Source organism: Aegilops tauschii, chromosome 6, assembly GCF_002575655.3.
Source record: "Aegilops tauschii subsp. strangulata cultivar AL8/78 chromosome 6, Aet v6.0, whole genome shotgun sequence".
Lineage (NCBI taxonomy): Eukaryota > Viridiplantae > Streptophyta > Magnoliopsida > Poales > Poaceae > Aegilops > Aegilops tauschii.
The window spans coordinates 468079615-468151703 of record NC_053040.3 but is presented as its reverse complement, the minus strand read 5'-3'; the positions used below and the strand labels follow the sequence as shown (position 1 = coordinate 468151703).

General features: G+C 44.2%; 3 protein-coding genes across 4 annotated transcripts; 2 read left to right on the top strand and 1 right to left on the bottom strand.

Annotated features, from left to right (window-relative positions):
• The first annotated feature begins 31853 nt into the window (after positions 1-31853).
• LOC109779495 (uncharacterized) lies at positions 31854-38701 on the top strand. Of its 2 annotated transcripts, none has more exons than XM_020338119.4 (9): positions 31854-32082; positions 33530-33716; positions 33794-35418; positions 36106-36246; positions 36352-36411; positions 36736-36866; positions 37305-37438; positions 37574-37764; positions 38251-38701. In XM_020338119.4, the coding sequence occupies exons 3-9, from the start codon at positions 33985-33987 to the stop codon at positions 38317-38319; spliced, it is 2160 nt and encodes a 719-aa protein (XP_020193708.1). In that variant the 5' UTR covers positions 31854-32082; positions 33530-33716; positions 33794-33984; the 3' UTR covers positions 38320-38701. The 2 variants fall into 2 exon arrangements, with proteins under 2 accessions (XP_020193708.1, XP_020193709.1); XM_020338120.4 differs by having other exon boundaries at positions 33530-33725.
• Positions 38702-39535: 834 nt separating this feature from the next.
• On the bottom strand, positions 39536-44502 carry LOC109779498 (aspartate aminotransferase, chloroplastic). The gene is made up of 11 exons (XM_020338122.4): positions 44241-44502; positions 44090-44152; positions 42043-42237; positions 41930-41968; positions 41729-41818; positions 41500-41608; positions 41274-41383; positions 40752-40895; positions 40507-40673; positions 40068-40332; positions 39536-39950 (listed from the first exon to the last, which is right to left on the bottom strand). Exons 1-11 carry the CDS (start codon positions 44295-44297, stop codon positions 39819-39821), a joined length of 1371 nt encoding a protein of 456 aa, XP_020193711.1. The 5' UTR covers positions 44298-44502; the 3' UTR covers positions 39536-39818.
• A 1787-nt stretch (positions 44503-46289) lies between these two features.
• Positions 46290-51625, top strand: LOC109779496 (DNA replication licensing factor MCM5). The gene is made up of 19 exons (XM_020338121.4): positions 46290-46570; positions 46670-46784; positions 46909-47052; positions 47138-47317; positions 47419-47517; positions 47638-47771; positions 47848-47953; positions 48035-48169; positions 48271-48348; positions 48819-48923; positions 49008-49099; positions 49214-49346; positions 49454-49549; positions 49622-49719; positions 49796-49886; positions 50532-50641; positions 50853-50982; positions 51067-51168; positions 51281-51625. The coding sequence occupies exons 1-19, from the start codon at positions 46413-46415 to the stop codon at positions 51362-51364; spliced, it is 2190 nt and encodes a 729-aa protein (XP_020193710.1). The 5' UTR covers positions 46290-46412; the 3' UTR covers positions 51365-51625.
• The last annotated feature ends 20464 nt before the right edge of the window (positions 51626-72089 follow it).

Genomic DNA, 72089 nt, shown 5'->3' with positions numbered 1-72089 from the left:
ATCTGGATACCCATGTTGGCTCCCACATGTTCCACGATGATCTCATCGGATGAACCACGGTGTCGAGGATTCAATCAATCCCGTATGCAATTCCCTTTGTCAATCGATATGTTAATTGCCCGAGATTCGATCGTCGGTATCCCAATACCTTGTTCAATCTCGTTACCGGCAAGTCTCTTTACTCGTACCGCAATGCATGATCCCGTGACTAACGCCTTAGTCACATAGAGCTCATTATGATGATGCATTACCGAGTGGGCCCAGAGATACCTCTCCGTCACACGGAGTGACAAATCCCAGTTTCGATCCGCGCCAACCCAACAGACACTTTCGGAGATACCCGTAGTGCACCTTTATAGTCACCCAGTTATGTTGTGACGTTTGGCACACCCAAAGCACTCCTACGGTATCCGGGAGTTGCATGATCTCATGGTCTAAGGAAAAGATACTTGACATTGGAAAAGCTCTAGCAAACGAAACTACACGATCTTTTATGCTATGCTTAGGATTGGGTCTTGTCCATCACATCATTCTCCTAATGATGTGATCCCGTTATCAATGACATCCAATGTCCATAGTCAGGAAACCATGACTATCTATTGATCAACGAGCTAGTCAACTAGAGGCTTACTAGGGAAACGTTGTAGTCTATGTATTCACACATGTATTACGATTTCCGGACAATACAATTATAGCATGAACAATAGACAATTACCATGAACAAAGAAATATAATAATAACCATTTATTATTGCCTCTAGGGCATATTTCCAACAACACTCTCCCGGCTCGTTGCTATGCTTCTCCTAGATAGATCTTGCGTGATCGTAGGAATTGTTTTGAAATACTATGTTCCCCAACAGTGGCATCCGAGCCAGGTCTATGCGTAGATGTTATATGCACGAGTAGAACACAAAGAGTTGTGGGCGATAATAGTCATACTGCTTACCAGCATGTCATACTTTGATTCGGCGGTATTGTTGGATGAAGCGGCCCAGACCGACATTACACGACCGCGTTCATGAGACTGGTTCTACCGCCGTGCTTCGCACACAGGTGGCTAGTGGGTGTCTATTTCTCCAAATTTAGTTGAATCGAGTTTGACTACGCCTGGTCCTTGTTGAAGGTTAAAACAACACACTTGACAAAAATCATTGTGGTTTTGATGCGTAGGTAAGAACGGTTCTTGCTAGAAGCCCATAGCAGCCACGTAAAACTTGCAACAACAAAGTAGAGGACGTTTAACTTGTTTTTGCAGGGCTTGCTGTGATGTGATATGGTCAAGACGTGATTATATATAATTTGTTGTATGAGATGATCATGTTTTGTAACAGTTATCGGCAACTGGCAGGAGCCATATGGTTGTCGCTGTATTGTATGAAATGCAATCGCCATGTAATTGCTTTACTTTATCACTAAGCGGTAGCGATAGTCGTAGAAGCAATAGTTGGCGAGACGACAACGATGCTTCGATGGAGATCAAGGTGTCAAGCCGGTGACGATGGTGATCATGACGGTGCTTTGGAGATGGAGATCAAAGGCACAAGATGATGATGGCCATATCATATCACTTATTTTGATTGCATGTGATGTTTATCTTTTATGCATCTTATTTTGCTTAGTACGGCGGTAGCATTATAAGATGATCTCTCACTAAATTTCAAGGTATAAGTGTTCTCCCTGAGTATGCACCGTTGCAACAGTTCTTCGTGCTGAGACACCACATGATGATCGGGTGTGATAAGCTCTACGTTCACATACAATAGGTGCAAGCCAGTTTTGCACACGCAGAATACTCGGGTTAAACTTGACGAGCCTAGCATATGCAGATATGGCCTCGAAACACTGAGACCGAAAGGTCGAGCGTGAATCATATAGTAGATATGATCAACATAGTGATGTTCACCATTGAAAACTACTCCATCTCACGTGATGATCGGACATGGTTTAGTTGATATGGATCACGTGATCATATAGATGACTCGAGGGATGTCTATCTAAGTGGGAGTTCTTAAGTAATATGACTAATTGAACTTAAATTTATCATGAACTTAGTCCTGATAGTATTTGCAAATTATGTTGTAGATCAATAGCTTGCGATGTAGTTCCCCATTTATTTTTGATATGTTCCTAGAGAAAAATAAGTTGAAAGATGATAGTAGGAATGATGCAGACTTGGTCCGTGATCTTAGAATTATCCTCATTGCTGCACAGAAGAATTATGTCCTTGATGCACCGCTAGGTGACAGACCTATTGCAGGAGCAGATGCAGACATTATGAACGTTGACAAGCTCGGTATGATGACTACTTGATAGTTTAGTGCACCATACTTTACGGCTTAGAACCGGGACTTCAAAAACATTTTGAATGCCACGGAGCATATAAGATGTTCCAAGAGTTGAAATTGGTATTTCAGACTCATGCCCGAGTCGAGAGGTATGAGACCTCTGACAAGTACTTTGCCTACAAAATGGAGGAGAATAGCTCAACAAGTGAGCATGTGCTCAGAATGTCTGAGTACTACAATCGCTTGAATCAAGTGGGAGTTAATCTTCCACATAAGATAGTGATTGATAAAATTCTCTAGTCACTATCACCAAGTTACTAGAACTTCGTGATGAACTATAATATGCAAGGGATGATGAAAACGGTTCCCGAGCTCTTCGCGATGCTGAAATCAGCGAAGGTAGAAATCAAGAAAAGCATCAAGTGTTGATGGTTGACAAGACCACTAGTTTCAAGTAAAAGGGCAAGGGAAAGAAAGGGAACTTCAAGAAGAATGGCAAGCAAGTTGTCACTCTCATGAAGAAGCCCAAAGATAGACCCAAGCCTAAAACTAAGTGCTTCTACTGCAAAGGAAATGGTCACTGGAAGTGGAACTGCCCTAGATACTTGGCGGATAAGAAGGATGGCAAAGTGAACAAAGGTATATTTGATATACATGTTATTGATGTGTACTTTACTAGTGTTTATAGCAACCCCTCAGTATTTGATACTGGTTCAGTTGCTAAGAGTAGTAACTCAAAACAGGAGTTGCAAATTAAACAGAGAATAGTTAAGGGCGAGGTGATGATGTGAGTTGGAAGTGATTCCAAGGTTGATAAGATCACCATCGCACACTCCCTTTAACTTCGGGATTAGTGTTGAACCTAAAATAAATGTTATTTGGTGTTTGCGTTGAGCATGAATATGATTGGATCATGTTTATTGCAATACGTTTATTCATTTAAGTCAAAGAATAATTGTTGTTCTATTTACATGAATAAAACCTTCTATGGTCATACACTCAATATAAATGGTTTATTGAATCTCGATCGTAGTGATACACATATTCATAATATTGAAGCCAAAAGATGCAAAGTTAATAATGATAGTGCAACTTATATGTGGCACTACCGTTTAGGTCATATTGGTGTAAAGCGCATGAAGAAACTCCATGCTGGTGGGCTTTTGGAATCACTTGATTATGAATCACTTGATGCTTGCGAACCATGCCTCATGGGCAAGATGACTAAGACTCCGTTCTCCGGAACAATGGAACGAGCCACTGACTTATTGGAAATAATACATACCGATGTATGCGGTCCGATGAGTTTTGAGGCTCGTGGCGGGTATCGTTATTTTCTGACCTTCACAGATGATTTGAGCAGATATGGGTATATCTACTTAATGAAACACAAGTCTGAAGCATTTGAAAAGTTCAAAGAATTTCAGAGTTAAGTTGAGAATCATCGTAACAAGAAAATAAAGTTTCTACGATCTGATCGCGGAGGCGGATATTTGAGTTACGAGTTTGGCCTTCAATTGAAACAATGTGGAATAGTTTCGCAACTCACGCCACCTGGAACACCACAGCGTAATGGTGTGTCCGAACGTCGTAACCGTACTTTATTAGATTTGGTGCGATCTATGATGTCTCTTACCGATTTACCACTATCGTTTTGGGGTTATGCATTAAAGACAGTTGCATTCACGTTAAATAGGGCACCGTCTAAAATCCGTTGAGACTACACAGTATAAACTGTAGTTTAGCAAGAAACCTAAGTTGTCGTTTCTTAAAGTTTGGGGTTGCGATGTTTATGTGGAAAAGTTTCAGCCTGATAAGCTCAAACCCAAATCGGAGAAGTGCGTCTTCATAGGATACCCAAAAGAAACTGTTGGGTACACCTTCTATCACAGATCCGAAGGCAATATTTTTGTTGCTAAGAGTGGATCCTTTCTAGAGAAGGAGTTTCCCTCGAAAGAACTGAGTGGGAGGAAAGTATAACTTGATGAGGTAATTGTACCTGCTCCCTTATTGGAAAGTAGTTCATCACAGAAATCAGTTCCAGTGATTCCTACACCAATTAGTGAGGAAGCTAATGATGATGATCATGAAACTTCAGATCAAGTTACTACCGAACCTCGTAGGTCAACCAGAGTAAGATCCGCACCAGAGTGGTACAGTAATCCTATTCTGGACGTCATGTTACTTGACCATGACGAACCTACGAACTATGAGGAAGCGATGATGAGCCCAGATTCCGCGAAATGGCTTGAGGCCATGAAATCTGAGATGGGATCCATGTATGAGAACAAAGTGTGGACTTTGTTTGACTTACCCGATGATAGGCAAGCCATAGAGAATAAATGGATCTTCAAAAAGAAGACTGACACTGACGGTAATGTTACTATCTACAAAGCTCGACTTGTTGCGAAAGGTTTTTGACAAGTTCAAGGAGTTGACTACGATGAGACCTTCTCACCCGTAGCGATGCTTAAGTCTATCTGAATCATGTTAGCAATTGTCCCATTTTATGATTATGAAATTTGGCAAATGGATGTCAAAACTGCATTCCTTAATGGATTTCTTAAAGAAGGGTTGTATATGATGCAACCAGAAGGTTTTCTCAATCCTAAAGGTGCTAACAAAATGTGCAAGCTCCAGCGATCCATCTATGGACTGGTGCAAGAATCTTGGAGTTGGAATATATGCTTTGATAAGTTGATCAAAGCATATAGTTTTATACCGACTTGCGGTGAAGCCTGTATTTACAAGAAAGTGAGTGGGAACACTACAGTCTTTCTGATAAGTATATGTGAATGACATATTGTTGATCAGAAATGATGTAGATGTTGGGGAACGTAGTAATTTCAAAAAAATTCTACGCACACGCAAGATCATGGTGATGCATAGCAACGAGAGGGGAGAGTGTTGTCCATGTACCCTCGTAGACCGAAAGCGGAAGCATTAGCACAACGCGGTTGATGTAGTCGTACGTCTTCACGATCCGACTGATCCAAGTACCGAACTTACGACACCTCCGAGTTCAGCACACGTTCAGCTCGATGACGTCCCTCGAACTCCGATCCAGCCGAGATTTGAGGGAGAGTTCCGTCAGCACGACACATGGTGACGATGATGATGTTCTACCGACGCAGGGCTTCGCCTAAGCACCGCTACGATATTATCAAGGTGGATTATGGTGGAGGGGGGCACCGCACACGGCTAAGAGATCAATAGATCAACTGTTGTGTCTTTGGGGTGCCCCCCTGCCCCCGTATATAAAGAAGCAAGGGGGGAGGCGGCCGGCCTAGGAGGAGGGCGCGCCAAGGGGGGAGTCCTACTCCCACCGAGAGTAGGACTCCTCCTTTCCTTGTTAGAGTATGAGAAGGGAAGGGAGAAGGAGAAGGAAGGAAGGGGCGCCCCCCCTCCCTAGTCCAATTCGGACTAGTCCATGGGGAGGGGTGTGGCCACCCTTTGGGGCCTTTCTCTCCTTCCCCGTATGGCCCATTAAGGCCCAATACGAATTCCCGTAACTCTCCGGTACTCCGAAAAATACCTGAATCACTCGGAACCTTTCCGATGTCCGAATATAGTCGTCCAATATATCGATCTTTACGTCTCGACCACTTTGAGACTCCTCGTCATGTCACTGATCTCATCCGGGACTCCGAACTCCGTCGGTACATCAAAACACATAAACTCATAATATAACCATCATCTAACTTTAAGCGTGCGGACCCTACTGGTTCGAGAACTATGTAGACATGACCGAGACACGTCTCCAGTCAATAACCAATAGCGGAACCTGGATGCTCATATTGGCTCCCACATATTCTACGAAGATCTTTATCGGTCAAACCGCATAACAACATATGTTGTTCCCTTTGTCATCGGTATGTTACTTGCCCGAGATTCGATCGTCGATATCTCAATACCTAGTTCAATCTCGTTACCGGCAAGTCTCTTTACTCGTTCCATAATACATCATCCCGCAACTAACTCATTAGTTACAATGCTTGCAAGGCTTATAGTGATGTGCATTACTGAGTGGGCCCAGAGATACCTCTCCGACAATCGGAGTGACAAATCCTAATCTCGAAATACACCAACCCAACAAGTACCTTCAAAGACACCTGTAGAGCATACCTTTATAATCACCCAGTTACGTTGTGACGTTTGGTAGCACACAAAGTGTTCCTCCGGTAAACGGGAGTTGCATAATCTCATAGTCATAGGAACATGTATAAGTCAGGAAGAAAGCAATAGCAGAATACTAAACGATCAAGTGCTAAGCTAACGGAATGGGTCAAGTCAATCACATCATTCTCCTAATGATGTGATCCCATTAATCAAATGACAACTCATGTCTATGGCTAGGAAACATAACCATCTTTGATCAACGAGCTAGTCAAGTAGAGGCATACTAGTGACACTCTGTTTGTCTATGTATTCACACAAGTATTATGTTTCCGGTTAATACAATTCTAGCATGAATAATAAACATTTATCATAAAATAAGGAAATAAGTAATAACTTTATTATTGCCTCTAGGGCATATTTCCTTCAGTCTCTCACTTGCACTAGAGTCAATAATCTAGATCACATCGCCATGTGATTTAACATCAATAGTTCACATCACCATGTGATTAACACCCATAGTTCACATCGTCATGTGACCAACACCCAAAGGGTTTACTAGAGTCAATAATCTAGTTCACATCGCTATGTGATTAACACCCAAAGAGTACTAATGTGTGATCCTATTTTGCTTGTGAGAGAAGTTTAGTCAACGGGTCTGCCATATTCAGATCCGTATGTATTTTGCAAATTTCTATGTCTACAATGCTATGTATGGAGCTAATTTAGCTAATTGCTCCCACTTTCAATATGTATCCAGATGAAGACTTAGTGTCATCTGGATCTGTGCAAAAACTTGTATCGACGTAACCCTTTTACGACAAACCTTTTGTCACCTCCATAATCGAGAAACATATCCTTATTCCACTAAGGATAATTTTGACCGCTGTCTAGTGATCTACTCCTAGATCACTATTGTACTCCCTTGCCAAAATCAGTGCAGGGTATACAATAGATCTGGTACATAGCATGGCATACTTTATAGAACCTATGGCTGAGGCATAGGGAATGACTTTCATTCTCTTTATATCTTCTGCCGTGGTCGGGCTTTGAGTCTTACTCAATTTCACACATTGTAACACAGGCAAGAACTCTTTCTCCGACTGTTCCATTTTGAACTATTTCAAAATCTTGTCAAGGTATGTACTCATTGAAAAAAAACTTATCAAGTGTCTTGATCTATCTCTATAGATCTTGATGCTCAATATGTAAGCAGCTTCACCGAGGACTTTCTTTGAAAAACTCCTTTCAAACATTCCTTTATGCTTTGCAGAATAATTCTACATTATTTCTGATCAACAATATGTCATTCACATATACTTATCAGAAATGCTGTAGTGCTCCCACTCACTTTCTTGTAAATACAGGCTTCACCGCAAGTCTGTATAAAACTATATGCTTTGATCAACTCATCAAAGTGTATATTCCAACTCCGAGATGTTTGCACCAGTCCATAGATGGATCGCTGGAGCTTGCACATTTTGTTAGCACCTTTAGGATCAACAAAACCTTCTGGTTGCATCATATACAACTCTTATTTTAGAAATCCATTAAGGAACGTAGTTTTGACATCCATTTGCCAGATTTCATAAAATTTGGCAATTTGCTAACATGATTCGGACAGACTCAAGCATTGCTACGACTGAGAAAATCTCATCGTAGTCAACACCTTGAACTTTGTCAAAAACCTTTTTTCGACAAGTCTAGCTTTGTAGATAGTAATACTACTATCAGCGTCCGTCTTGCTCTTGAAGATCCATTTATTTTCTATGGCTTGCCAATCATCGGGCAAGTCAACCAAAGTCCACACTTTGTTCTCATACATGGATCCCATCTCAGATTTCATGGCCTCAAGCCATTTTTGCGGAATCTGGGCTCATCATCGCTTCCTCATAGTTCGTAGGTTCGTCATGGTCAAGTAACATGACCTCCAGAACAGGATTACAGTACCACTCTGGTGCGGATCTCACTCTGGTTTACCTACGAGGTTCGGTAGTAACTTGATCTGAAGTTACATGATCATCATCATTAGCTTCCTCACTAGTTGGTGTAGTAGTCACAGGAACAGATTTCTGTGATGAACTATTTTCCAATAAGGGAGCAGGTACAGTTACCTCATCAAGTTCTACTTTCCTCCCACTCACTTCTTTCGAGAGAAACTCCTTCTCTAGAAAGGATCCATTCTTAGCAACGAATATCTTGCCTTCAGATCTGTGATAGAAGGTGTACCCAACTGTCTTCTTTGGGTATCCTATGAAGACACATTTCTCTGATTTGGGTTTTAGCTTATCAGGATGAAACTTTTTCTTATAAGCATCAAAACCCCAAACTTTAAGAAACGACAACTTTGGTTTCTAGCCAAACCACAGTTCATACGGTGTCATCTCAACGGATTTAGATGGTGCCCTTTTTAACGCGGATGCAGCTGTCTCTCATGCATAACCCCAAAACTATAGTGGTAAATCAGTAAGAAACATCATAGATTGCACTATATCCAATAAAGTACGGTTATGACGTTCGGACACACACCATTACGCTGTGGTGTTCCAGATGGCATGAGTTGCGAATCTATTCCGCATTGTTTCAAATGAAGACCAAACTCGTAACTCAAATATTCTCCTCCACGATCAGATCGTAGAAACTTTATTTTCTTGTTACGATGATTTTCCACTTCACTCTGAAATTATATGAACTTTTCAAATGTTTCAGACTTTATGTTTCATCAAGTAGATATACCCATATCTGCTCAAAACATCTGTGAAGGTCTGAAAAATAACGATACTTGCCGCGAGCCTCAATATTCATTGGACCACATACATCAGTATGTATGATTTCCAACAAATCTGTTGCTCGCTCCATTGTTCCGGAGAACGGAGTCTTAGTCATCTTGCCCATGAGGCATGGTTCGCAAGCATCAAGTGATTCATAATCAAGTGATTCCAAAAACCCATCAGCATGGAGTTTCTTTATGCGCTTTACACCAATATGGCCTAAACGGCAGTGCCATAAATAAATTGCACTATCATTATTAACTTTGCATCTTTTGGCTTCAATATTATGAATATGTGTATCACTACGATCGAGATCCAACAAACCATTTTCGTTGGTGTGTATGACCATAGAAGGTTTTATTCATGTAAACAGAACAACAATTGTTCTCTAACTTAAATGAATAATCGTATTGCAATAAACATGATCAAATCATATTCATGCTCAACGCAAACACCAAATAACACTTATTTAGGTTCAACACTAATCCCGAAAGTATAGGGAGTGTGCGATGATGATCATATCAATCTTGGAACCACTTCCAACACACATCGTCACTTCACCCTTAACTAGTCTCTGTTTATTCTGCAACTCCCGTTTCAAGTTACTAATCTTAGCAATTGAACTAGTATCAAATACTGAGGGGTTGCTATAAACACTAGTAAAGTACACATCAATAACATGTATATCAAATATACCTTTGTTCACTTTGCCATCCTTCTTATCCGCCAAATACTTGGGGCAGTTCCGCTTCCAGTGACCAGTCCCTTTGCAGTAGAAGCACTTAGTCTCAGGCTTAGTTCCAGACTTGGGTTTCTTCACTTGAGCAGCAACTTGCTTGCCGTTCTTCTTTGAAGTTCCCCTTCTTCCCTTTGCCCTTTTCTTGAAACTAGTGGTCTTGTCAACCATCAACACTTGATGCTTTTCTTGATTTCTACCTTTGTCGATTTCAGCATCACGAAGAGCTTGGGAATCGTTTCCGTTATCCCTTGCATATTATAGTTCATCACGAAGTTCTAGTAACTTGGTGATAGTGACTAGAGAACTCTGTCAATCACTATCTTATCTGGAAGATTAACTCCCACTTGATTCAAGTGATTGTAGTACTCAGACATTCTGAGCACATGCTCACTAGCTGAGCAATTCTCCTCCATCTTGTAGGCAAAGTACTGTCAGAAGTCAAATACCTCTCGACACGGGCATGAGTATGAAATACCAATTTCAACTCTTGGAACATCTTATATGCTCCGTGGCATTTCAAAACATTTTTGAAGTCCCGGTTCTAAGCCGTAGAGCATGGTGCACTAAACTATCAAGTAGTCATCATACCGAGCTTTTGTCAAACGTTCATAACGTCTGCATCTGCTCCTGCAATAGGTCTGTCACCTAGAGGTGCATCAAGGACATAATTCTTCTGTGCAGCAATGAGGATAATCCTCAGATCACGGACCAAGTCCGCATCATTGCTACTAACATTTTTCAACATAGTTTTCTCTAGGAACACATCAAAAAATAAAACAGGGGAGCTAAACGCGAGCTGTTGATCTACAACATAGATATGCTAATACTACCAGGACTAAGTTCATGATAAATTAAAGTTCAATTAATCATATTACTTAAGAACTCCCACTTAGATAGACATCCCTCTAATCCTCTAAGTGATCACGTGATCCATATCAACTAAACCATGTCCGATCATCACGTGAGATGGAGTAGTTTCAATGGTGAACATCACTATGTTGATCATATCTACTATATGATTCACGCTCAACCTTTCGGTCTCCGTGTTCCGAGGCCATATCTGTTATATGCTAGGCTCGTCAAGCTTAACCTGAGTATTCCGCACGTGCAACTGTTTTGCACCCGTTGTATTTGAACGTAGAGCCTATCACACCCGATCATCACGTGGTGTCTCAGCACGAAGAACTTTCGCAACGGTGCATACTCAGGGAGAACACTTATACTTTGATAATTTAGTGAGGGATCATCTTATAATGCTACCGCCAATCAAAGCAAGATAAGATGCATAAAAGATAAACATCGCATGCAATCAATATAAGTGATATGATATGGCCATCATCATCTTGTGCTTGTGATCTCCATCTCCGAAGCACCGTCATGATCACCATCGTCACCGGTGTGACACCTTGATCTCCATCGTAGCATCGTTGTCGTCTCGCCAATCTTATGCTTCTACGACTATCGCTACCGCTTAGTGATAGAGTAAAGCATTACAGGGCGATTGCATTGCATACAAGAAAGCGACAACCATATGGCTCCTGCCAGTTGCCGATAACTCGGTTACAAAACATGATCATCTCATACAATAAATTTAGCATCATGCTTTGACCATATCACATCACAACATGCCCTGCAAAAACAAGTTAGACGTCCTCTACTTTGTTGTTGCAAGTTTTACGTGGCTGCTACGGGCTTAGCAAGAACCGTTCTTACCTACGCATCAAAACCACAATGATAGTTTGTCAAGTTGGTGCTGTTTTAACCTTCGCAATGACCGGGCGTAGCCACACTCGGTTCAACTAAAGTTGGAGAAACTGACACCCGCCAGCCACCTATGTGCAAAGCACGTCGGTAGAACCAGTCTCGCGTAAGCGTACGCGTAATGTCGGTCCGGGCCGCTTCATCCAACAATACCGCCGAACCAAAGTATGACATGCTGGTAAGCAGTATGACTTATATCGCCCACAACTCACTTGTGTTCTACTCGTGCATATGACATCTACGCATAAAACCAGGCTCGGATGCCACTGTTGGGGAACGTAGTAATTTCAAAAAACTTCTACGCACACGCAAGATCATGGTGATGCATAGCAACGAGAGGGGAGAGTGTTGTCCATGTACCCTCGTAGACCGAAAGTGGAAGCGTTAGCACAACGCAGTTGATGTAGTCGTACGTCTTCACGATCCGACCGGTCCAAGTACCGAACGTACGGCACCTCCGAGTTCAGCACACGTTCAGCTCGATGACGTCCCTCGAACTCTGATCCAGTCGAGCTTTGAGGGAGAGTTCCGTCAGCACGACGGCATGGTGACGATGATGATGTTCTACCGACGCAGGGCTTCGCCTAAGCACCGTTACAATATTATCGAGGTGGATTATGGTGGAGGGGGGCACCGCACACGGCTAAGAGATCAATAAATCAATTGTTGTGTCTTTGGGGTGCCCCCTGCCCCCGTATATAAAGGAGCAAAGGGGGAGGCGGCCGGCCTATGAGGAGGGCGCGCCAAGGGGGGAGTCCTACTCCCACCGGGAGTAGGACTCCTCCTTTCCTTGTTGGAGTATGAGAAGGGGAGGGAGAAGGAGCAGGAAGGAAGGGGGCGCCCCCCTCTCTAGTCCAATTCGGACTAGACCATGGGGAGGGGTGCGGCCACCCTTTGGGGCCTTTCTCTCCTTTCCCGTATGGCCCATTAAGGCCCAATACGAATTCCCGTAACTCTCCGGTACTCCGAAAAATACCCGAATCACTCGGAACCTTTCCTATGTCCGAATATAGTCGTCCAATATATCGATCTTTACGTCTCGACCATTTCGAGACTCCTCGTCATGTCCCTGATCTCATCCGGGACTCCGAACTCCTTCGGTACATCAAAACACATAAACTCATAATATAACCGTCATCTAACTTTAAGCGTGCGGACCCTACGGGTTCGAGAACTATGTAGACATGACCGAGACACGTCTCCGGTCAATAACCAATAGCGGAACCTGGATGCTCATATTGGCTCCCACATATTCTACGAAGATCTTTATTGGTCAAACCGCATAACAACATACGTTGTTCCCTTTGTCATTGGTATGTTACTTGCCCGAGATTCGATCGTCGGTATCTCAATACCTAGTTCAATCTCGTTACCGGCAAGTCTATTTAGTTGTTCCATAATACATCATCCCACAAGTAACTCATTAGTTACAATGCTTGCAAGGCTTATAGTGATGTGCATTACTGAGTGGGCCCAGAGATACCTCTCCGACAATCGGAGTGACAAATCCTAATCTCGAAATACGCCAACCAAACAAGTACCTTCGGAGACACCTGTAGAGCATACCTTTATAATCACCCAGTTACGTTGTGACGTTTGGTAGCACACAAAGTGTTCCTCCGGTAAACGGGAGTTGCATAATCTCATAGTCATAGGAACATGTATAAGTCATGAAGAAAGCAATAGTAGAATATTAAACGATCAAGTGCTAAGCTAACGGAATGGGTCAAGTCAATCACATCATTCTCCTAATGATGTGATCCCGTTAATCAAATGACAACTCATGTCTATGGCTAGGAAACATAACCATCTTTGATCAACGAGCTAGTCAAGTAGAGGCATACTAGTGACACTCTGTTTGTCTATGTATTCACACAAGTATTATGTTTCCGGTTAATACAATTCTAGCATGAATAATAAATATTTATCATGAAATAAGGAAATAAATAATAACTTAATTTATGCCTCTAGGGCATATTTCCTTCAGTAGAATTCTCTGGAAAGCATAAAGGAGTGCTTGAAAGGAGTTTTTCAAAGAAAGACCTTGGTAAAGCAGCTTACATATTGGGCATCAAGATCTATAGAGATAGATCAAGACGCTTGATAAGATTTTTCAATGAGTACATACCTTGACAAGATTTTGAACTAGTTCAAAATGGAACAGTCAAAGAAGGAGTTCTTGCCTGTATTGCAAGGTGTAAAGTTGAGTAAGACTCAAAACACGACCACGGCAGAAAATAGAAAGAGAATGAAAGTCATTCCCTATGCCTCAGACATAGGTTCTATAAAGTATGCTATGGTTTGTACCAAACCTATTGTGTACCTTGCCATGAGTTTGGCAAAGGGGGTACGATATTGATCCAGGAGTGGATCACTTGACAGCGGTCAAAATTATCCTTAGAAGACTAAGGAGATATTTCTCGGTTATGGAGGTGATAAAGAGTTCGTCGTAAAGAGTTACGCCGATGCAAGCTTTTACACCGATCCAGATGACTCTGAGTCTCAATCTGGATACATATTGAAAGTGGGAGCAATTAGCTAGAGTAGCTCCGTGCAGAGCATTGTAGACATAGAAAATTTGCAAAATACATATGGCTCTGAATGTGACAGACCCATTGACTAAGCTTCTCTCACAAGCAAAACATGATCACACCTTAGTACTCTTTGGGTGTTAATTACATAGCAATGTGAACTAGATTATTGACTCTAGTAAAACCCTTTGGGTATTAGTCACATGGCGATGTGAACTAATCACATGGTGACGTGAACTATTGGTGTTAAAACACATGGCGATGTGAACTAGATTATTGACTCTAGTGCAAGTGGGAGACTAAAGGAAATATGCCCTAGAGGCAATAATAAAGTTGTTATTTATATTTCCTTATATCATGATAAATTTTTATTATTCATGCTAGAATTGTATTAACCGGAAACTTGATACATGTGTGAATACATAGACAAAACAAAGTGTCCCTAGTATGCCTCTACTAGACTAGCTCGTTAATCAAAGATGGTTAAGTTTCCTGACCATAGACATGTGTTGTCATTTGATGAACGGGATCACATCATTAGGAGAATGATGTGATGGACAAGACCCATCCGTTAGCTTAGCATAAATGAATGTTTAGTTTTATTGCTATTGCTTTCAACATGAATTATACATGTTCCTCTGACTATGAGATTATGCAACTCCCGAATACCGGAGGAACACCTTGTGTCCTATCAAACATCACAACGTAACTAGGTGATACAAAGCTGCTCTACAGGTGTCTCCAAAGGTGTTTGTTGGGTTGGCATAGATCGAGATTAGGATTTGTCACTCCGTGTATCGGAGAGGTATCTCTGGGCCCTCTCGGTAATGCTCATCACTATAAGCCTTGCAAGCAATGTGACTAATGAGTTAGTTGCGGGATGATGCATTACGGAACGAGTAAAGAGACTTGCCGGTAACGAGATTGAACTAGGTATTGAGATACCGACGATCGAATCTCGGGCAAGTAACATACCGATGACAAAGGGAACAACGTATGTTGTTATGCGGTTTGACCGATAAAGATCTTTGTAGAATATGTAGGAGCCAATATGAGCATCCAGGTTCCGCTATTGGTTATTGACCGGAGATGTGTCTCGGTCATGTCTACATAGTTCTCGAACCCGCAGGGTCCGCACGCTTAACGTTCGATGACGATTTGTATTGTGAGTTATGTGATTTGATGTACCTAAGGTTGTTCGGAGTCCCGGATGAGATCACGGACATGACGAGGAGTCTCAAAATGGTAGAGACATAAAGATTGATATATTGGACCATGTTATTCGGACACCGGAATTGTTCCGGATGGTTTCGGGTAAAACCGGAGTGCCGGAGGGGTTACCGGAACCCCGGGGGAACTAATGGGCCATCATGGGCCTTAGTGGAGAGAGAGGAGGGCAACCAGGACAGCCCCCCCTTGCAGTCTGAATTGGACAATGGAAGGGGGGCGGCGGCCCCCTTTCCTTCTCCCTCTCTCCCTCTCCTTCCTTCCCCCTCTCTCCCTCCCAAGTCCTAGTAGGACTCCCCTCCTTGGGCGCGCCCCCTAGGGCCGGCCGGCCTCCTCCCTCCCTCGTTTATATACGGGGGAGGGGGAACCCTATAGACACAAGTTGATCTTTTAGCCGTGTGCGGTGCCTCCCTCCACAGTTTCACACCTCGGTCATATCACCGTCACCACGCCGTCGTGCTGACGGAACTCTCCCTCGGCCTCAACTAGATCAAGAGTTCGAGGATGTCACCGAGATGAACGTGTGCAGATTGCGGAGGTGCCGTGCGTTCGGTACTTGATCGGTTGGATCGCGAAGACGTTCGACTACATCAACCGCGTTACTAAACGCTTCCGCTTTCGGTCTATGAGGGTACGTGGACACACTCTCCACGCTCGTTGTTATGCTTCTCCTAGATAGATCTTGTGTGATCGTAGGATTTTTTTGAAATACTACGTTCCCCAACAAGAAGTTCCGCCGCCGTAAGCCTGTGTACCCACAAAAACCAATCTAGACCCCGTTCCGGCATTCTGCCCGAGGGGAAATCATCACCGGTGGCCATATTCATCATCTCGGCGGCCACCATGATGAGGAGGGAGTAGTCCACCCTCGGGGCTGAGGGTTTGTACCAGTAGCTATGTGTTTAATCTCTCTCTCTCTCTCTCTCGTGTTCTTGAGATGTCACGATCTTGATGTATCGCAGGCTTTGTTAATATAGTCAGATCATATGGTGTTTTCCCCTCTCTATCTTGTTGTGAATCGAGTTTTCCCTTTGAGATTTCGTTTTATCGGATTGAATACTTTTATGGATTTGAGAGGACTTGATGTATGTCTTGCTATGAATACCCGTGGTGACAACGGGGTATCATATTGATTCACTTGATATGTTTTTTGGCACTCAACTCACGGATTCCCGAGGTGACATTAGGGTAATCTATGCATAGGGTTTGATGCACGTTCTCGTCTTTTGTTTCTCCGGTAGAAATCATGGGGCACTCTTTGAGGTTCTTTGTGTTGGATTGAGTATTATGAATCTGAATTTGCTTTGGTGTTATTTTAGTACGAACTCTTGATAGATCGATCGGAAAGAATAACTTAGTGTTATTTTAGTACGAACTCTTGATAGATCGATCGGAAAGAATAACCTGGTGTTATTTTAGTACGAACTCTTGGATAGATCGATCGGAAAGAATAGCTACAAAAAATTTCTTCTTATGTTCTCCGCTAGATAGGAACTTTGGAGTGATTCTTCATCGCACGTTGAGGGATGGTTATATGATCCAATTATATTAGCATTGTTGAGAGAATGCACTAGTGAAAGTACGGACCCTAGGCCTCATTTTCAAGCATTGCAATACCGTTTGTGCTCCGTTTTATCAATTGCTACCTTGCTGTTTTTATTGTTCCTATTACAAAAATCAATATCTACTATCATTACTACGCTTGTATCACCATCTCTTCACCAAACTAGTGCACCTATACAAATTTCCATTGTATTTGGTGTGTTGGGTACACAAGAGACTTTTTGTTATTTGGTTGCAGGGTTGTTTGAGAGAGACCATCTTCATCCTACGCCTCCCACGGATTGATAAACCTTAGGTCATCCACTTGAGGGAAAATTGCTACTGTCCTACAAAAATCTGCGCTTAGAGGCCCAACACGAGTCTACAAGAATAAAGTTGCGTAGTAGACATCAGACCCCATCTTGCTATCCTTAATAGCAACGATACATACATGTCATTTCCCCTTCTGTCACTTGGATTAAGCACCGTAAGATCGAACCCATCACAAAGCACCTCTTCCCATGGCAAGAAAAATCGATCTAATCGGCCTAACTAAACCAAAGATTCGAAGAAGAAATACGAGGCTATAAGTAATCATGCATATAAGAGATCAAAAGACTCAAATAACTTCCATGGATAAAAACATAGATCTGATCATAAACTCAAAGTTACATCAAATAGATCTCCAAGAGACCATTGTATTGAGAATCAAAAGAGAGAGAGAGATAGAGAGAGGAAGCCATCTAGCTACTAACTACGGACCCGTAGGTCTACAATGAACTACTCACACATCATCGGAGAGGCACCAATGAAGATGATGAACCCCTCCGTGATGGTGTCTAGACTGGATCTGTGGTTTCTGGAACTTGCGACGACTCAATTGTTTTTCATCAACTCCCCTAGGGTTTCTGGAATATTGGGGTATTTATAGAGCAAAGTGGCAGTGCGGGAGGCCACCGAGGTGGGCATAACCCACCAGGGCGTGTCTGGGCCTCCAGGTGGGTTGTGCCCCCCTTGGGGCACCCTTCTGGTACTTCTTTGGCCCATCCTGTGTCTTCTGGCCTAGAAAAATTCTCCACAAAGTTTCGCTGCGTTTGGACTCCGTTTGGTATTAATTTTCTGCGAAGTAAAAAACAAGCAAAAAAACAGCAACTGGCACTGGGCACTATGTCAATAGGTTAGTCCCAAAAAATGATATAAAGTTGCTATAAAATGATTGTAAAACATCCAAGAATGATAATATAACAACATGGAACAATCAAAATTATAGATACGTTAGAGACGTATCAGTTATTTGCCCAACTTAGTGGCAATACTTTTGCTACACCTTGCGTCAAGCAAATCATGCACAAGGAGATATCGTGTGTGGAGGGGTGATCACCATGTTGGCCAACTCCCTTGGTCTCAACTACAATCACCTTCGCCACATTGTCGGTAACAACATTGTTAATATTCATGTTCTTACTAGCACTGGAATGGTAGTAGTTAGCCGTGGTCATCATTGCATCAAAATTCCTAGAGTGGCGTACTTGTTGCCTACTCCTATGCCTAACCTTTTCTCTGTATAAGATGGACAATTGCATTATGTTCCACAGGAAGGAGATGCATCTTTTGACCAAGGAGGCCTGGAACCCGAACAAGTAGATGCAGAAGAACTCGTCACCGACGAAGAAGAGGAGCAGCCCCAAGAGTAGCTACCGCAAGAAGCCTACACCACCTACACGGACATCTACAGTCTCCAAGGCTCTATCAATGATATGAGAAACCTTGTCGAGTCCTTTCGAGACACGTCCGCCTACATGAGTTCAAGTTTCTCCAACTTGAGCCAAGGATGGGCTCCTGACAACCGCCACAATGATCTCGCCGGTTTGGGCTTGAAAAAGCTTTAGCTTGGGGGAGGCCATCACCACTTGCACATCAAGATGTGGCGGTATTATTTGAATAAAATGTAATGAGGTTGTACTTAAGCTCGTTGAGCTTTAAAACACTCGTGTTGGTCTGTTACAACACCCTCCTTTTTATTTGCTTTCGTTTTTCTTTTTGCCTTTGCGATTTTTCGTTTGCAAGTTAGTTTTCAAAAACCCAAAGGCCAAAACAATAGAATAAGCTTTGCTTTTTTCTTGTTCTTTTTACCCCTCGGAGTTCATTTGCATTTTTTCAGGGGAGATGATCTACGTGGGACAACAAGGAATGCAAGAATAAGGAAGAGAAATGTGAAAATTCACAACCGTGAAGGTATGTCCTACGACTCCCATCTTTTGCACTTGAAATACTTAGAGTATATGAATAGTAGTATGTGCGATGTGTGCAGGAGGGAGTGAGTCTTGATAATTAAGACAAAGGTTTTGTTCTAGTAGCTGAAATAATTTTGCAGCCTTTGTCTGTTTAGTCTAGATAACGAAGACTTGCCATGGGACTGTTTTTAAATGAAATGATCTTAACTAAGAATAACCATGCACAAGAGAAAGTCTTCAGACTTGGGTGTTGAGAAAAATTGTACAGAAGATGATGTTTGAAATGCTCAACCCCATGTTGTTAATTTTAATAGACTTGATATCACTAGTGAATTAAATTTTCTTAGGAACTAGTTGAAGGGTGAACGAGATTATGCCAAAAATCTGAAGGAAATATGCCCTAGAGGCAATAATAAAGTATTATATATTTCCTTATATCATGATAAATGTTTATTATTCATGCTAGAATTGTATTAACCGGAAACATAATACATGTGTGAATACATAGACAAACAGAGTGTCACTAGTATGCCTCTACTTGACTAGCTCGTTAATCAAATATGGTTATGTTTCCTAGCCATAGACATGAGTTGTCATTTGATTAACGAGATCACCTCATTAGGAGAATGACGTGATTGACTTGACCCATTCCGTTAGCTTAGCACTCGATCGTTTAGTATGTTGCTATTGCTTTCTTCATGACTTATACATGTTCCTATGACTATGAGATTATGCAACTCCCGTTTACCCGAGGAACACTTTGTGTGCTACCAAACGTCACAACGTAAATGGGTGATTATAAAGGTGCTCTACAGGTGTCTCCAAAGGTACTTGTTGGGTTGGCGTATTTCGAGATTAGGATTTGTCACTCCAATTGTCGGAGAGGTATCTCTGGGCCCACTCGGTAATCCACATCACTATAAGCCTTGCAAGCATTGTGACTAATGAGTTAGTTGCGGGATGATGTGTTATGGAACGAGTAAAGAGACTTGCCGGTAACGAGATTGAACTAGGTATCGAGATACCGACGATCAAATCTCGGGCAAGTAACATACCGGTGACAAAGGGAACAACGTATGTTGTTATGCGGTCTGACCGATAAAGATCTTCGTAGAATATGTGGGAGCCAATATGGGCATCCAGGTCCCGCTATTGGTTATTGACCGAAGACGTGTCTCGGTCATGTCTACATAGTTCTCGAACCCGTAGGGTCCGCACGCTTAACGTTACGATGACAGTTTTATTATGAGTTTATGTATGTTGATGTACCGAAGGAGTTCGGAGTCCCGGATGAGATCGGGGACATGACGAGGAGTCTCGAAATGGCCGAGACGTAAAGATCGATATATTGGACGACTATATTCGGACTTCGGAAAGGTTCCGAGTGATTCGGGTATTTTTCGGAGTACAGGAGAGTTACGGGAATACGTATTGGGCCTTATTGGGCCATACGGGAAAGAAGGAAAAGGGCCTCAAGGGTGGCCGCACCCCTCCCCTTGGTCTGGTCCGAATTGGACTAGGGAAGGGGGGCGCCCCCTTCCTTCCTTCTCTTTTTCCCTTCCTCTTTTCCTATTCCATATGGGAGGTGGAATCCTACTAGGACTAGGGAGTCCTAGTAGGACTCCACACTTGGTGCGCCCCCTCCTAGGGCCGGCCTCCTCCTCCCTTGCTCCTTTATATACGGGGGCAGGGGGCACCCCATGGACACAACAATTGATCATTGAGATCTCTTAGCCGTGTGCGGTGCCCCCCTCCACCATATTACACCTCGATAATACCGTTGCGGAGCTTAGGCGAAGCCCTGCGTCGGTGGAACATCATCATGTCACCACGCCGTCGTGCTGACGAAACTCTCCCTCAACACTCGGCTGGATCGGAGTTCGAGGGACGTCATCGAGCTGAACGTGTGTAGAACTCGGAGGTGCCGTGCGTTCGGTACTTGATCGGTCGGATCGTGAAGACGTACGACTACATCAACCGCGTTGTGATAACGCTTCCGCTATCGGTCTACGAGGGTACGTGGACAACACTCTCCCCTCTCGTTGCTATGCATCAGCATGATCTTGCGTGTGCGTAGGAATTTTTTGAAATTACTACGTTCCCCAACAGTGGCATCCGAGCCTGGTTTTATGCGTTGATGCTATGCACGAGTAGAGCACAAGTGAGTTGTGGGCGATATAAGTCATACTGCTTACCAACATGTCATACTTTGGTTCAGCGGTATTGTGAGATGAAGCGGCCCGGACCGACATTACGCGTACGCTTACGCGAGACTGGTTTCACCGTTCGGAGCACTCGTTGCTTAAAGGTGACTAGCGGGTGTCTGTCTCTCTCACTTTAGTTGAACCGAGTGTGGCTACGCCCGGTCCTTGCGAAGGTTAAAACAGCACCAACTTGACAAACTATCGTTGTGGTTTTGATGCGTAGGTAAGAACGGTTCTTGCTAAGCCCGTAGCAGCCACGTAAAATATGCAACAACAAAGTAGAGGACGTCTAACTTGTTTTTGCAGGGCATGTTGTGATGTGATATGCTCAAGACATGATGTGATATAATGTGTTGTATGAGATGATCATGTTTTTTAACCGAGTTATCGGCAACTGGCAGGAGCCATATGGTTGTCGCTTTATTGTATGAGATGCAATCGCCATGTAATAGTTTTACTTTATCACTAAGCGGTAGCGATAGTCGTAAAAGCAATAAGTTGGCGAGACGACAACGATGCTACGATGGAGATCAAGGTGTCGCGCCGGTGACGATGGTGATCATGACGGTGCTTCGGAGATGGAGATCACAAGCACGGTGCTTCGGAGATGGAGATCACAAGCACGGTGCTTCGGAGATGGAGATCACAAGCACAAGATGATGATGGCCATATCATATCACTTATATTGATTGCATGTGATGTTAATCCTTTATGCATCTTATCTTGCTTTGATTGACGGTAGCATTATAAGATGATCTCTCACTAAAATTTCAAGATAAAAGTGTTCTCCCTGAGTATGCACCGTTGCAAAAGTTCTTCGTGCTGAGACACCACGTGTTAATCGGGTGTGATAGGCTCTACGTTCAAATATAACGGGTGCAAAACAGTTGCACACGCGGAATACTTAGGTTAAACTTGACGAGCCTAGCATATACAGATATGGCCTCGGAACACAGAGACCGAAAGGTCGAGCGTGAATCATATAGTAGATATGATCAACATAGTGATGTTCACCATTGAAACTACTCCATCTCACGTGTTAATCGGGCATGGTTTAGTTGCTTTGGATCACGTAATCACTTAGATGATTAGAGGGATGTCTATCTAAGTGGGAGTTCTTAAGTAATATGATTAATTGAACTTAAATTTATCATGAACTTAGTCCTGATAGTATTTTGCAAATTATGTTGTAGATCAATAGCTCGCGTTGTTGCTTCCCTGTGTTTATTTTTGATATGTTCCTAGAGAAAAATTATGTTGAAAGATGTTAGTAGCAAAGATGCGGATTGGATCCGTGATCTGAGGATTATCCTCATTGCTGCACAGAAGAATTATGTCCTTGATGCACCGCTAGGTGACAGACCTATTGCAGGAGCAGATGCAGACGTTATGAACGTTTGGCTAGCTCAATATGATGACTACTTGATAGTTTAGTGCACCATGCTTAACGGCTTAGAATCGGGACTTCAAAGACGTTTTGAACGTCATGGACCATATAAGATGTTCCAGGAGTTGAAGTTAATATTTCAAGCAAATACCCGAGTTGAGAGATATGAAGTCTCCAACAAGTTCTATAGCTAAAAGATGGAGGAGAATCGCTCAACTAGTGAGCATGTGCTCAGATTGTCTGGGTACTACAATCGCTTGAATCAAGTGGGAGTTAATCTTCCAGATAAAATAGTGATTGAAGGAATTCTCTAGTCACCATCACCAAGTTAGTAGAACTTCGTGATGAACTATAGTATGCAAGGGATGACGAAAGTAATTCCCGAGCTCTTCGTGATGCTGAAATCGACGAAGGTAGAAATCAAGAAAAATATCAAGTGTTGATGGTTGACGAGACCACTTCAAGTGTTGATGGTTGACAAGACCACTAGTTTCAAGAAAAGGGCAAAGGGAAGAAGGGGAACTTCAAAAGAACGGCAAGCAAGTTGCTACTCAAGTGAAGAAGCCCAAGTCTGTACCTAAGCCTGAGACCAAGTGCTTCTACTGCAAAGGGACTGGTCACTGGAAGCGGAACTACCCCAAGTATTTGGTGGATAAGAAAGATGGCAAAGTGAACAAAGGTATATTGGATATACATGTTATTGATGTGTACTTACTAGTGTTTATAGCAACCCCTCAGTATTTGATACTGGTTCAGTTGCTAAAGAGTAGTAACTCGAAAACGGGAGTAGCAGAATAAACAGAGACTAGTAAAAGGCGAGGTGACGATGTGTGTTGGAAGTAGTTCCAAGATTGATATGATCATCATCGCACACTCCCTATACTTTCGGGATTAGTGTTGAAACTAAATAAGTGTTATTTGGTGTTTGCGTTGAGCATGAATATGATTTGATCATGTTTATTGCAATACGGTTATTCATTTAAGTTAGAGAACAATTGTTGTTCTGTTTACATGAATCAAAACCTTTTATGGTCACACACACCAACGAAAATGGTTTGTTGGATCTCGATCGTAGTGATACACATATTCATAATATTGAAGCCAAAAGATGCAAAGTTATTAATGATAGTGCAACTTATTTGTGGCACTGCCGTTTAGGTCATATTGGTGTAAAGCGCATGAAGAAACTCCATACTGATGGGATTTTGGAATCACTTGATTATGAATCACTTGATGCTTGCGAACCGTGCCTCATGGGCAAGATGACTAAAACGCCGTTCTCCGGTACTATGGAGAGAGCAACAAATTTGTTGGAAATCATACATACAGATGTATGTGGTCCGATGAATATTGAGGCTCGTAGCAGGTATCATTATTTTCTGACCTTCACAGATGATTTGAGCAGATATGGGTATATCTACTTGATGAAACACAAAGTCTGAAACATTTGAAAAGTTCAAAGAATTTCAGAGTGAAGTGGAGAATCATCGTAACAAGAAAATAAAAGTTTCTATGATATGATCGCAGAGGTAAAATATTTGAGTTACGAGTTTGGACTACATTTTAAACAATGCGGAATAGCTTCGCAACTCACGCCACCCGGAACACCACAGCATAATGGTGTGTCCGAACATCGTAACCGTACTTTATTAGATATGGTGCGATATATGATGTCTCTTACCAATTTACCACTATCGTTTTGGGGTTATGCATTAGAGACAGCTACATTCACGTTAAATAGGGCACCATCAAAATCCGTTGAGACGACGCCTTATGAACTGTGGTTTGGCAAGAAACCAAAGTTGTCGTTTCTTAAAGTTTGGGGTTGCGATGCTTATGTGAAAAGGTTTCATCCTGATAAGCTCAAACCCAAATCGGAGAAATGTGTCTTCATAGGATACCCAAAGGAGACCATTGGGTACACCTTCTATCACAGATCCGAAGGCAAGATATTTGTTGCTAGAAATGGATCCTTTCTAGAGAAGGAGTTTCTCTCGAAAGATGTGAGTGGGAGGAAAGTAGAACTTGATGAGGTAACCGTACCTGCTCCCTTATTGGAAAGTAGATCATCGCAGAGATCAGTTTCTGCGACACCTACACCAAGTAGTGAGGAAGTTAATGATAATGATCATGAAACTTCAGATCAAGTTATTACTGAACTTCGTAGGTCAACTAGATCAAGATCCGCACCAGAGTGGTACGGTAATCCTGTTCTGGAGGTCATGTTACTAGACCATGGCGAACCTACGAACTATGAAGAAGCGATGGTGAGCCCAGATTCCGCAAAATGGCTTGAAGCCATGAAATCCGAGATAGGGTCCATGTATGAGAACAAAGTATGGACTTTGGTTGACTTGCCCGATGGTCGGCAAGCCATTGAAAATAAATGGATCTTCAAGAAGAAGACTGACGCTGATGGTAATGTTACTATCTATAAAGCTCGACTTGTTGCGAAAGGTTTTCGACAAGTTCAAGGGATTGACTACGATGAGACCTTCTCACCCGTAGCGATGCTTAAGTCTGTCCGAATCATGTTAGCAATTGCCGCATTTTATGATTATGAAATTTGGCAAATGGATGTCAAAACTGCGTTCCTGAATGGATTTCTGGAAGAAGAGTTGTATATGATGCAACCGGAAGGTTTTGTCGATCCAAAGGGAGCTAACAAAGTGTGCAAGCTCCAGCGATCCATTTATGGACTGGTGCAAGCCTCTCGGAGTTGGAATAAACGCTTTGATAGTGTGATCAAAGCATTTGGTTTTATACAAACTTTTGGAGAAGCCTGTATTTACAAGAAAGTGAGTGGGAGCTCGATAGCATTTCTGATATTATATGTGGATGAAATATTACTGATTGGAAATGATATTGAATTTCTGGATAGCATAAAGGGATACTTGAATAAGAGTTTTTCAATGAAAGACCTCGGTGAAGCTGCATGGACTTTGATTGACTTGCCCAATGATCGGCGAGCCATTGAGATTAAATGGATCTTCAAGAGGAAGACGGACGCTGATAGTAGTGTCACTATCTACAAAGCTAGAATTGTCGCAAAAGGTTTTCGACAAGTTCAAGATGTTGACTACGATGAGAGTTTCTCACTCGTATCTATGCTTAAGTCTGTCCGAATCATGTTAGCAATTGCCGCATTTTATGAAATATGGCAAAGGGATAAACAAAACTGCATTCCTTAATGGATTTATTAAAGAAGAGTTGTATATGATGCAACCAGGAGGTTTTGTCAATCCTAAAGGTGCTAATAAAATATGCAAGCTCCAGCGATCCATCTATGGCTGGTGCAAGCATCTCGGAGTTGGAATATACACTTTGATAAGTTGATCAAAGGATATAGTGTTATACAGACTTGCAGTGAAGCCTGTATTTACAAGAAAGTGAGTGGGAGCACTACAGCATTTCTAATAAGTATATGTGAATGACATATTGTTGATCGGAAATAATGTAGAATTATTCTGCAAAGCATAAAGGAGTGTTTGAAAGGAGTTTTTCAAAAGAAAGACCTCGGTGAAGCTGCTTACATATTGAGCATCAAGATCTATAGAGATAGATCAAAACGCTTGATAAGTTTTTTCAATGAGTACATACCTTAACAAGATTTTGAAGTAGTTCAAAATAGAACAGTCAAAGAAAGAGTTCTTGCCTGTGTTACAAGGTATGAAATTGAGTAAGACTCAAAGCCAGACCACGGCAGAAGATAGAAAGAGAATGAAAGTCATTCCCTATGCCTTGGCCATAGGTTCTATAAAGTATGCCATGCTGTATACCAGATCTATTGTATACCCTACACTGATTTTGGCAAGGGAGTACAATAGTGATCTAGGAGTAGATCACTGGACAGCAGTCAAAATTATCCTTAGTGGAATAAGGAAATGTTTCTCGATTATGGAAGTGACAAAAGGTTCGTCGTAAAGGGTTACGTCGATGCAAGTTTTGACACTAAATCTAGATGACTCTAAGTCTCGGTCTAGATACATATTTAAAGTGGGAGCAATTAGCTAGAGTAGCTCCGTGCAGAGCATTGTAGACATAGGAATTTGCAAAATCCTTACGGATCTGAATGTGACAGACCCGTTGACTAAAATTATCTCACAATCAAAACATGATCACACCTTAGTACACTTTGGGTGTTAATCACATAGCGATGTGAACTAGATTATTGACTCTAGTAAACCCTTTGAGTGTTGGTCACATAGAGATGTGAACTATGGGTGTTAATCACATGGTGATGTGAATTATTGATGTTAAATCACATGGCGATGTGAACTAGATTATTGACTCTAGTGCAAGTGGGAGACTGAAGGAAATATGCCCTAGAGGCAATAATAAAGTATTATATATTTCCTTATATCATGATAAATGTTTATTATTCATGCTAGAATTGTATTAACCGGAAACATAATACATGTGTGAATACATAGACAAACAGAGTGTCACTAGTATGCCTCTACTTGACTAGCTCGTTAATCAAAGATGGTTATGTTTCCTAGCCATAGACATGAGTTGTCATTTGATTAACGAGATCACCTCATTAGGAGAATGACGTGATTGACTTGACCCATTCCGTTAGCTTAGCACTCGATCGTTTAGTATGTTGCTATTGCTTTCTTCATGACTTATACATGTTTCTATGACTATGAGATTATGCAACTCCCGTTTACCCAGGAACACTTTGTGTGCTACCAAACGTCACAACGTAAATGGGTGATTATAAAGGTGCTCTACAGGTGTCTCCAAAGGTACTTGTTGGGTTGGCGTATTTCGAGATTAGGATTTGTCACTCCAATTGTCGGAGAGGTATCTCTGGGCCCACTCGGTAATCCACATCACTATAAGCCTTGCAAGCATTGTGACTAATGAGTTAGTTGCGGGATGATGTGTTACGGAACGAGTAAAGAGACTTGCCGGTAACGAGATTGAACTAGGTATCGAGATACCGACGATCAAATCTCGGGCAAGTAACATACCGGTGACAAAGGGAACAACGTATGTTGTTATGCGGTCTGACCGATAAAGATCTTCGTAGAATATGTGGGAGCCAATATGGGCATCCAGGTCCCGCTATTGGTTATTGACCGGAGACGTGTCTCGGTCATGTCTACATAGTTCTCGAACCCGTAGGGTCCGCACGCTTAACGTTACGATGACAGTTTTATTATGAGTTTATGTATGTTGATGTACCGAAGGAGTTCTGAGTCCCGGATGAGATCGGGGACATGACGAGGAGTCTCGAAATGGCCGAGACGTAAAGATCGATATATTGGACGACTATATTCGGACTTCGGAAAGGTTCCGAGTGATTCGGGTATTTTTCGGAGTACCGGAGAGTTACGGGAATACGTATTGGGCCTTATTGGGCCATACGGGAAAGAAGGAAAAGGGCCTCAAGGGTGGCCGCACCCCTCCCCTTGGTCTGGTCCGAATTGGACTAGGGAAGGGGGGCGCCCCCTTCCTTCCTTCTCTTTTTCCCTTCCTCTTTTCCTATTCCATATGGGAGGTGGAATCCTACTAGGACTAGGGAGTCCTAGTAGGACTCCACACTTGGTGCGCCCCCTCCTAGGGCAGGCCTCCTCCTCCCTTGCTCCTTTATATACGGGGGCAGGGGGCACCCCATGGACACAACAATTGATCATTGAGATCTCTTAGCCGTGTGCGGTGCCCCCCTCCACCATATTACACCTCGATAATACCGTTGCGGAGCTTAGGCGAAGCCCTGCGTCGGTGGAACATCATCATCGTCACCACGCCGTCGTGCTGACGAAACTCTCCCTCAACACTCGGCTGGATCGGAGTTCGAGGGACGTCATCGAGCTGAACGTGTGTAGAACTCGGAGGTGCCGTGCGTTCGGTACTTGATCGGTCGGATCGTGAAGACGTACGACTACATCAACCGCGTTGTGATAACGCTTCCGCTATCGGTCTACGAGGGTACGTGGACAACACTCTCCCCTCTCGTTGCTATGCATCACCATGATCTTGCATGTGCGTAGGAATTTTTTTGAAATTACTACGTTCCCCAACAAAATCTGTGTTGTATCTCTTACATGGTGCTTCAGCTTCTCGCTGGTGCCATGGCCCTGCTACTATATGCATGTGTACGTGTGTAAATGTGGCTTCGTCACCTTTCTTGATGTTATGTTGGGGACTCCACTGACCAACGAACAATCCACCAGAGCTATGGCTCGGATTTCGGCTATGAGTTTGTTACCGTACGTGGTGGCAACACTATGAACGAATATTATTCGGCTTTCTCTTGAGTGGGTATGTACATGGTAAATAAAGGGGACTGGTCAAAAGAGCTCGAAAGAGACACATATCAAAGGTCCATAGTTCCCAAAAATTAAGCCACAACATAACTCTATGCATGATCACTTATTTGGCATAATACCTTGACGTGACAACCAAAGTTTCAGCAAACAATGATTGAAGTGAAGTTCTTGAGAGCCTTGAGGATGAGATAATTGTGGGCATGTTTATGAGCATACTAGCATCATGTTTTTTTACATGTCTTTCACTCCCTAACTTATGTTTTTATGGCTCCATCAAAGAATAACCATGCCACTGCTACAACTATACTAAGTTTTCAGGTCAAGAAGTGGAGGGCTATCTAGGCATACCGATCGTAAATGAACCAAAATCTTCTCATTATTTCGGTTTAAACAACTGAGTTCCTTGTGATTCAGATTTCTCTCTATGTTTCTCGAGGACGATCAAGTTTAAACTTGGGGGAGTTGATGAGTGATATTTTTACACTCAGTTGCCGTTTGTTTAAACTGAGATAATTCATTAAAACCGAGATATTCGCTCTGATATTGCTACTAATGACTAATGAATACAAATGATTCCACGAATCCTCTCTTTGATGTGTTTCCATATGAAATGGGCTAAAAAGGGAAGAAATCATGTGTGAACAGGGAAATGAGTAGAAGAGGAGATAGAGAAATCAGGAGGAAGCGCACCATAAGAAATAGAGCAAAAGACGACATTTCATACGACCGCGAGTGCCCGTATAAGCGGTCGTATGATGTGAATTCTGAGGCTCCTCGTCCACCCGAACAACTTTTATAAAGGGGACCATGTCGAGATGTCAACAGAATGTCCGCGAGCGAAGCCAGAATAGAGCCATCTTCATCCCCTTCATCAACCCTGGCTGCAGCCATTTTCCATCTCCACAGCCACCATCACCACCACAGTCCATCTCCCTCTAGTTCATACTTGTAATCATGCAGTGCACAACGCATCCATTATAAGACATATTATCAATTGATCGATCTTCAAGATGTGTTCTTTATGCGATCTTATCTCCATGTGTGAGTAGTTTGGTAAGGTATGGGTTGAGGCATACACCTTGCAACCCTCTGTATTTGTTGAGGGGATCAATGGAAGTGCTTTGAATTAACGTCCCGTATGTGTGAAATAAAATTGTTCCGTAGATGCCTCTTGTCTTGTCCACGATCTTCATCCTTGCAAGTACCCAGGATCATGGAGATCGAGCCACAGAGAGGCTAAGGGCAGGGAGAACATGAACTGTTATTCTGAACACAAGTGACAGAAGGGTTTAGTACTGTAACACGTATCCAATCCTTTGGGATTCATGAGGTGTAGTCATTAAACGTCCAAAGCTCTTGTCTGATTATTATAATCTTAATTATCAAGGCAAACCCGCACCACAGGTAGGGCCTTCGGTTGGACAACTGATTCTTGATGCATGACATGTGCCGATCAAGATGTAATTTGGACACATCCCCCACTTTGATTCATAACAAGCACATGTCGATGGGTGACTTCCAGCGCACAAATTAAGATCATATTTGGTCCCAACACGAATACATGGTTGTAAGCATTAAGACCTCATACTCGTACCTCTTTTTATTATAAGTGTTTTATCACAATTAGCTTTTGATTGATCCGGTCAAAAGCTGGAATTATTTCTTTGACATAAGTTTGCTAGAGACCATCCCTTCAAGGGAACCTTCCTCTTGCGGGTTCGATAACCCGAGGTCACCTCTTTGGGGAAATAGGCGTGGAGTACTTTTTGTACCTTTACCGTATCGCTAAAAAGGAAGTATCACGGTCATGACGACGCCTTTTGGCAGTTGTATTCCTCCCTGGAGGCATCGACGTGAAGCTCCAGTGCCTAGCCACCTTGTGCTCTCTGGGAAAGTGCCTAAGATCAAATCTCTAGATTGGACAACAGTGACGTCTGTGACGTCGTAACCTCCATGGAGGCATTGTCTTGGAGTCACTGATCCCTCGCTGGTTGTTTGAGGTCTCGGTGGTTGGCTGATATGAAGTCTGTGGCTGCGGGTGGTGGTGGTTGGTCCTTCTTCCTCTTGCTTCCGGTGTAGGTTCCTGAGGTGTGCTCGTTGGTCTCGGCATTCGTCCAATTCCATGGAACAACCGGATGCTCTCATCTGAAGCCGGTTTACCAAGTCTTCGATCCACCTCAAATCGCCTCGTTCCCTTTCAACACCCCTTCCCCTTTGAGGGGTATTGTCGGGTGGCAACCAGACAGCCAAGATTTTAGCGCTCTTTGCCTTGCTTGGTCATATGAAAATGATAGTTGAAGTCCTCCGTGTGAGTTGTAATATGGCCAGGTTTGTAGTTCTTATTATTGTTCAGTGTGTGTGTTCTTTCTCTTCCCAGTATCCCCTTGTAATTTCCCGACTCTGCTGGTTCCTCTCCTAATAAATGAAACATAGCATTTGGTACATTTCATCAAAAAGAAATACAATAGCGAGCGAAATCATCGGGAGCGAGCATGAAAACTGTGGGAGCAAAACAAATGAGGAGCGCACGCGATCACACGATCTAAAGATCGACGGCAACAAATGTGTTCGTGTCTAAAATGAAAACTTGTTCGTCCGACGTTTACATATTTCATATTGAAAATAACGTTATTGTAAAAGACATGATTGTTGGATCATATGATCTAAACGGTCTTATACAGTATTAGTTTACGGAGGGAGTACCGAGTAAAAGTCCCTTATAATCTCAAAAAAAGGTGACATCTTCCCTTAAAAGAAAAACTAATAGTGGCATCCCAAAGCCATAGACTCGCGGCCGAAGCAGGCGGCCGCGGCCGCGGCGGCTCGGCCGCTCGGGACAAGGCGAACAGGCGGGACTCAGAGCAAGCGACTTGCGCGCGCACGGGGGTGCCAAGAAGGACCTGGAGCTCGCGCCAACCTGGGTGGTATGCCGGCGTCGAGCTCCTCGTCGTCTCCTTGTCGGCAAGCTCTGGCCTGTGGGTGCGCTCCTCCTCCAGCCGAAGGTGCTCGGCTCGTACCATCCCGTGATTTTCTTACTCTTGTTTGCCCGAGCATCTCCCCTGCAAATAGAATCGAGCTTGCCCTCGTCGATTGCTCCGATCCCATTGTCAATTTCATTCCTGTTTGTCTCCCCGAGCCTCTCGTAACGTCAGCAGGCACCCCCCGCAAGCGCGGGCACGCCACGCGCTCGACAGAATCTCCCAGAGGGCAGAGGCGCATCCCTCGCGACAATGTCTAGGATCTGACCTTCCACTAGTCTGTACACACTGCCAGTGCTAGTACCACCACCACCACCAGCCTGCCCTGAGCCTGACCATGTAATTTAATCTTGTTTAATTAGCATGCTGTTGCTGGCTCGCTTTGGTAGTTCATAGTTGGTTCAGTTGCAATGCTGTAGTGAACTACTGAACAGAACTTGCTCACCTGGCCGGTTACTGTCTTGCTGACGGTTGGTGAATGCTGACTTTTGCTTCTTGTAGACTGTAGACTTGCAGTGTTGTCCGACGGCACTAATTGGTGAACTTAATTCGGTTAATTCGGCAGTGTTGTCGTTGCTAGTTGCTGTATCGCGATTCCTATAGGTTCTGTAAGCTAGAGTGGACAGTTGAGCTGGTGTGAATACACGCGATATATGACGTGCATTACAACTACTTAACTTGTTTGTGTAGAGTAAGAGTAACAAGAATAGAAGTTGCCATAAAATTTCGCAGGCCGGTCTCCTTAACTTTGCTGGATATGGTGTGTATTTACCTAGACCATAGAATAATTTGGACCTTACTACATTTCGAATAACGCATCATCTACATAACTACCGGTTTGACAGAATCTGCTAGGCATAGTTGCAGAGGATCGTCGCCTTGAGGCCATTGCTGGCCAGTGTACTTGGCACCTCTTGCTTGTCTGTTTTTATATTATACAACCATTGGTGAGTTTACCTTCGAGAAATTGGATCTTTTGCCCCACTTTACTTCTCCATTTGATCATTTGCCCCCCCCCCCCCCCGAGAGGCTACCGGGTGGGGCCCGGGGCCACTGTCATTGAGACAATCGAAGGGCAAATCATCCAATCCCCCGTTTACCTTCAGTTAGGGATCTCTAGGCTATAGCCACATCTACTCTCTTCTGATCCCACATTCCCAATTTGGGAGCTGGCTCTAGTCAGAGTTCATTTCAGTGAACGGCTTTGTGCTGACCTTGTGTCGGATGAAGAGTTGGCGGGAATATAGTCCAGCTATGAAATTACCCACTGTTCGGCTGTAGGGTTTATGTCGGCGGCACTGAAATCGGCAAGATCATCTTACCCGTGGGAGCACCCGGACAACATTAATTATCCAGCAGCTACAACTCATCCTTTTCCATGGAATTCGGGCCTTATGCCTTCTGTAATCAATATAATCGCCATGACTCTGTATTCTTCTTCTCAAAGTTCGGCTGCTCCTGGCAATTTCAGGGCGGAACATCGGCGAACTTTTCAACCAGAGCATGCATATGCCGTGGATATCTCCATCAGATAGGCGTATGACGGTCTCTGACGAGCTACACTTCCTACTTGGAAACCAGGCTTCAGAGTTCATACCGGCTGTCATCAAGGCGAATCAAGGCTTCTCGGCAAGCTGTTCGCAATCTCGTTCCAGAATGTATGCAAGGTCAGCCTTTTGTATTGCAATTTCATGCTTGGATATCCAACATACTAAGCAGGGTTTTAGGTACATAGTGGTACTTCAGAAGAAGAAGAAAAAAAAAAGACGCAGCCGCAAATCTTAACGGCTCGAGAAGCCCGAGTGCCCTCCGAGAGCGCTTCAAATAGCCCCTCCTACCGCTCATCCGCCACGGCTAATTTTCTGATCAGCCAATCTCAAGTCCGCTTCCACGCTTTCCCAAGAACCCGCCACCCAATCCAAGCAAATGGATCCTCGTCGGCGCTTAGGCCGGTCACCACCACGCAAGAGGGAACGCCAGGCATCGCCGGCGAACGACTACAGAAACCGCCATCTCTGGCGCTCACCCCCTCGGGACTTCGCGCCCTCCTGGACAGGCGCGCCTTCTCCTCCTGCGGCCTTCTTGGAGCGGCCGCCCTCGCCTCCCCTTCCTCTCTGGCGCTACATCGATTACAGCCGCGAGGAGCCCTACGGCCCTCGGCCAAGATTCGAGCCATGGCGCGTGTCCTCGCCTTCGGGACCCCAGAGGGAGGCTGACAGCTTCGGCAATGGATTCTTGGACCATGACTGGCCGGAGTACAGCCGCGAGAGCAACTACGGTACGCCTACGAGCACTAGATTCTTGGAGTTCGCTGATTCTTTCCCGGGGCAGAGTCGTTTCGAGCGCGGCCGTGGTGATGACTTCAGGCGACCGAACCGCTCCCTGCCGCGGTCGCCAATGGACTGGGATTTGCCTCGCGGGCATTCGCCTTTCTTTGCCGACGAGCACCAGTGCTCCAGTTCAAGACCAAGGGATTGGACACCAGCTTTGGATGATCGCAGGCGGCGGGGCTCGTCGCCGCCAGGGCGCCACGAGGGACGCGGTCACGTGCAGTCCCGCGATGAGACGTTCTATCGCTCCGGCCCCTTCCCGGTGGAGCGCGGCCGCGGCGACGGCTTCGAGGCGACACCACGTCCAAGATTCTCCCATGGAGCCATGTTCCCCGAGCGCTCCCCTGCCATAATCTTGGAGGGCGAGAGGCGATGGACACCGTCTCCTCAGGATCGCCGGCGGGGAGCTCTGTTCCCGGGGTCTGACGGCCATGACCGCTGGACGCAGCGCTCCATGGAGAGACTGGGGCAGCAGAGCTCGCCACGTGGAGACCGTGGGGGCTCGTTCCTGGAGACAGGAGACCGTGGGGAGCGCTACCCTTTGGGCCCGCCGCCTCCACACAATCTCGGGGGCGGCAGCGGCGGCGGGTTCCCACCACGGCGGTTCTTTCGCGGGAGGGGCGGGCTCCAGCAAACTGGGCCGCCAGGCGGCAGCGGACGCCAGCGATCGCCTCGCCAGAGCTCGGTACTCCCTGCGCTGCGCACCGAGCCTGAAGCGTCGGGCGGCAGCCGACGCAAGGGCAAGGCATTCCCCCGGAAGAGGTCGCCCCGCCCTGTGCGCGGAGTGCTGTCGGAGAAGCAAGTGGCAGGTGCTATCAAGTCGACAGGAGTCGAGGAGCCGCAGGGTCCTTCGGAATCTAAGCATGATGATTCAAATGGGGCGGTCAGACCAGAAGCTGCAGATAATGAAGGGGCGATCAAGCCAGAAGCTACGGTGGATGAAGGAGATGGGACTGGTCTGATTGTAGGGATGTGCACAGATGTACAGAAAGGCTACTTCCGTCTCACGGGGCCTCCAGATGCAACAAAGGTAAGACTTTCAGTGAACTGTAGTTGAATTGCTACTGGTTTGAGTGTTGTGAAAGAAGATGCCTTGAAATCATAGTTCCCAGATCACACTTGCCGTCCATCTTTTATCGGACCGTGTTATTGATCCCATGTTGTAGCTCAGCATCAGTCATTAGCCGTTTAATAGCTGCTTGCAGATTGCATTGTTAGTATATCTCCTGGATAGAAAACTTCTGCTACAGCCAAACTTGACTAATGTCTGTCTGCTATATTGGATGTAGGAAAGATTTTGTAGCTTCGATCATCTATGTATGACATCTGTTTTTTGACTGTATATGTATATGAAGTGTTCATTGACTGATTCTTGTGCAAATCTGGCTATGAGCCATTGATTTCTGCTGTAGTATGTCAAATACTGTAGTTATACAGTAACCACTACTCTGGATTTCCTATCTTATTTAGTACTCCCTCTGTAAACTAATATAAGAGCGTTTAGATTACTAAAGTAGTGATCTAAATGCTCTTATATTAGTTTACGGAGGGAGTACTATTATTTGTGAAGTTCAACTTTCTGAATGTCAGAGCCAAATACTGTAGTTATGCAGTAACCACTACTCGTGTTTCTCTGAATCCTTTTCTTCCTTTGATATACTTTTATTTTCCTTTTGCTACTTCTAAACAGCAATTGACCTCTTTTCCTGTCTTTCAGATAAGACCAAAGCCTGTACTTGTAGAAGCCCTGAAGTTTGTCCAGGTCTCAAGTAAAGACTATAATTTTAAAACAGATCAACTGAAATCAATTCGTCAAGATATGACTATCCAGAACATAGAGGATGAACTTTCTGTGCAGGTTATTCCCACAAATTCTATTTTCCCTATTTCACTTGTGGCACCTGACTACATTGTTGTTCTAACATATTCTTTTCTCTTCTACAACCATTTTCTACCTTTTCAGGTTTATGAGTATCATGCAAGACTTGCGTTGTGCAATCGAGATATGGCTGAACTTAACTTGGTTAGTACTCCTTGAGATACATTAAAGAATACTTGGTTTGAGATATATTAAAGAATACTTGGTTTGAGATATATGGCAAATCTGTTATGTTTGTCTTCTATGCATCATTAGCTATTTTTGGCTGTCCATGAGTTAGAATTGGTACCTTTTTTGCATATATAATCAGCAACTTCAAGCTTATCAGAATTAGAATTCGGGAAAACATGTTCTTTATGTGAAATTGTTCTCTAGCCCTGCTACAGCTCCACTTTTTTCGTACGTAATGTGATTATTTGCACACACTTATCTCATGGTATTGCTCTTGCGTGCTTCTTGGATTTTCAGTGCCTCACGAAGCTGCACTGCCTCTATGGGAATAAGCGGAATGGTGGCCATCATGGTGAATTTGCAGCTTATGTTATATTGTTATCTGCGATTCAAGACAAAAATACTGAACTGATGTCGAAACTTGGAAGGTATATATTTTTCCTTTTATTGTGACATAAAAAGCAAACAGAGTAGGGTTAGTACGGTTAAACTAAAATCATGGATAGGTTCACTGGCACAGTTAAATAGATATGTTGTATACCCTTGTTCTATTAGTGTCATAATTGAGTTTTCAAAACAGACACAACCTGCTCAAATAAATGCTGTTAACCGTGGCTGTGAACTGATCTTTTAACATTCATCAAAATCAGATAACATACTGGTGTATTATTGTCTAGAAATAAGACCGGCTCCTGTAACTCAACCAGACAGCCATTATATGTCACCTGCCACTGCACCTTATGGCAACTTAAATAATCTTTTGCACAAAAGCCCGCATGCATTATGCAAGTAAGGTATCGAATCTGAATAACTGCTCCAATGTTTTGCCACTAATTAAAGGCCACACTGTTCCTTTTGTTTCCTAGGCTGTCAAGCGACCTGAAACAGCAAGAAGCTGTGAAGCATGCGAAAGAAGTGGCTCACAGTATACAGACAGGAAACTATGCATCATTTTTCAAACTCTACAAGGTGGCTCCAAACCTCAATGGCTACCTGATGTGTAAGTTAAATCTTTCCTAGACTTTCTTATGCAAATGGTCATCAGATATGTGGTTATTAGACTATGTTGATAACAACCGTTGGTTACCATTTATGCTAATTGTAGTTAATGGTGAACATGCTTACGATTTTGTAGGTCTCTGCTTTGAGAAGATGAGATTTGAAGGTTTAAAATGTATGGCAAAGGCCTACGCAACCAAGATACCTGTTAAATACGTATCCAAAATCTTAGGTTTTGCTGCAGTAGACGGAAGTGTTGATTGGCTTAAAAGTCATGGTGCTGTTTTATCATCCTTCGAGAACGGGGAGATGGCTTTACTGCCAAAGGTACCTACCTCGCATTATACCTTTGTACATTTAGCCAATCGCCGCATTTACTCCAGCTACTAGCTTTTGGGATCCCCCAGGATTCATTTTTTGCTACCTATCTGACAGAAAATTATCTGTTCATTCTTTGTTTCTGACCTGAAGGCAATGTGGCTTGTAGCTTTGTTAAATGCTGAAATGACATGCTCTGAATTGTTCATCACTCAAACACATGATGCATATGTAATGGTAAATTGCGTGATGGGTCTGCACTTATGTGATCAACGGATAGTGCGCTCACAAAAGGCTCGAGGTTGAGGTTGTTATAGAAATGATATAGCTTTTGCGACTCTGTTGCCAGCATGTTATTTATCTGCTGCTATTTAAATCACGGGGTATATTTCCTATCAGATTGCTACCAGATTTCTGAAACTAGCGACTCCAGAAGGATTAACCAAAACTGTAAGCCTAATGCTGCAGCCTAACACATGCCTTGCCATTTTGCAGGACTCTACAGCTCTCGTCTCTACGCCAGTTGTTGCTGCTGATGGTATTCGTGCTTTCCAAGCCCACTGATCTGATCCGCCGGTTGAACTGAAGAATCACTGATCAAAACTCCTCTGCTCGGGATGGTGCTTGATAACGCTGAAACAATGTAGCTCTTGGGAACTCATCAGCTGTTGTATGTCCTCCCTGATGTTAGTACTGAAACTTGTCGTCATGGATCCTGTTGGTTGGCTCAGTAGCTTAGCTAGAACAGATTTATTTCTTTTTTGTCGCCATTGCGGCTTGCATGTGGTTGAGCAAGAATATGGATCCCCATGTAGTAACATTGTTAATATGTGAAGTATTCCCTCCGTTCCTAAATATAAGTCTTTTTAGCCATTTCAAATGGACTACAATATACGGATATATGTAGACATATTTTGAAGTATAGATTCACTCATTTTGCTCAGTATGTAGTCATTTGTTGGAATCTCTAGAAAGATTTATATTTGGGAACGGAGGAAGTAGTTGTCATGGTAGCTCCTCGTTTTAAGCGTCTGCCGGGTGATATTCACTTTCTTAAAAACTTGGAAATGTTGAATGGAGAGCTCATTCGGACAAAGTAACGATGTTCCTTATGGAAGAACTTTTCATATCAGATATTTTCCTGTCAGTCCACGGTTGCTCTCACTGGCGTGCTGAGCGACCGTCAGACCTTTTCCTATCCTTGGGGCTCCTACAACAGCCAACCGTCCTATTCCGCCCTATATTCAGCAGCGTTAAGAGCTGATGTAAACTCCCTTTGGCAAAGACAAATTTGCCCATTTAACTGCAGTCTGTGGTTTGAACTACTCATTTCTATCAGGTTAGCATTTGCTAGATCTCCGGACTCCACTAGGAAAACATTTGCAGTGCAAGTTGATTTTGGATTCAAATTATTTGTATAGTACTCATATCACCTGCTGCAGCTGTGAGAGCCAGAATGACTGGTAAGAACTTGCAGCACCCAGCAGGGTAGAAGATGCAATCGCAAGAGTCTGGAGATGCTTTAAACACTGAGGGCACAGCAGTTGCTATCAGAAATCCCGCTGGTTTTTCCTTCACATAAGTTCTCCCTTGTGCTGAGCTTGCCATTGACCCAGAGCCGCGGAAAAAAAAATTGTGAGCCGAGAAAAACTTCGAAGTACATTTTAGAGGCCCCGACGCATTCCATAATCTCCGGGCATTGCTCATGGGAAAACACACACAGCTGCCGCTGCCGAGCTCCGGTAACCGAACAATCAAAGTCCAGAAATAATAATACCTCTTGACCAAAAAAGAAACTTTGAGATATAGCACTCAAAAGGCTAATTGGAGATGCCATCATACATAATTAATCAGCATTACAAGCTTGCAAGGACCGTACAACGGTACAAGTGCCTAGCGCCTAGCATCCGTGAGTTTTGCCAAATTATTTATTACTATACCTCTGAATCACCGGACACGTCATCAGCATCGCGACCAAAAACTCGAGCTGGAAGGACCCAAAAATCCCAGCAAACTATAGAAGGAACTTATCGCGGTATCGTGGCCGCGACGCAAATCATAATCTAGTTGACATTGTGGAAGGAGTCGATGATGGCATCAGCAAGGTACTCGCACTTCGCCAGGTTCAACCCTGCCAACGAAATCCTGCCGTCCTTGGTCATGTATATGTGCCATTTATCGGTCATGTTATCGCTCTGAAAACACAAGAGGGAACTTAGACGGTTACACAATGATACGTTTCTGCCGACATATCATTCAAAGATAATATGTGAAAACAATTTGTCATCTGTGGAATTCAAAGGCAAAGTCACCTGGGGTCTGTTCAAGCCCGTGAAGGAGAACATGCCTATCTGGCTCAGAATGAAAGACCAGTCCTTGCCAGACTGGTCCTTTTCAGTCAAGCTATCGTAAAGCTTCTGCCGAACGTTCTTGATCCGACCGGCCATTTGTTCCATCTCTTCCTTCCACTCACCGAACATGGTAGGGTCTCCAACGACGTTGGCGACGATCTTGGCACCGTGAATAGGTGGGTTTGAGTACATGGGCCGCGCCAATCGCTTCAACTGGCTCTTCACCCTGCAAAGCTTCCAGTGTCATAATACATAGACGATTCATACAGATTCTTAGAGCAGGACTATCACCGTACGGCGTGCAGGATGAAGGGTAGAAATAAAATAGCATTTCATGCAACTGAATGTAAGGGGAAAAGGCAGGTAGGCAAGCAGTCGACCATTTAAAACACAAGATTACCTGTCTGCAACTTCCGGTGCTGAGCAAATGACATTTATCGCACCGATCCTTTCTGCATATAGACCAAGGTTCTTGCTGTAAGACTGTGCAACGAACACTTCCAGGCCACGCTTAACAAAAAGCCTGACAGAAGATGCATCTTCATCAAGGCTTCCACTGGCAAAACCCTACAAAGAAAATATAACAGTCAGTAAGAGACAAATTGTGAAAATAAATTAATAAAAACCCACACGAAAACCATTCACCTGATAGGCAACATCAAAGAAAGGCATATGTTTTTTCTCTTCAATCACATCTGCCAGTTTCTCCCACTGTTCAGGAGTTGGGTCTATTCCAGTTGGATTGTGAGCACAACCATGTAGTAGAACAAAAGACCCCTCTGGGGCAGCCTAGTTTGCAAAGAGTATATACATTAGGACAAACAATAACCGGTTCATAAGAAATTAACAATAGTAAATAGGAAAAGTCAGTTCATTTCCAGATTGCAACTTCCATATGATGAGCGCAACCATTTCAGTTAAAAAAAGGAGTGCAACCAATGGAGGAGCACATGAAGGGGACAATTCAGCACAGAGTGGGCCATTTCTTGCTAGTCGGCCAAAGTAATACTACCAAATCCTGAGAGAATGCTTGGAGAGAAGGATGGGAAAGAAAAAACTACTCTTAACGAAGTTCAGTCAATGAAAGATAGCAATGCAGGTTAAAAAAAATGCAAAGAGAAATATTTGAATGATGGTTAATTTTCTTGGTACAGATATTTTAGGTACCTGTATGTCAGCTATCATTCCCTCAAAATCCAGCCCAACAGTCTTGGGATCATAATACCGGTATTCTGACCATGGTACTCTAGCATCATTGAATATGTTTTTGTGGTTTCCTGTTAACATATAAATTGGACGAATTTATGAGATTCACCACAGAAAACAATGAAAAACAGACTTATGCACATGAAGTCATGAGCACTAGTTGCAGTTCCCAATTCGCCATACATACCCCATGTGGGAGATGATATAAGTACTTTTGCATCAGGGAAGTATCTCTGAATAAATGCTGCAGCAAGGCGTAATGATCCAGTCCCTGAGAGAGACTGAAGAGTAGCAACCTACAGTAGGAGTGGTTACTAAATAAGGTTAACTAAACATAAGAGAAAACTCCTCAGGTGACAGCTTGTCAGGCAGTCATAATAGAACAAGAGCGATGGCAAGGGCTGCATAATCCATACCCGTCCTTGCTTGATGACAGGATTGTCAGCTCCAAGCAATAGATCTGCAGTTGCTTTGTTAAATGCAGCGAAACCTTCAATAGGCAGATACTGCACCATAAAGAAAACATTCAGCTTTTCATTCTCAATGAAAGAATAGAAGGAAAATATGATTCTTTATGACCATGTCCAAATCATCCGAATTGTAAAATTCCATCGTACCTCCTTGTTTTCCCCTTTCTCCAACATAAGTTTTTCAGCCTACCACATGCAGCAGTAGCACATCAAAATAGGAACCTAATTATTCAGAAAATGCCAAGGACGATTAGACTTACCTTCTTGACAACATTGAGGACAGCGGGCTGTAGCTCTTCCGTTCTGTAGGCGCCAACACCAAGGTTGAGCTTCAGATCACTTGTATCAGCTTTAAATGCTTCTGAAACCCCAAGAATCGGGTCTGGAGGGGCCATCGGCACTCCTTCAAAGCGAGAAGCGTCTACTGCAAGTGCCATCGTTATGTGGCCAGTATTCTGCATCCAAAACGGCAAAGGAAGAATTAAATTTCAAAGCACAAACCATATCATGAGATGTCAAATATTGGCATGGCACAAGGCGTGAAGGCGCATCTGACGTCACGTACAAAAGGATTATCCACGGAGAAACAGAAATGCTGGCTTAACCAGCTACACTCAGGGGCGGAGCTCTTTGAGCTGAGCCTGTGGCACAGGCTACAGGGTCCGAAAAAAAAATTAGTGCTAAATATCATGTATTTGGCCCGGTGCATCAGGGTGGGCCAGCAAGAGTGCTACAGGACCCCCTTTGAACCAGCTGCCCACGTCTCACGTATACACGCTCGCAGGCCTTGCCTTGACGCACGCACGAAGCCTTTCTCTGAACAAAAAAAAAAGTGCACGCACGAAGCCAGCTATTCATCCCGCGTCTTCCACTCGAAAAAAACAAACAAATCCCATCTCCTCATCTCCTGTTCTGTGTTCTGTCCGAGCGCGGCGACGATACGATCAATCAGATTCAAATCGATCAGTTCCGAAAGATTCGAGACAGCACGGATCCGTTCCTGATAGATCCGAACGTACGCGCTGCAGCATCTAGTCCTAACGATTTGAAGCAGCCGGCAGCACGGATCTGTTCCTAATCGATCCGAACGTACGCGCGGCAGCGGCCGCCTTGCCTGACGCTTAATGCTGCAGCGACCACGTGCCGCGTCGTAAATTTCTCTTCCTCACATAGCAATGTGCTTTTATTTTTATTTATTTATTTTGTCTGGATTACAGGCATCTCTTGATTCGAATTTAACTCTTTTCTGTGTTGTTTGTCCTAAATATTTTTTAGGTTGCGACAATTGTATGTGTGAAATTATGGCTAGTGGATTAAACCTTATTTTATTCCTTATTATGAATTGGGAGGAGGAGATTCAATGTGATCCTGGCAAAGGGAGATTGATAGAGTATTAAGTGATGATGTTATTTGTTATGTGGAGAAAGAAGAAACGGAAAATGTCATCAATGATCACGTTTTATATTTTATTATGTTCTACTTGAAAATTTGATTCCAGTTTTTATATTTTAGGTTAATGAACCTTGATATGTGATGATGTGTTTTAATTTGAGAATGCTAGACCTTTTCAAATAATTTTGCCATTTGTTTAGCATTATATTAAGCAGTTTGACTGTTGCATTTTGTTTTTATAAATAGACTTCTATTATGTTTAGTAATCCGTATTACAAGCTATGAAACGCAGCATCCATGCTTGAAAAATTTTCCCATGGTTAAGTGGTGCATCAGGGTAAGATTAGCTCCAGCTCCGCCCCTGGCTACACTACCAACTGCAATGTGCCTCAACTTTGAAATGAGCAACTCTAGAGTGGTCCTATCACTATCAGTCCTGAATCGAGAACAACGCAAGGAAAACCACTAGCAGTCCTGAATTGTCAGTCCAGGAAGCAAGTTACGAGGCCACAAAAAAATTACAATAGAAAATGTGCACATATCAGAGCTTCGTGAAGGCTGAATCCCAGGACCAGGAGGCACGCCAGCGGTCCAAAGCATGTCACTCCACGAACCGCTGTTGTTCTAAAAGCTTGTAGCATCATGCATGATTGCCAGTCACGGTGCAAACTATGTAGGAGTAATCGCTTAGTCGATTCTGAACATTACTGTGCGTATTAACACTGAACCACTAGCAGCCCTGAATTGCCAATCCAGGAAGTCAGCGCCTATTTGAGTCGTGCACACACGAACACCTACGATATAGGACCCAGAACCATCTAGCGCAGTCGCGTTACAGAACCAAACCAATCCACAAATCAAATGCGGGATCTAGGTAAGGCAGAGCGAGAGGGGACACAGGATCGGGCAAGTCACCTTCCTCGCGAGGATCCCGACGCGGCATCCGGCCCTCCCATCGCTCCTTCCTCCTCCGAACACCTGCGCCCACGACAAAAAAGAGAAAAGGTTCAGAATCCACTGCACCGACAAAGAGACGCGTTCGGCGTCAGAGGAGGCGGGCCCGTGCCTTGCACCGGGCGGCGACGACGGCGGAGGCCGCCGGGGCGGAGAGGGCGGAGGCCATCCGCGTGGGGCGAGAGCTGCAGCGCGCGGAGGATGGGGCGAGGGTGATCTGGGATCAGAGCGGAGCACGGGTGGATGGCGATGGCCTTGGAGTCTCCGTCGGAACTGAGCTTGTCTTGTTGGACGGATTTGGCGATACTGGTTCGGTTCTGCTGTCGACTTCCGGGGCCGGGGATTCGAACCGGGAGGGCGACGTGGCCAGGCCTCGGCCGTTGGATCCTTAGCCACTCTGCTACCAAAAACCAGGTTCCGAGTTTCTCAAAGCTGCATTTTACACCCACGGTATTCGCTGGGTTCGAAGGGAGAATTGTCCGTCACCTTTTGTTTTTGTCAAAAGATAGTGTGGAAGAATGACCTCCTCTAGGGCAACTCGGCATTTAAAAATTAATGCAACGGATGACACGGTTGTATCCGAAATCTCAATAAGGGAAAATCAATCTGCCTTTGCGGGCTACTTTTAGGACGAGAAACCATATGTAGTCCAATCCTGGACTAATCTACACTGAGAATGCACCTCTTGTTTAATAAACACGTGCATAGAAAATCAACAAAATCTCTCGCGCTTCATCGACGTGACCATGCAGGGAGGTTTAATTCCGGCCCACACATCATCATCGATGTCATGTTCTTCTCCTTTTTGTCACTAACTCCTCTCTTGGCCGTTTTCTCCGCCGCCTCCCCTCCCGTCACCATTTCAAGGAGTATTAATTGAGTGGAAGAAAAAGCTAGACAAAAAATATATCATGTGGATTAGATGTTAAATTTTTGGAAGTGGCAAGCCTCTTGTTCCAAGCTACACAATTCTTATTCATTCTGGTATTATTTCTGCAGTTGGACTTACTTTACAATCTCCTAGGAAAATGACCAAAACTTTTATGTTTTCATCCAGGCAAATATTATACTCCATAGGTTTCTTTTCTAAAAGGAATGAAATGAAACTTAGGTCGTCCATTTGTAAAGAAAAGTATCCATTTTCTAAGAATAATATTGTTGAGAGAATATTTTATTCCAAGAAAAAAAGATATTTTTTACTAAAAAAAGATTTTTTTCGTAGTAAAAAAAGAAGAAGACTGGGACGCCCTTACCACTCTACATACAATATACTCCCTCCGTCCCATAATATAAGAGCGTTTATGACACTGCACTAGTATCATAAACGCTCTTATATTATGGGACGGAGGGAGTATCAATTTATATCAACTCTAGTATTCATTTGCTGTTGCAAAACGTGATGTACACAGCTTATTTCACAATCTCCTATAGAATGACCAGAAATGTTAAAGTCTTTTGTTAAGCAAATATCAATATGCATATATTGTATAGACATAACACTTTTTTGTGAAAAAGGGAATACAATGGAATTCAGGTCGTATGTATCTAAAGAAAATAATACAACATTTTTCTTGGAATAATCTTCGAGAGACAATATTTTTGTACAAGAAAGATAAAAAAGAATCTCAGTCGAACAAGAAAATACCTTTTTTTAGGATCGCCAACACTTTATTGATCAATGCGAATGTTTATTGGAATACATGCTAGGTCATGAGGATGAATAAGCCACAAATGGCGACCCTGATCAAGCATAGCCGAGTGTTTGGCAAGGTTGTGAGCTTCACAATTTGATGCTCTTCCTTCGAAAAATAACTTTTTTTTTGAGAAACTTCCTTCGAAAATAACTAAACAGCTAAACAGAATAACTAGCCCACTATCACTCCAGGCCCAAGCCCACACACAAGCAGCGCACTATCACTCCAGGCCCAAGCCCACACACAAGCAGCGCACTATCACTCCAGGCCCAAGCCCACACACAAGCAGCGCACTATCACTCCCGGCCCAAGCCCACACACAAGCAGCCCACTATCACTCCAGGCCCCGCCCTCGCCGCGCCCAGAACCAAACCCTAGACGAGCGGCAGAGCGCAACAGCCTCCTCCCGCCAAAACGCGCACCGCTTTCCCGCCAAACCATCCTCTCTATTACCCTCTTCGCGCCACCCCTCCCATCCACACCCCCCTCGCCGTCTCCTCTCCTCTCCCATCCTCCTCCACCCTCCGCGTCGGCACCCACCCCACGCGCCCGCGCGTCCTCCTCGCCGCCGCGCCGCCGCCGCCGCCGCCATGTCGGGCTGGGACGAGGGCGCCGTCTTCTACAGCGACCAGGCGCAGTTCCCGCAGGGCGACCCCGCCGCCGCCGACATCACCCGCCACTCCGCCCTCCGCAAGTTCAAGGAGTTCCTCCGCGGCTTCACCAGCCCCACCGGCGACTTCCCCTACCGGTACCCCCTCCCGCCCCCGCCCCCCTCTTTCCTCGCCAGATCTGGCGCCGTTGTCGAATCGGGCTAGGCTGACCCGTGTACGCGTTTCCCTGTTTCCAGCGAGAGCCTCGTGCACAACCGCGACCATGTCACCGTCGCCATCGAGGACCTCGACGCCTTCGACGCCGAGCTCGCCGACAGGATCCGCAAGGCGCCCGCGGATTACCTGCCGCTGGTGCGTTCCCCTCTCTGAACTGTCTTTTTTTTGGTCTGACGGGCTATCTGAAACTATGCCATGTCTGTCTTTTATCTGTTGACTCAGAGCTCTGTTTAACTCTTCGTGTGGTGGGTTTCTGCAGTTCGAGACGGCCGGGTCCGAGGTTCTCGCCAGCCTACGGTCGAAGGTCGCCGGCGAGACCGGGGAAATGGAGGAGCCCGTCACCGGCGATGTGCAGATCTTCCTGTCCTCCAAGGAGAATTGCGTCTCCATGAGATCTATTGGGGTCAGTTCTGAACCCAATTCTACATATTAGCCAATTCCAGAGAGTTTTAGGAGCTTAATTTTGATAACCAACATAAAAATTACAGGCCGATTACATGTCGAAACTGGTGAAGATTGCGGGTATTGCAATTGCCGCATCGAGGGTGAAGGCCAAGGCCACTCATGTGACACTGCTCTGCAAGAACTGCAGGAGTGTGAGGACTGTGCCGTGCAGGCCAGGCCTCGGTGGGGCTATTGTCCCACGATCCTGTGATCATGTTCCTCAGGTATATTTCTCAGTAACCGTATTCAATCATTGCCCTGCTGTTTAGTTTTTGTATTGTTAATGGTGGTGGTACTGATGGATCTGATTGTTTCGTTTCCTTAGCCTGGAGAAGAGCCTTGCCCCCTGGACCCCTGGATTGCAGTCCCTGACAAGAGCAAGTATGTGGATCTACAGACTCTCAAATTGCAGGAAAATCCCGAGGTTAGTATTAGGCTTCCTGCAGAACTGTTGAGTTGCAGTAATCCACTTTTATGTGATGTTCACTTGCCAACTACTGTAACATGACTGTAATCCTTAATGTTTGTTAACATCATCTTCCAGGATGTTCCAACCGGTGAGCTTCCAAGGAATGTGCTGCTTTCTGTAGATAGACATCTTGTCCAGACAATTGTTCCAGGGACTAGATTAACTGTGATTGGCATCTACAGTGTATTCCAGGCATCCGGGACGAACAAGTATGTTTCAGAACTGAGTTTTTGTTGTTAGCTAGGCTGGTTACATGGCTGATGCTGCTGTACATTCATTTTGCAGCCAGAAAGGTGCTGTTGGAGTTAAACAGCCCTACATTAGAATCGTTGGGTTAGAGCAGTCTCGAGATGACAACACAAATGGCCCCTCACATTTCACACTCGATGAGGTAGTTTAATTTTTACTGTTTTCATTAATCATGGGAGTTGCACTTTTTTCCTGTAATGTTAACTTTCTTGTTGGGTTGCAGGAAATGGAATTCAAAGAATTTGCACAGAGGCCAGATGCATATGCCAAGATTTGTTCAATGATAGGCCCTTCAATTTATGGTCATGGTGACGTCAAGAAAGCTATTGCTTGCCTTCTGTTTGGGGGATCAAAAAAGGTATTTGATATTATCAGCCTCTGATATGCATTGCAAATTAATCTGTATTCTGTAGCTAATCGTGAGTGCTCCCATGCTGTTTGAACTATTGTCTACTACAGAGGCTACCAGATGGTGTCCGTTTGAGAGGGGACATTCATGCCTTGCTTTTGGGTGATCCATCCACAGCAAAATCCCAGGCAAGTGCTGTTTTAAGTTATCACAGCATTTAGTTTGTTCGCAAATAACATGACAATATAGGTCATATCAGTCTTGTCAACTCCCTGGAGTTGTTGAAATTTGTAAGCGATTACTGATTTCGCTTGCTGGAATATTTGGAAGGAGAGAAACATAATCTAGTTTGATTCCTCGAACTAGCAAGTACTAGCTTTCAAGTCAGTCAACTTTCAGGGATTAAGCTCCTGCTCTCCTTTTGCTGTTGCATGTGTCAGTATATTATACTTATGTACTCAGTACTCAACCTTTTATTGTATGCATTATGCAGAAGTGCTACCCTTTCACTAAAAAATGTCACGGCTTGCACTCTGAATTCATGTGATACTCTAGTTTAGTTAACATAATTTGCCAAAATTAATTGTTTCTGGTTTTTACACTATTATAAAGACCAATGATTTCTGAGTGAGTGACATGCATTTCTACATTTTTACAGTTTCTGAAGTTTGTAGAGAAGACAGCACCAATTGCAGTCTATACCTCTGGAAAAGGTTCATCTGCAGCTGGTCTTACAGCATCTGTAACCCGGGATAGTAACTCGGTATGCTTGTCTAAATCAAATTACTTATTCTGTTGCTCCCAAGTTTTTGTTCTGTGTGTAAAAGACTATTCTTTTCCTGCACAGCGTGAATTTTATTTGGAAGGAGGAGCCATGGTATTGGCTGATGGTGGAGTAGTTTGTATTGATGAATTTGACAAAATGAGGCCTGAAGACAGGTAAAATTTAACCAATTCTTAGTCAAAACTAGAATATAACAGTCTTTACCTGTTTATTTTGTACCCTCTCTCATACTCATTTTAATCTGTTTTGTTATTCTTGTGTGGTTCCAGAGTTGCAATTCATGAAGCCATGGAGCAGCAGACCATATCTATTGCCAAGGCTGGCATTACAACAGTACTCAATTCAAGGACCTCAGTTCTTGCAGCTGCCAATCCAATTTCAGGGCGTTATGATGACCTTAAGGTTAGTCAATCTGTTTTTTTCTCATTGTCTTGCCTACTATTTCGATTTTAAAATGAATATGCTATTCTAGTGCTAAGTTTGATAAACTGTCTTCTTCTGTTCATCAGACTGCACAAGATAACATAGACCTGCAGACAACAATCCTTTCTCGATTTGATCTAATCTTCATAGTTAAAGATGTCAGAATGTATGAGCAAGATAAGGTATGCATCAATTTCTTTCTTCAGATACTTGTAATTTTTTAAGTTCAAAGACTAAATGAACTTCAAATGCAGCGAATAGCAAACCACATCATTAAGGTGCATGCCAGTGGTGCTGCAACTCAAGTAAACAGGAATGCAGATACCAATGAAGGAGAGAATTGGCTGAAAAGGTGTGGTTGGGTTTTCATATTATGTTTCATTCAATTTGTCAAACTTCATCATATTCACAATCTTACAAATATGCAGGTATGTTGAGTACTGCCGCAACACATGTAGACCACGACTCTCAGAAAAAGCAGCAGAGATGCTGCAGAACAAATATGTTGAGATCAGACAGGTATGTCTATGCAGAATTTCACCTTGGCACCTGGTTACATAATGAGTCAGCTTAAAGTTCATGAGAACATATCTGTTATTTGGACTTGCTATTTCCTTGTTTGGAAGCCTTTGAAAGTTAAGAGGAAGGTCCAAATATTTTTCCATCTGAAATGATGAAAGTTAGCCAAATCTTATTATAACATGCTCCTCTACATATAAGCTTTATCTGTGCCTTTGGTGAAGATTTCTTCTTTGCCAGGCACAAGAGAAGACATGTAGAGTTGAAGTTTGCGTTAATGATGATAAAATAGAGATTGGGAACTTACTGATCAGAAGCTCGAACGGACCTGATAAACTGTTGCTGTAAACTGCGATTTTATTCATATTTTGTCTTGTCTTGGTGATTACTGTGTACATGTGTTTTGCTACTGCGTGAGTTTGAGCTTCTCCATGTTTATGTTTGCTGTTCCAAAGGATGGTGATTTAGTTCTGGCTGGATTTCTGCCACTACATCTTTTTCTGAATAATTCTCTGCATCTGCTTTCTGAAAATCTCAAGACCTTTTTTATGATAGTTTCATGGTGATTGTCACAATCAATTTTTTTAAGACGATAGTTATCATTTTTGTACGAGACATTTACCTATTTGTTTTATCATTATGCAGAAAATGAGACAACAATCCCATGAGACAGGAAGAGCTGCAGCCATACCCATCACTGTGAGGCAGCTTGAAGCTATTATACGGTTGAGCGAATCTCTTGCAAAGATGAGATTGTAAGTGCAATCTGATCACATGCTAATTATTCCACAAACATTGTTTTGCCACTTGCTTGATTCTGGTACATTTAGAAGATCTTTATGTATTTAACATCATGACTTCTGGTACATTTAGAAGATCTTTATGTATTTAACATCATGACTTGTGGCTTTAGTTCTGACAAACAAGTATCATGGCATTCCTTGCTGACATGTGAGTGGTTCTCAGGACTAGTGTGGCTACGCCAGAGCACATCGAAGAGGCATTTAGACTGTTCAACGTCTCCACCGTGGACGCCGCAAGATCCGGAATCAACGAGCATCTGAACTTGTCACCGGAGATCGCAAACGAAATCAAGGTCAGTCTATTGCATCCAAAACTAAAACCCAGCGTTTTCAACCTTTTGCATCTGCTGAGTTTCTCGTTCACTTCATCCCAACAGCAAGCGGAAGCGCAGATAAAGAGAAGGATGGGAATCGGGAGCCACATATCCGAACGTCGGCTGCTCGATGAACTGAACCGGATGGGGTTGAATGAATCCATTGTAAGCATCCTGTCATCCTACACATCAGATTTTTCTCACATACAAAATGTCATGCATAAAAATAATCTGTAACCACTCGGTTTCTCACCATGCTTTACCTTTGCTGCTTCAGGTGAGAAGAGCCCTTGTGATCATGCACCAGAGGGACGAAGTGGAGTACAAGAGGGAGCGCCATGTGATTGTCCGCAAGGCTTGAGCTGAACCGAAATGATGGAACTACCATGGAAACCCTCTGGCCATCTGATGTGTGTGTATAAGTAGTGCTGACACTGCAGCCTGTTTCCTGAGGAAATTTGTTGCGTCGTTGAAATTGAGTTGTAGTTGTACTACTTTAAGCTGTAGCTGTAGCCCTAAATTATCTTGTGTCGAACTGAAGATGTAGCACAGTAAGTTCATTCATGATTGCAACATTTGGGCGTTCTGCAGCTGAGCAGAGTTAATGCCTAGGAAACCGAAACTTGTGCTTTGCCCTGTGTTGTTCCGCTGTCAGCATTTCGCCTGTGATCTGCAAAAAACTAACATAAGTTGCCTGATTTTTTTTAATCTTGCTTATGCTTTAATTTAAACCACATCTTCAAGTCACTACACATTGGTATATAGTCCGTAAACTAGAAGTTGTAGTGACGTTTAAATATTGTTGCACGGCTTCAAAGAGTCGAGTTGTAGGCTAGTAATGCTGAATCGGTGAGTCTATCAAAAGCAAAAATGATTAGCCTGAAAATGGGCAGTGCTGTTTGATGCTAATGACTTTGAACAAGGCATGCTTTTTAAGGGAGCAGAATTCTAGCTTATGCCAAGTGTACTCTAAAAATGTAACTTAGCTGCCATGCTGGTCCTTTTGGTGTGGGTGAAGATCTTGAATTTGAGACTTTCTATGCCAAATTGTTTTTTTAATGATGCTTGCTCATGATCAGCCTCATGAAAACCTTATATTCCCAGAGAAGGTTTGTCGCAAAGCTATGAGAAAATCTTGTGATCCCCATAGCTGGCTGGAGAAGGTTTGTTGCAAACTAGGAGAAAACCTTGTGACCCGCCTAGCTGGCTGGCCAGTCTTGCCAGTCCTTGTAGTTTTTATTTATTAGTAATGTACATAATCTAATGAAAAATATGCATTAGCCAATAGGTTAATTCACCTACTATTTCCTCTAAAAATGAAACCGTGTGGAAAATGTAAAACACTTTTTAATGGAACTTTTTGTTTTAGTTGGTCGTATGTGTTTTGCTTGGTGGGCTATGGAGTCCATGAAAACTATGCCTTGGACAACTTTCTTGTGCCACTTTGATGAGCAATGAAAACAACAAAGCAATGCACCAATTCATCGACGCAACCATTATGCACAATACAACCTCCTCAACTTGTAATGAATTTTGAGGACTAGTTCAACCAACAGGTAAGCAACAGAATAAACAGAAACAACATGCACACGTGGCTAAAAAAATTTAACGTGGAAAAACCTAGGAGTAAAAAAAAACACAACCATGTATAGAGTTTTCCTTAGTATCTCTAGACAGAGAAGCCACATCACCCCGCTTGGCACCCAAATTGTATATGTACCATTGCAAGGTGATGTGACAACACACTCAACATGTTGCCTGCCAGGAACAACAACTATTACTACGAGAGGCAAGATTTCAGCAAATAGTGGTAAACAAAACTTTTGTTCCTTTCTATATTTCATCAGCTACTATCGAACGGCTGAGCCAGACAACATAAAAGTTTCTAGACAAATAAGCACAATAGTTCCTCAGATACCCTCAAAATTTCAACTTAATCGAACATCGTTTGCCTACCCAATTTATTCGTCTCCAAAAACTATTATGTGCTTAAACTTTAGCAGACTAAACCGACAAACCCGCTCTGAAATTTGATGTTCCACTGACACAATCCTCAAACCAGCTAACCAGGTTGAAGTACTCAAAGTAAGGGACCGACTCATCAAGTTTGGTGTTGATCCAAGCACGTGTGAGCCTTCGATAACCACCTTGAAAACTGTCTAGTCAGATACATCAAATTTGGTCAGAATCACCTCTCATTCTTTCTCTCTTCTCATGAGTAGTGTTGTTGTTTGCGTGCTCTCTCACTCTCACAATGGCACCCACCACCGTACATGGGTCCGTGCCTAGGGATTTCTTCTACTCCCTTCACCAGGAAGCACTCACAACCGTTGGATGTAATTGAGATCAACAACTCAAATGTGTTGGACTTATGAGCAACACACCTCCATGTGGAGGGAATTGGCCCAACAATAACATGTTCTATCCAGTACTTTCACCATTCCCTTGTTGTTTCCTCCAGCTTTTGGAAACAGCGATGAAGAAATGTAGTAGGAAAATATGTATAAAATACCACACAATATGGCGGGGGTATGCATGGTCCATAAGATCTCTAAGCCTCACATATGGATATGCCAAGTACCCTACAGAATCAGACGTGTAAACCAATCAAGGGTAAATTGGTGACATCCGCGAGCCCGACCCCGAGAGGAGATAAGCCTCACCCCTCAAGACAAGGTGCATGCGTAAAGAATCTTGAGGCCCTAGCAGAAAGACCAAGCAATTAAGATTATAAGGACCCAATCACATTTTTTCGAGGAATACCGCCACAATGATCACCATCTAGCTAGGATAAATCTAGTCTAACTACTACATCATTGTAGCAATTGCATTACCATGGTGAACATACATCCAGCTATATCATTGTCTTTGAAGTTCTTGATAGAGTAGCCACATCACCCCGACTGGCACCCAAATTGTATATGTACCATTGCAAGATAGACGAGTGAAAACCGTCTATGAGAGGTTTTCTTAGATGATTATTATCAACCATGTCTAAGCCAAGCAACAACCCTTCTAGCCATAAATTATATTGTGTTGAACTGAAGATGTACCATAATAAGTGAAGGAAATATGCCCTAGAGGCAATAATAAAGTTGTTATTTATATTTCCTTATATCATGATAAATATCTATTATTCATGCTAGAATTATATTAACCGGAAACTTGATACATGTGTGGATACATAGACAAAACAGAGTGTCCCTAGTATGCCTCTACTTGACTAGCTCATTCATCAAAGATGGTTAAGTTTCCTGACCATGGACATGTGTTGTCATTTGATGAAAGGGATCACATCATTAGGAGAATGATGTGATGACAAGACCCATCCGTTAGCTTAGCATAATGATTGTTTAGTTTATTGCTATTGCTTTCTTCATGACTTATACATGTTCCTATGACTATGAGATTATGCAACTCCAGAATACCGGAGGAACACTTAATGTGCTATCAAACGTCACAATGTAACTGGGTGATTATAAAGATGCTCTACAGGTGTCTCCGATGGTGTTTGTTGAGTTGGCATAGATCGAGATTAGGATTTGTCACTCCGATTGTCGGAGAGGTATCTCTGGGCCCTCTCGGTAATACACATCACTATAAGCCTTGCAAGCAATGTGACTAATGAAGGAAATATGCCCTAGAGGCAATAATAAAGTTGTTATTTATATTTCCTTATATCATGATAAATGTTTATTATTCATGCTAGAATTGTATTAACCGGAAACTTAGTACATGTGTGAATACATAGACAAACAGAGTGTCACTAGTATGCCTCTACTTGACTAGCTCGTTAATCAAAGATGGTTATGTTTCCTAGCCATAGACATGAGTTGTCATTTGATTAACGAGATCACCTCATTAGGAGAATGACGTGATTGACTTGACCCATTCCGTTAGCTTAGCACTCGATCGTTTAGTATGTTGCTATTGCTTTCTTCATGACTTATACATGTTCCTATGACTATGAGATTATGCAACTCCCGAATACCGGAGGAACACTTAGTGTTCTATCAAACGTCATAACGTAACTGGGTGATTATAAGGATGCTCTATAGGTGTCTCCGATGGTGTTTGTTGAGTTGGCATAGATCGAGATTCGGATTTGTCACTCCGAGTGTCGGAGAGGTATCTCTGGGCCCTCTCGGTAATGCACATCACTATAAGCCTTGCAAGCAATGTGACTAATGAGTTAGTTGCGGGATGATGCATTACGGAATGAGTAAAGAGACTTGCTGGTAACGATACTGAACTAGGTATTGAGATACCGACGATCGAATCTCGGGCAAGTAACATAACGATGACAAAGGGAACAACGTATGTTGTTATGCGGTTTGACCGATAAAGATCTTCGTAGAATATGTAGGAACCAATATGAGCATCCAGGTTCCGCTATTGGTTATTGACCAGAGACGAGTCTCGGTCATGTCTACATAGTTCTCGAATCCGTAGGGTCCGCACGCTTAACGTTCGGTGACGATCGGTATTATGAGTTTATGTGTTTTGATGTACCGAATGTAGTTCGGAGTCCCGGATGTGATCACGGACATGAAGAGGAGTCTCGAAATGGTCGAGACGTAAAGATTGATATATTGGACGGCTATGTTCGGACACCGGAAGGGTTCCGGGAGGTTTCGGATAAAACCAGAGTGCCGGAGGGTTATCGGAACCCCCGGGGGAACTAATGGGCCTCGATGGGCCTTAGTGGAGAGAGAGAGAGGGGTGGCCAGGGCAGGCCGCGCGCCCCCTCCCCCTTGAGTCCGAATAGGACAAGGAAGGGGGCGACACCCCCCTTTTCCTTTCCCCCTCTCCCTCTCCTTGCTTCCCCCTCTCTCCCTTTTGGTGGAAACCTACTAGGACTTGGAGTCCTAGTAGGATTCCCCTCTTGGGAGCGCGCCAAGGAGGGCCAGCCGGCCTCCCCCTCGCTTCTTTATATACGTGGGGAGGGGGGCACCCTAGAACACACAAGTTGATTGTTTAGCCGTGTGCAGTGCCCCCCTCCACAGGTTTCCACCTCGGTCATATCGTTGTAGTGCTTAGGCGAAGCCCTGCATCGGTAACTTCATCATCACCGTCATCACGCCGTCGTGCTGACGAAGCTCTCCCTCGACACTCAGCTGGATCTAGAGTTCGTGGGACGTCACCGAGCTGAACGTGTGCAGATCGCAGAGGTGCCGTACTTTCGGTACTAGGATCGGTCGGATCGTGAAGACGTACGACTACATCAACCGCGTTGTCATAACGCTTTCGCTTTCGGTCTACGAGGGTACGTGGACAACACTCTCCCCTCTCGTTGCTATGCATCACCTAGATGGATCTTGCGTGTGCGTAGGATTTTTTTTGAAATTACTGCGTTCCCCAACAGTGGCATCCGAGCCAGGTCTATGCGTAGATGTTATATGCACGAGTAGAACACAAAGAGTTGTTGGCGATAATAGTCATACTGCTTACCAGCATGTCATACTTTGATTCAGCGGTATTGTTGGATGAAGCGGCCCGGACCAACATTACGTGTACGCTTACGCGAGACTGGTTCTACCGACGTGCTTTGCACACAGGTGGCTGGCGGGTGTCAGTTTCTCCAACTTTAGTTGAATCAAGTGTGACTACTCCCGGTCCTTGTTGAAGGTTAAAACAACACACTTGACAAAAAATCGTTGTGGTTTTGATGCGTAGGTAAGAACGGTTCTTGCTCAGCCCGTAGCAGCCACGTAAAACTTGCAACAACAAAATAGAGGACGTCTAACTTGTTTTTGCAGGGCATGTTGTGATGTGATATGGTCAAGACATGATGTTAAATTTTATTGTATGAGATGATCATGTTTTGTAACAGTTATCGACAACTGGCAGGAGCGATATGGTTGTCGATTTATTGTATGAAATGCAATCGCCATGTAATTGCTTTACTTTATCACTAAGCGGTAGCGATAGTCGTAGTAGCAATAGTTGGCGAGACGACAACAATGCTTCGATGGAGATCAAGGTGTCAAGCCGGTGACAATGGTGATCATGACGGTGCCTTGGAGATGGAGATCAAAGGCACAAGATGATGATGGCCATATCATATCACTTATATTGATTGCATGTGATGTTTATCCTTTATGCATCTTATTTTTCTTAGTACGGCGGTAGAATTATAAGATGATCTCTCACCAAATTTCAAGGTACAAGTGTTCTCCCTGAGTATGCACCGTTGCGACAGTTCGTCGTGCCGAGGCACCACGTGATGATCGGGTGTGATAAGCTCTACATTCACATACAACGGGTGCAAGCCAGTTTTGCACACGCAGAATACTCGGGTTAAACTTAACGAGCCTAGCATATGCAGATATGGCTTCGGAACACTGAGACCGAAAGGTCGAGCGTGAATCATATAGTAGATATGATCAACATAGTGATGTTCACCATTGAAAACTACTCCATCTCACGTGATGATCGGACATGGTTTAGTTGATATGGATCACGTGATTACTTAGATGATTAGAGGAATGCCTATCTAAGTGGGAGTTCTTAATTAATATGATTAATTGAACTTAAATTTACCATGAACTTAGTCCTGATAGTATTTGCATATCTATGTTGTAGATCAATTGCTCGTGTATAGCAATGATGCGGACTAGGTCCGTGATATGAGGATTAACCTCATTGCTGCACAGAAGAATTATGTCCTTGATGCACCACTAGGTGACAGAACTATTGCAGGAGCAAATGCAGACGTTATGAACGTTTAACAAGCTCGGTATGATGACTACTTGATAGTTTAGTGCACCATGCTTTACGGCTTAGAACCGGGACTTCAAAAACGTTTTGAAACGCCCTGGAGCATATGAGATGTTCCAAGAGTTGATGCCCGAGTCGAGAGGTATGAGACCTCTGACAAGTACTTTGCCTACAAGATGGAGGAGAATAGCTCAACCAGTGAGCATGTGCTCAGATTGTCTGAGTACTACAATCGCTTGAATCAAGTGGGAGTTAATCTTCCAGATAAAATAGTGATTGACAGAGTTCTCTAGTCACTATCACCAAGTTACTGGAACTTCGTGATGAACTATAATATGCAAGGGATGACGAAAACGATTCCCGAGCTCTTCATGATGCTAAAATCGACGAATGTAGAAATCAAGGAAAGCATCAAATGTTGATGGTTGACAAGACCACTAGTTTCAAGTAAAAGGGCAAGGGAAAGAAAGGGAACTTCAAGAAGAATGGCAAGTAAGTTGCCACTAACATGAAGAAGCCCCAAGCTAGACCCAAGCCTGAAATTGAGTGCTTCTACTGCGAAGGAAATGGTCACTGGAAGCGGAACTGCCCCAAATACTTGGCGGATAAGAAGGATGGCAAAGTGAACAAAAGTATATATGATATACATGTTATTGATGTGTACTTTACTAGTGTTCATAGCATCCCCTGGGTATTTGATACTGGTTCAGTTGCTATGATTAGTAACTCGAAACAGGAGTTATAAAATGAATAGAGACTAGTTGAGGGCAAGGTGACGATGTGTGATAAGATCACCATCGCACATTCCCTTTACCTTCGGGATTAGTGTTGAACCTAAAATAAATGTTATTTGGTGTTTGCGTTGAGCATAATATGATTGGATCATGTTTATTGCAATACAGTTATTCATTTAAGTCAAAGAATAATTGTTATTCTGTTTACATGAATAAAACCTTCTGTGGTCATACACCCAAGGTGAACGGTTTATTGAATCTCGATTGTAGTGATACACATATTCATAATATTGAAGCCAAAAGATGCAAGGTTAATAATGATAGTGCAACTTATTTGTGGCACTGCCGTTTAGGTCATATTGGTGTAAAGCGCATGAAGAAACTCCATGCTGATGGGCTTTTGGAATCACTTGATTACGAATCACTTGATGCTTGCGAACCATGCCTCATGGGCAAGATGACTAAGACTCCGTTCTCCGGAACAATGGAGCGAGCCACTGGCTTATTGGAAATAATACATACCGATGTATGCGGTCCGATGAGTGTTGAGGCTCGTGGCGGGTATCGTTATTTTCTGACCTTCACAGATGATTTGAGCAGATATGGGTATATCTACTTAACGAAACACAAGTCTGAAACATTTGAAAATTTCAAAGAATTTCAGAGTGAAGTTGAGAATCATCATAACAAGAAAATAAAGTTTCTACGATCTGATCGCGGAGGCGAATATTTGAGTTACGAGTTTGGCCTTCATTTGAAACAATGTGGAATAGTTTCGCAACACACGCCACCTGGAACACCACAGCGTAATGGTGTGTCCGAATGTCGTAACCGTACTTTATTAGATATGGTGCGATCTATGATGTCTCTTACCGATTTACCACTATCGTTTTGGAGTTATGCATTAGAGACAACTACATTCACGTTAAATAGGGTACCGTCTAAAAATCCGTTGAGACGACACCGTATGAACTGTGGTTTAGCAAGAAACCTAAGCTGTCATTTCTTAAAGTTTGGGGCTGTGATGCTTATGTGAAAAAGTTTCAACCTGATAAGCTCGAACCCAAATCGGAGAAATGCGTATTCATAGGATACCCAAAGGAAACTGTTGGGTACACCTTCTATCACAGATTCGAAGGCAAGATATTCATTGCTAAGAATGGATCCTTTCTAGAGAAGAAGTTTCTCTTGAAAGAAGTGAGTGGGAGGAAAGTAGAACTTGATGAGGTAATTGTACCTTCTCTCGAGTTGGAAAGTAGTTCATCACAGAAATCAGTTCCGGTGATGCCTACACCAATTAGTGAGGAAGCTAATGATGATGATCATGAAACTTCAGTTCAAGTTACTACCGAACCTCGTAGGTCAACCAGAGTAAGGTCCGCACCAGAGTGGTACGACAATCCTGTTCTGGAGGTCATGTTACTTGACCATGACGAACCTACGAACTATGAGGAAGCGATGATGAGCCCAGATTCCGCGAAATGGCTTGAGGCCATGAAATCTGAGATGGGATCCATGTATGAGAACAAAGTATGGACTTTGATTGACTTGCCCGATGATCGGCGAGCCATTGAGAAAAAAATGGATCTTCAAGAGGAAGACGGACACTGATAGTAGTGTTGCTATCTACAAAGCTCGAATTGTCGCAAATAGTTTTCGACAAGTTCAAGGTGTTGACTACGATGAGATTTTCTCACTCTTAGCGATGCTTAAGTGTGTCCGAATCATGTTAGCAATTGCCACATTTTATGAAATCTGGCAAATGGATGTCAAAACTCCATTCCTTAATGGATTTCTTAAAGAAGAGTTGTATATGATACAACAAGAAGGTTTTGCCAATCCTAAAGGTGCTAACAAAGTGTGCAAGCTCTAGTGATCCATCTATGGACTGGTGCAAGCATCTCGGAGTTGGAATATACGCTTTGATGAGTTGATCAAAGCATATAGTTGTATATAGACTTGCGGTGAAGCCTGTATTTACAAGAAAGTGAGTGGGAGCACTACAGCATTTCTGATAAGTATATGTGAATGACATATTGTTGATTGGAAATAATGTAGAATTTTTTGGAAAGCATAAAGGAGTGTTTCAAAAGGAGTTTTTCAAAGAAAGACATCGGTGAAGCTGCTTACAGATTGAGCATCAAGATCTATAGAGATAGATCAAGACGCTTGATAAATTTTTTCAATGAGTACATACCTTGACAAGTTTTTGAACTAGTTCAAAATGGAACAGTCAAAGGAGTTCTTGCCTGTGTTGCAAGGTGTGAAGTTGAGTAAAGACTCAAAACCCGACCACGGCAGAAAAGAAAGAGAATGAAAAATCATTCCCTATGCCTCAGTCATAGGTTCTATTAAGTATGCTATGCTATGTACCAGACCTATTGTGTACCTCACCATGAGTTTGGCAAGAGGGTACAATAGTGATCCAGGAGTGGATCACTGGACAGCGGTCAAAATTATCCTTAGTGGAATAAGGAAATGTTTCTCGGTTATGGAAGTGACAAAGAGTTCGTCGTAAAGAGTTACGTCGATGCAAGCTTTGAGACCGATCTGGATAACTCTAAATCTTGATCTAGATACATATTGAAGTGGGAGCAATTAGCTAGAGTAGCTCCGTGCAGAGCATTGTAGACATAGAAAATTTGCAAAATACATACGGCTCTGAATGTGGCAGACCCGTTGACTAAATTTCTCTCACAAGCAAAACATGATCACACCTTATTACTCTTTGGGTGTTAATCACATAGCGATGTGAACTAGATTATTGACTCTAGTAAACCCTTTGGGTGATGGTCACATGGCGATGTGAACTATAGGTGTTAATCACATGGTGATGTGAACTATTGGTGTTAATCACATAATGATGTGATCTAGATTATTGACTCTAGTGCAAGTGGGAGACTGAAGGAAATATGTCCTAGAGGCAATAATAAAGTTGTTATTTATATTTCCTTATATCATGATAAGTATCTATTATTCATGCTAGAATTGTATTAACCGGAAACTTGATACATGTGTGGATACATAGAAAAAACAGAGTGTCCCTAGTATGCCTCTACTTGACTAGCTCATTCATCAAAGATGGTTAAGTTTCCTAACCATGGACATGTGTTGTCATTTGATGAAATGGATCACATCATTAGGAGAATGATGTGATGGACAAGACCCATCCGTTAGCTTAGCATAATGATCGTTTAGTTTATTGCTATTGCTTTCTTCATGACTTATACATGTTCCTATGACTATGAGATTATGCAACTCCCAAATACCGGAGGAACACTTAGTGTGCTATCAAATGTCACAACATAACTGGGTGATTATAAAGATTCTCTACAGGTGTCTCCGATGGTGTTTGTTGAGTTGGCATAGACCGAGATTAGGATTTGTCACTCCGATTGTCGGAGAGGTATCTCTGGGCCCTCTCGGTAATACACATCACTATAAGCCTTGCAAGCAATGTGATTAATGAGTTATTTACGGGATGATGCATTACAGAACGAGTAAAGAGACTTGCCGGTAACGAGATTGAACTAGGTATGATGATACCGACGATCGAATCTCGGGCAAGTAACATACCGATGACAAAGGGAACAACGTATGTTGTTATGCGGTTTGACCGATAAAGATCTTCATAGAATATGTAGGAGCCAATATGAGCATCCAGGTTCCGCTGTTGGTTATTGACCGGGGATGTGTCTCGGTCATGTCTACATAGTTCTCGAACCCGTAGGGTCCGCACGCTTAATGTTCGATGACGATTTGTATCATGAGTTATGTGTTTTGATGTACCGAAGGTTGTTCGGAGTCCCGGATGTGATCACGGACATCACGAGGAGTCTCGAAATGGTTGAGACATAAATATTGATATATTGGACCATGTTATTCGGACACCGGAAGTGTTCCGGATAGTTTTGGATAAAACCGGAGTGCTGGAAGGTTACCGTACCCCCCCGGGAAGTTATGGGCCTTAGGGGAGAGAGAGGGCCGCAGCCAAGAGGTGGCGCCCCCCCAGGGGAGTCCGAATAGGACTAGGGGAAGGGGGCACGACCCCTCTTTCTCTCTCCCTCTCCCTCTCGTTCCTTCTTCTCCTAGTTGGACTAGGAAAGGGGGGAACCTATTCCTACTTGGAGTAGGATTCCCTCCCTTGGGCGCGCCCCTTGTGGCCGGCCGGCCTCCTCTCCCCTCCTTTATATACGGGGGAGGGGGCACCCCATAGACACACAAGTTGATCTTTAGCCGTGTGCGGTGCCCCCCTCCACAGATTTCCACCTCGGTCATATTGTCGTAGTGCTTAGGTGAAGCCTTGTGTCGGTAACTTCATAATCACCGTCACCATGCCGTCGTGCTGACAAAACTCTCCCTCCGCCTCAGCTGGATCTAGAGTTCGAGGGACGCCACCGAGCTGAACGTGTGCAGATCGCGGAGGTGCCGTGCGTTCGGTACTAGATCGGTTGGATCGCGTAGACATTCGACTACATCAACCGCGTTACTAAACGCTTCCGCTTTCGGTCTACGAGGGTACGTGGACACACTCTCCCCGCTCGTTGCTATGCTTCTCCTAGATAGATCTTGCGTGGTCGTAGGATTTTTTTTTGAAATACCACGTTCCCCAACAATAAGTTGATTCATGAATGCAACATTTTGGCATTCTGTAGTTGATTAGAGTTTGTGCCTAGGAAACTGAAACTTGCACTCTGCCATGTGTTAATCTGTTGTCAGAATTTGGCGTGTCTTCTTTATCTTGTGAAATGTGATTTGCAAGAAAATAACATAAGCTAACTGATTTTTTAATCTTACTTATGCTTGAAGTTAAACCACATCTTTTAGTAAGTAAATATACTTCTATATAGTCCATGTACTAAAACTTTGCACTCACATTTTAATACTGTGCTTCTCAACTTCAAAGAATCAAGTTTTATGCTAGTAATATTGAATTGGTATACTTTCATGCAATGAGTCTATGAGAAGCAAATATGATTAGCTTGAAAACAACCCTCGTGTCATGCGATGTTTGATTCTTATGACTTTGCACATGGCATGCTTTTTAAGGGAGTGGCCTTTTAGCTTTGATTATCTTGTATATGAGTATTATGCCAAGTCACTACAAAAAAAAAGACACATCCATGACATTTTGGGCCGAACAATTTTTTTTCTGTCATGCTTATGACACTTCTATGACGATAATTATGACAAAACCCGGTATCATCATAGATGTGGTGGGCTCCTACTTCTATGACAAAAAATCATGACAAAAAATGGGCTTTTCGTCCTGGGCGGGCCAGAGACGCAGCTGCATGACATTCTTTGGGCCGTGCATGACGGAAAAACTGTGGTAGAAGCAAGGGCGAGGAAAATATCGGGGAGTTTCCGGTTACGGTGGGTGGTCGGGGGCCGAGCGATGCGCGTTTCTCTCGTACACGTACGCACGTGTGTGCGAGGCGTTGCGCTCTAACTGAACCCGAGCGAGGCGTTGGGCTCTAACTGAACCCGAGCGATTGCACTAGCTATGTTACTGAACCCGAGCGATCGATCCCTTGCTATTAACTGAACCAGAGTGATTCCTTCGCTACTGCTACTAACTGAAGCCGATCGAACCCTGCTGCCTCCTTCCCTTGATGAACAGTGAGTGTTGTTGGGGGGGGGTTGGATGAACAGTTCCCAGTGGGGGGTTGGATGAACAGGACCCCGTGGTAGTAGCGGCCGTTGCCACTGGATGAACAGGACCCCGATCGATCGAGCCGGTTGGGGGGTGGATGAACAGGACCCCGTGGAGGGCTGGATGAATAGGACGACCCCGTGGAGGGCTGATTGAACAGTAGCCGGTAAAGGGCTGGATGAACAGTAGCCCGTGGAGGGGTGGTTGAACAGGACCCCGTGGAGAGGGCTGGTTGAACAGTAGCCGGTGGAGGAGCGTGCGGTGGAGGCTGGATGAACAGGAGCCCGTGGATGAACAGTCATAGGTGGAGGCTGGAGGAGGTTGACGGTGGATGAACAGTAGCCCGTGGAGGCTGGAGGAGGTCGACAGCGGAGATGAACAGTATCCCGTGGAGTCCCGTTTTGCGGTACGCAACACCCCTCTTGATGAACAGGACCCCCGTTTCGACCGTAGCGCTCCAACACAAGTCCGTTTCCTCCGTTTTGCGGTACGCCACACCCCTTGCCGGTGTCAAAACCGGCAGATCTCAGGTAGGGGGTCCCGACCTGTGCGTCTAATGATCGAAGGTAACATGAGGCAGGGGACACGATGTTTACCCAGGTTCAGGCCCTCTTGATGGAGATAATACCCTACTTCCTGCTTGATTGACTTTGGTGAGTATAGGGGTTACAAGAGTTGATCTACCTTGAGATCGTAGTGGCTAAACCCTAGATGTCTAGCCTGTATGATTATGATGATCTCTACGGACTAAACCCTCCGGTTTATATAGACACCGGAGGGGGCTAGGGTTGTACAGAGTCGGTTTACAGAGAAAGGAATCTTCATATCCGCACGCCAAGCTTGCCTTCCACGCCAAGGAGAGTCCCATCCGGACTCAGGGAAATTCTTCCATCTCGTACCTTCATGGCCCATCAGTCCGGCCCATGTCACATAGCCCAGACGCCCGAGGACCCCGTAAACCAGGACTCCCTCAGTAGCCCCCGAACCAGTCTTCAATGACGACGTGTCCGGCTCACAAATTGTCTTCGGCATTGCAAGACGGGTTCCTCCACCGAATACCTCAAAGCATCTGAACCGCAGGGCTATATTCGGCCCTTACGTCTTCGGCCTTGGTAAGTGAATTCTTCGAACAGCTCAGTTTTACATTAAATGTCATACCCTTTCGGCTTATGTGCTTCCGTCGCTTCAGTTTCCACGTGGCGAACGAATATGAAGGGTCCAAGCACTTTTACAGATACCCCCTCGACAGCGTACGGAAGGTGTCTATTTAAGGAGATTAGATCTCAGATGCCATTCCACACCAGGCAAAAATCCTTTGAACTAGCTTCAAGAAACCACGCAATCATGGCCGGCTCTCCCGCCCCCACGGCCCTCAAAAAGGCGATTGGGAGAGTTGCTCTGTATCCCATGCCTAGCTGACCAAGCTCCAGGTGCAGGGCTATCTTTCCCCTGTGGATCTAGTCCCCGTTCGGGATTTACTTCTTTTTTCGGCGAAGCCTTGGCAGAAAATTTCCCGAATCCTTCGGAAGGGGAGCGAGTGTGCTTCGTTTCCTTTCTCTTAAGAGGCGTTGGATTTCCAATCCATCCCTTCCTCCGAGGTCTCCTGAAGTACTATGGCCTCCAACTGCACAATCTCACACCCATCTCCATTCTGCATATCGCGGGCTTCGTTGCTCTCTACGAGTTGTTCCTAGGCTGCGAGGCCCATTTCGAGCTATGGAGGAAGCTTTTCTGCCTCGTCCCTCGCTCCCAAAAGGGATCCATATTCGAGGTGGGCGGTGCCGAAGTATGGCGCATAGCCGAGATAGGATACCTATCCGGCACTCCGAAGAAGGCATCTGAAGAGTGGCCCTCGGAGTGGTTTTATATTGAAGACGTCGTTCTCTCAGACCCAATCCGACGAGGCCTTCCTGAATTTTCCAATGCTCCGTTAAGAAAGCGCCACAGCTGGCGCCCCCGGAGCCTCGAGGAAGCAGACAGTGCGGAGGTCAAGATGTTAATGGACAAGATAAAAATACTCGCCCAATCAGGACTATCCATAATTGAAGTCATGGCGATTTCCATAATGCGAGGTGTTCATCCACTTCAATCCAGAGGACTCCCCATGTGGAACTACAACGGGGAGGATGATACATCTCACTGCGGGCGCAAGGGTCCGGACAACTTCGCCGCCCTGGCCGCCATGTTGACTGATCTTTATAAAGGGGAGAAAGAAGAATTCACTCGCCTTAAGTGCCGAGATGGCTTTTCCATGTACAATCCCCTAGCTGGGTAAGCTTTTAATCCAGAACCTCACTCAATCCTCTTCCTGAGTCGCAACTGGTTGAACTTAACCCGACCACTTTTTAACAGGAATGGAGGAAAGCCACTGCGGGGATCTATAGCCCTGCTCCGCAGCCGGAGGACCATATTCGGGACCTAGATCCCGGATTTGAGGAGGATCCGGATATATCCGTGGAGCTCAAGGAAGGGGTCTTCTATCAGGCGAGCTACGACGACACAGAAGTGGCCATTGTAGCCGATTACCCCGGCCTAATCCCTTCTTCCCATGTAAGTGTCCAGGGAGCGTCTCCTCCAAAAGAGTTTTCCCATCGCGCCTCACCCACTGCACTGTCTTGTGCTTCAAAGGGGCGGCGCTCGTCTCGCCACGCCGCATCGGGGTCGTCCCTTAAGAAGGGGACGCCGACGCAAGGCGGGTCTTCAAAAAGAAAGGTGGACGGCGATACTTCCAAGCCGCTACCTTCATCAAAAAGGTACGGTCTTTAATACGTCCGGCGGCAAACATACCGAACTGTGACATTTTCTGCTGTGCCCTATTTCAGGAAGAGCATTCACCGGACTGTATCCGGAGACATTGCCGGACATACGTCCACCAATCCGACCCCGGATCCTGCCTCTAGGGCTAGAGTTGATACGAGTGCAATGCCGGATTGTCCTCCCTCCAACGATTCGGATAATGTATCCGTCACCAACTCCGAAGTGGAGAGTGCAATGAACCATCGGCGCTGGAGGGCCACTATGCGTGATCCTAACTTTACTGAAGAGGCTTTCAATGCCTTCAGCTCGGCGGATGCATATATCCGAGCTGCTCGGGATGGGCTTGCTGGAGCCACTTACCAGCTTTCAAAGGATATGCGGGTAAGATCATTGTGTGTAGATTTAATAGCCATATACCAGTAGCCCCCGAGACTTCAAAACAGTTGAAGCAACTGATTTTAAGGATCGATGTATAATCAGGTACTCACGGAGAAGAACAACATGCTATCTCGGGAGCTAGAACAGTGTCAGACCCAGCTGACTGCTGTTACCGCCGAACTGGCGAAATCCAAGGAGGCACCGACTGGTAATGCCCCTTCTGTCCGGGAAATACGATCATGTGCATGTAATGTTTATGCGAATAAAACTGTTGTATTTTATGATAGCAGGATCGTCGGATCAGCTGGAAGAGAAACTGAAGGCCGCGCAGGCGGATAAAGAACACGCCGAAAGGCAAGAGGCCGCTGGTCAACGTGTACTTACACGAGCCAGGGACGAGAAGAACAAGCTGCAGGATGCCAACACCCAGCTCGGCGAAGAGCTGAAAGACGTGTGAGCCCAACTGGCAGATGCCCTAAAGGAGAACAGAAAGCTGAGAGGCGGCATATTCAGTATGCCTTTTAACAGACTGTCGTACAGTTCGCTGATGCGAATCCTAACAAGCTTATTTCTGTAGGTGTGTTGACTGGGCGGCCCGAAGAAGAGGTGTCCGGATTTCAAGGCGACCTGCTGCAAGAGTTGTCCAAGTTGCATGAGCGAGCGCGGAAGGCAATGAGAAACATCGCTAAGGCTTTATGGCCAGCCGACTCTCCTCCAGGAAATATGGAGGAACTCGTGAATTTATTGAAGGGAGCTCGGCGCCGCTTTGGATTATGGAAGATATCGGCATGCTGAGAGGGTGCTCGGGAAGCCTGGGCCATGCTAAAAACACGGTACACCGGACTTGATCCGAATCATATGGCGCGGGTCGGACCTCGAGGATCCGATGGACAAGAAATTCCGGTTAGCCTAGTGTACGACCAAGTGAAGGTGGCTGCCAAGTTTTCAGAACAAGATTGTAAACTAGACAACCTGTTAGAGGGTCTAGAGGAAGAAGAAGTTTTTGAGTCCAATTAGCAATGTACTTTTATCGACAAACTTGTCTCCAGCCGAATTTGTAAAATGATTGTCATGGCAGACTTTCTGCTTCGACCCCCGAAAACCCTAGGTTTTGGAGTGTTTCCGAATACAATACCATAGGTAAACACCAAAGTAAGTACGGAAACCAGGCAGTCCGGTCATAGTTGCTTGAACAAACAAGTTGCATTCGGGGAGTTATGTTATATTAGATTTGATTGTAAGAAACATCTTCCAGAGAGAATAGTTCCGTTAAGGGTTCCTTTCCCTGGGCCAGTATGCGGTTTTTGTGCACACCGAAGCTGTGATGCTGAAAAATCACAGTACGCATTATAGTCTGGGGTTTTGTATTGCCACAAGGGCAGTTCGTCTTTTGTTCACCGACCAATCATTCCTTTAAGAACACTAGCTTTCGGCTTCACTCGTCTGAGGTACACGTCCGGATAACCCGGCCGTAATAATCGCAGAGGTGCTCCCTTTATGCCCTAGCCGAACAAGCGGGAACATAGGGCATAAGCACAAGAGCGAGGCAACCCAGCTTGGCAAAAACTTAAGTCATAAAGGTGCATATAATGGCGAAGAAAAGGCATATATGAGTAGACGACACATATATGGTGAGCTTGATGCTCGAAAAATAATAATAAGCTTCTTGTGAAAAGAAGCCCCCACGTATTGTGGGTTATGTACATTTAAGGACGTATACCCTCAGGTGTACAGTTTATCCGAACACGAGCTAAAAGTCATATAGAAACGAGGAAAAAGAAAACAATGAAAGGAAGAAGAGAAGGAACGAGGAAAAAAGAGTATATGTGCAAACTTTAGGCGTAGAATCTTCGGAGCCTTGCAGCGTTCCATGGGTTTGGCTCCAGGCGATTATCCGAAGCATTGCGAAGGCGATAGGCTCCTCCAGTGAGAACTTCATCTATAATGAAGGGACCCTGCCATTTGGGCTTGAGCTTGTCCTTTTTCTTCTCTGGTAGGCGTAGAACGAGTTCACCGACATTGTAAGTCTTTGCCCGTACCTCTCTGCTTTGATATCGTCGAGCCTGCTGTTGATAGAATGTGGAACGGGCCTTCGCGACATCGTGCTCCTCTTCCAGGCCGTCCAAGTCGTCCTGCTGATCAAGCTCAGCTTCTCTCTCTTCGTACATGCGCACGCGAGGTGAGTCGTGAATAATGTCACAAGGCAAGACCGCCTCGACACCGTATACCATGAAAAAATGTGTATATCCGGTCATGCGGTTGGGCGTGGTCCGCAGCCCCCAGAGTACGGAATCGTGTTCCTCGACCCAGTGTTTGTCTGATTCTTGCAGAGATCGCACTAGTCTGGGTTTGATGCCGCTCATTACCATGACGTTAGCCCGTTCGACCTGACCGTTTGTCTGAGGGTAATATACGGAAGCGTAATCGAGCTTGATGCCCAGATTGGCGCACTAAGTTTTCACCTCATCGGCTGTAAAGTTAAAGCCGTTGTCAGTAATAATACTGTGTGGGACACCATAAAGGTGCACGACGCCGGATATAAAGTCTATCACCGGTCCGGCTTCAGCCGTTTTAACTGGTTTGGCCTCTATCCACTTAGTAAACTTGTCGACCATAACCAATAAGTATTTTTTTCTTATGGCTTCCCCCTTTAAGAGGTCCGACCATGTCAAGCCCCCAGACCGCAAAGGGCCAGGTGATGGGGATTGTTCGTAGGGCGCAGTGGGCGGCATATGGCTTTGATTAGCGAAAAGCTGGCATCCAACGCAGCGCTATACGAGGTCCTGTGCATCTGCTCGGGCCATGGGCCAAAAGAAACCTATACGGAAGGCCTTGCTTACAAGGGCCCGAGCTGCAGCGTGATGGCCACCAAGACCAGCGTGTATTTCAGCCAATAGCTGCCGTCCCTCTTCTTCGGAGATGCATCTTTGAAGGACTTCGGTAGTACTTTTCTTGTATAGTTCTCCTTCGTGAACTTTGTAGGCCTTCGATCGTCGAACGATACGACGGGCCTCAGTCTGATCCTCGGGGAGCTCATTCCTAGTCAGGTAGGCAAGGAAAGGTTCGGTCCATGGGGCAATTACGGCCATGATTTCATGGGCCGATGGTGTTATTTCGGTGCCCGAGCCCCCGAGATATCAGAACTGTGTTCGGAATCTGGGGGTATGATTGGCTCTGGACTAGTGTTGCCGCTCTCGTCCTGCCACATCACGGATGGCTTGAATAGCCTTTCCACAAAGGCGTTGGGTGGGACGGGGTCGCGTTTAGCACCCATGCGAGCAAGGATGTCTGCGGCTTGATTACTCTCTCGAGCCACGTGATGAAACTCGAGTCCCTCAAACCGAGCTGATATTTTGAGTACGGCGTTGCGGTAAGCCGCCATCTTTGGGTCTTTTGCGTCGGATTCTCCGTTTATTTGGGATATTGCAAGGTTTGAATCCCCGCGCACCTCAAGGCGTTGTATGCCCATGGAGACAGCCATTCGGAGACCATGCAATAGGGCCTCGTATTTGGCTGCGTTGTTAGAGTCTGTATACAAAATTTGGAGCACATAACGGACCGTGTCTCCTGTGGGGGATGTCAAAATGACACCAACCCCAAGTCCGGCTAACATTTTGGAGCCATCGAAGTGCATCACCTAGTTGGAGTACGTGTCGTATTCCTTAGGGAGTTCGGCCTCTGTCCATTCGGCGACGAAGTTAGCCAACACCTGAGATTTAATGGCTCGGCGTGGTTTGTAAGTTATTTCAAATGGTAAGAGCTCAATGGCCCATTTGGCAATCCAGCCGGTGGCGTCCCAGTTGTTTATAATATCATCGAGTGGCACTTCTGAGGCCACCGTGATTGAGCATTCTTGAAAGTAATGCCGCAGTTTGCGGGATGCCATAAAGACCGCATATGCTATCTTCTGATAATGTAGGTATCGTGATTTGCATGGTGTAAGGACCGTTGATACGTAGTATACTAGTTTTTGGAGTGGGAACTTATGCCCCTCCTCCTCTCGTTCAACGACGAGCACCGCACTCACCACGTGGTGAGTTGCAGATATGTAGAGCAACATTGGTTCGCCGATGTTTGGTGCGGCCAGGATGGGGTTGCTTGCTAGCAAAGTTTTTATTTCCTCCAGTCCGGCTGTTGCAGCGTCCGTCCATGCGAAGTGATCGATGCGTCGGAGCAGGCGATACAATGGCAATGCCTTTTCTCCCAATCTGGAGATAAAGCGACTCAAAGCTGCCACGCACCCGGCTAGTTTTTGGACCTGCTTGAGGTCAGTTGGTGTTGCCAATTGTGACAGGGCTCGGATTTTGGCAGGGTTTGCTTTAATTCCTCTATTGGAGACAATAAACCCGAGCAGTTTGCCGGCGGGAACGCTGAAAACACACTTTTCCGGATTGAGCCTTATGTCATATGTTCAAAGGTTGTCGAATGTAAGGCGTAAGTTGTCCACCAATGATTCAACATGCTTGGTTTTGATTACCATGTCATCTACATATGCCTCCATAGTCTTGCCGATTTGCTTTTCCAGGCACGTTTGAATCATGCGTTGGTAAGTAGCGCCGGCGTTCTTGAGCCCGAAAGGCATGTGTAAGTGCATCTAGTGCCCCTTAGTGATTTTGGTGTATTGAAGACTTATAGGTTAAGGGACTAATGCGTTTGTGAGTATACACAGGTCTATAAGTCTATGAGGAGTTTCATATTTACAGAGAAAGTCGACCCCTAAAAATGAATGTCTTCAACTGAAGACTTTGGATTTCTGAAGACTTTGAAAGTGAAGAAATTGGTGTGGCCGTGAAGACTCTATATTCATGCGAGGAATATGAAGCGTGAAGACTTTGTTTTCG

Coding starts and splice junctions, on each gene's coding strand:
- LOC109779495 (XM_020338119.4), top strand. CDS start 33,985: ATGGATCCTCGTCGGCGCTTAGGCCGGTCACCACCACGCAAGAGGGAA. Junction 36,247..36,351: donor AGGATGAACTTTCTGTGCAG/GTTATTCCCACA, acceptor CTACCTTTTCAG/GTTTATGAGTATCATGCAAG. Junction 36,867..37,304: donor CTGATGTCGAAACTTGGAAG/GTATATATTTTT, acceptor TTTGTTTCCTAG/GCTGTCAAGCGACCTGAAAC.
- LOC109779498 (XM_020338122.4), bottom strand. CDS start 44,297: ATGGCCTCCGCCCTCTCCGCCCCGGCGGCCTCCGCCGTCGTCGCCGCC. Junction 41,609..41,728: donor CTGTCATCAAGCAAGGACGG/GTATGGATTATG, acceptor CTCCTACTGTAG/GTTGCTACTCTTCAGTCTCT. Junction 40,333..40,506: donor GCACCGGAAGTTGCAGACAG/GTAATCTTGTGT, acceptor GAAGCTTTGCAG/GGTGAAGAGCCAGTTGAAGC.
- LOC109779496 (XM_020338121.4), top strand. CDS start 46,413: ATGTCGGGCTGGGACGAGGGCGCCGTCTTCTACAGCGACCAGGCGCAG. Junction 47,053..47,137: donor TCTCCATGAGATCTATTGGG/GTCAGTTCTGAA, acceptor TAAAAATTACAG/GCCGATTACATGTCGAAACT. Junction 49,347..49,453: donor GGCGTTATGATGACCTTAAG/GTTAGTCAATCT, acceptor TCTGTTCATCAG/ACTGCACAAGATAACATAGA.